We start from the raw sequence: 72,089 nt of genomic DNA, 5'->3' as shown, positions 1-72,089 counted from the left end.
CCGGGCAGCTGGCCCGGAAGGAGCTCTCCTCTGGGTTTGGTTTTACTCATGTTCTGTGTCAAGGATGAGCTGGTTGGGAGAAGGGGACGAAACTTAGAGCCTGGATCTGCACATATTCTTTGGTTTGGGAAATTGAAAATGAAACATTTTGCTGATTTTAGTCTCATAAAGTAATTTTTTAGAAAGATGGGTTGTTGGTCTGGATTTAGCTGATTTTTGTTTTTACTCTAACATAAAAAGGTAAAAAAGAAAAATCAGGGATTAAAAAATGAAAGTTTGCAAAATGGTCTCTGTGAGTTAAGTTCCTGCTAAGAGGGTCTCCTGTAGGTGGGCGCTCAAAGGTGGGGAGCGACAGGAAAGGAAGAGGGAGGCAGAAGGATGGATGAAATGACCTCTGGAAGGCATGCTGATGCAAACAGGGAGATGAACCTACCTCTCTGGCCCACTGCACAAGATTACAGCCTCCAGCTTGCTGGAGTGGAGGCTTCACAAGTTGTCTCTCCCGGGATGTGGGGAGTGGGGTGGTCTCAGCTCTTCCCTGCTCTTCTCTTTCCTCTCCAATTCTGGATTGGGAATCTGTTCAGATTGTTCCAGAGACCTTCACTCAGGGCTTTTTATGCCTTTAGGATGCTGAGCTGCTGGCATTGTGAGGCTCCGTCATTAAGTATATCCACCCATTAATTCACTCCATCGTGTTTTTACACCGCATACCCCTAAGCTCACTGTCTTACTTTGCTCTTGAGGTTCTAGTCTACCTTTTAACAAACAAGAGTTTGAGTGGCAGATTTGAAGCTGGGAGGGACAGACCAGGTAGGGGAGGTATTTTGAGGTGGGCGGTGCCTCTCATGTGCACTGTGGCTACCTGCCTCTTGTCTGGTCCTGAAATGGTCAGTGTCCATCGTCACCATTAACTGAACAGCTGTTAATGTGTGGGGCTCTCAACACCCTTTGAGGGTGTTATCCACATCTGACAGCTTGAGAAACTGAGGTTCTTGCCCAAAGTCACTCCTTTGGTGAGAATGCAAAGCGGGAATTGGAATCTAGGTGTGTCTGACGCCGAGCCTGCGTTCTTAACGGCATGTTCAGCTGTCTCTGGGGGGCCCATTCCCGATCTTTCGTGATGCGTTCTGTGTGTCCGACTGCTGCCAAGTGAGCACATTCCCACATTCGGTCCACTGCCGCTCTGCTCCCGGCTCCGGTGGAGTTGAGGATGCTGAGGGGGTCCTCGGGTCTGGGCCCTGTCCTTCCATGGGCTGCTACCCCCCTCAGGGCCTCTTTTTTTTTTTTTTTTTTGCAATTTTTAAGGTCAGTTTATCTAGTTCAATGATGAAAGCTACCAGAAGAATATTCTCCTGAAAATTATTTTTTCTTAGAAAAAAAGAAAGGAAAATCACCCTCTCAGCATAGCCACAGATGCTGTGGCAGTCAAGCCTCTCTGCAGATGGGGACTGTCCATTAGTCAGTCAAGTCACTCTCTGGGTCAGCAGGATTGTCGTCTGGATCAACGTCATCATCCTCCAGCTCCAAGTCATCCATGTCCCGGAACAACGACTTATCCATGTCCACGTTATTTCCAGCATCCTCCAAGAACTGGATAGCAGCTGTGTCAAGATTATGATCTGCTTCAAGTAGCTGTTTCTCACTTTATTTTTTCCTGCTTCTTCTTCTTTCCTTTGTTTCTTTTTAATTTCCAGGAGTTTTGCATCAAACCTGGCCTTCCAACTTAAGAAATTCTCAATTGTAACAGGAGTGCGGTGAAATAATTGCTTTTTGGCCACTGCTTCTTTTTCTGTCTGTTCCTTTTCTTCTTTTCTTCTGGTTTTTCTTTGATCTACTATTTCATTTAATTTTTCTGGCACAGCGGTCACTAAAGTAAAGATCGTCACCCTACCGAGGTTTTCTTCTGCCTGTAACGCTAATAATTTTAAAATGTCTGAGACATCACTATCTTCTAGACTTTTCTGGGAGAAGATTTCATAAAGGGGGGCTTCATCTGGGTATTTTTCACTGTATGCAAACTTGAGGGTAGTCTGGACGGTCTCATCATTTTCTCCAGCCTCGGATGTCACCACGATGCGGGAGCTGGGTGGATTTTCTGATCATGCTCAGCAGGACCTCGTCAAATGTAGCACTGCTGAAGGGGAATGTGGTATCAGGAGAGTCCATTTATATGTTGGAAGACTAGCTTTCAGGAGGATTGGATCAATGTGCAACCAAGCCAGTTAATGACACTCTCAAACCCCTCTTCACTCGTCCCCTTAACATCCTTACAGCACGGCTGTCCTGCTGGTGAGCGAGAACGGGAACAGGACTGTGGCTCTACAGGGACAGCTGGGAGACATCTGCCTGTGAAGGAGTCGGGGTAGAGGGATGCCAGAGCCTCCAGCTCACTGTGCTGCTCCTCGCTGTAATCGGTTATCGTGACCCTTGCTGCTGCCCGTCGATCACGTGTCACTGGGATCATGGCTGCGCCTGGAGAGCAGACAGTGGCTGGCCCCTTGGGGCCTCTTGCCATCAGGGACCTGGTATTATTTCTGGGTCACTTTACCCTAGTGGGCCCCTTCCTCCACAGAAAAATATTGAAAATTATATTTTATGGCTACATTGGTATAAAGACAAATATAATTCAGGCTGGATTTATGTTTTAGTCTTGGAAATTTTAAAGACACTAAAATAAAAGCATTTTTGATGTCCCCCCAAAACAGTGTGGGCTGAGCCTAATGGAGAACCTGGGCCTGCAATGCGGCAGGAGGTGGGGCTGCACTGAGAGCCTTGTGTGCGGCTCCAGGGCTCCGGGAATTCCTTGGGCCCAGCTGCCCCGCTGTCACCTGACACCTGACATAGAGCCAAAACCTACTCCTTCAACCCCCAGGCTCCAAGGTTCCAGAAAGCCAGGAACGCCTCTGCCTTCTTCCTCCCCCCTCTGCCCCATCTCTCGACAGTCTTCCAAGCCTTGTAGAGAATCACACTCCAAAGAAAGTAACCTGTCTGGGCCCTTCCAAAGTCCCTTCAGTCCCTCTCTGCTCGCCCCAGCACGAGTTCTTTGATTTCATCTCACTCCCACTTTGGGAATGGCTGACTTGACTGCAGGGACCTCAGCCACTGCATCCCGAGGAAAGTCTCTTTTTCCTTCCCTCAGAGGAAGGTGGAAGCTCGAATTCAGAGGTGAATCCTGCGGAAGTGTCTGGGAGGAAGGGGCTGCTGCTCTGGGATGTGAGGACTCCAATCCCCTCTACTTGCAGCCTTTGTACCCCGAAGCAGTGGGCCCCAGGACCTTGATGGGAGCAATGCCTTCCCAACCAGGCCCAGCCCTAATGTCGGTGGGGCCCAGGGTGGGAGTAGAAACGGAGGTCCATCTAGAGTATGGCTAAGTATTCAAAAGTTATAAACAGAACTGCAAACTCGTGTCTTCTTTCTTCCTTCTTTGACGAACAAAATCCCTTTATGACAACCTAGAAGAGCAGCTTCTAATTTAGAACTTCAGACTCCTCAGAGGTCTGCACTGGAATATACTGGAACAGGGAGGACCAGCCCCTGCCTGTCCCCCCACCTGCTCTTCCTGCCCCCAACTGCAACCTGATCTGGGAGCTTCTGTGTGCGTGCGGGGTGGTCTCACCAGCACATGCAGCCAAGCTTGGCCACCCCTCGAGCCTTGGTGTGTGCGTGCTAGTGGAGTGGTTTAGTCCAGTCTGGGGAGGAGGAACTCTGGACAGAGGCCTGCACAGGTGCCCAGGGTGTGGTTCAGAAGGATGTGCTGGTCTTGGGCTGGCATATTCCATTTGCCCCCCAAATCCTTGTCTTGTGGAGAGCTTTGAGGCCAGGTTGGGGCCTTTAAGGAATGGTCTAGGGCGGGGTCCCTTTTGCCTGGCTCTGAGCCGGGTACTGTTCCCAGCTTCCACTGCGATACTCACTGTCTGGCGTATATTTAGATTTGCTGACTCGGCTTGTAAGAGGTTTACTCATGTCTTAAAAGAAGTGAGCTGCCATCCGGGCACATGGTCGTGGTGGCCCTTGGTTATGTATGATCAACTCCCACATGTTGGAACCGAGCAGAGCAGAACCCCTCTTTAAAGCCATTTGTTAGTAAACTGAAGTATTAAAAAGCAAGGTGAAAAAGAGGCAAACCACTAGGTACAACAAGGTAGCTTTCTCCCAAATATTGATGGTGGTTAGAAAATGTTGATAATTTCATAATTAAAGGTTTAGTAGGCCATTTCTTGTGACATTCCCACTGAGGTCAAACCCACAAGGGTATAATGACTCCCAAGTTTCACAGCACTTCTTCCTGTTCTCTAAACTGAAAAAAATACCAGGAGTGCTGAGTGGTGAAAGTTGTTGCCTTTTAATCCATAACTGAATTATTGGAATCTGGGAAATCCCTCGGTTTGTCATTTGAACACCCCCATCACCAGTTGGAAATTTAAGCCTCCTTGCTTCTTCCCCCCATATGGACGCAAAGTGGAGAGAATACCAGACTTCATGCCCGACTCTTTTCCTCCAGAGGAATTACTTCCCAGTCTCCTTAATCAATGAAGTCAGCCCCAATTACTGAGTACCTGCATGTGCCAGGCACCTGGTTGGCACTTGGTGGCAATGGTGAACCAGACAAGTGTGGTCCCGGTCCTCACGATGTTTACAAAACCTATTTTTTTAGTAATAAGAAAGTCCTCACTCTCCTGACAAATTACTCTGTGGCTTTAAATTTAAGTACAATGAAGCTTCTTCTAATAGCCGAGTTTCCCCTTAGCAATAACCGGTGTGAACCTTTCTCAGAGTCTTCTGTCAGAAAGGAGGAGTGTCCCTAGGACCAAATTCTTTAAGCAATTGAGAGCCTGAGTGTCTAAAGATCTGTCACAATGGGCTTGGCCACCAACTCACTGTGTCGTTTGGAAAGAAGTGGTTTACCTTCTCTGAGGTTCAGTTTCCTGACCTATACAGCAGGAGGGCTGACCGAGATGATTCCCACCTCCCCTTCCTCGCTGACATTCCATGACAAACGTCTTAAACAGAGAAAATACACAGTGTTGTAAGCAAAGGCCCTGAGTGACTTCGCTGTGCTCACCTTGAACTGTCTTGCACCAGTGGGAGTCTGGCCTCTCTCTGTCAGCCGTCTTTGTCTGAGCAGCATCTTCCGTCGTCCTTGAACTGCTTTGGAAACTGCAGGTGGGACTTCCTGGACCCCTCTGGCTGGAGAACCAACCCCAAGGCTTTCACGATGATGACCACTTGTTCTTGCATCTGCTTTGGCCCTTGTCATGCCACGGTGATCAATCTGTCTCCCACCAGATCGGTCCGTTCACTGCAAAAATATTTATTGAGAGCCTCGTCGTGCCAGGCATTGTTTTAGCTACAGTGGGAATGTAACAAGACCCCTAATCTCATGGAGGTTACATTCTAATGGGGAGGGAGAATTACACACACACACACACACACACACGCGCGCGCGCGCGATGTGATGTCAGTGAGTGATAAGTGTGTGAGGAACAGTAAGACAGGCTAAGCGGGTAGAGCGTGAACAGAAGTGCTCTTTCGGCTCGGGTGACGAGGGAGGCCATTCTGGGAAGGTGACCTGAAAGCAGCCAGGGCGTGGGCCGCGATGGTACCTGGGAAGCGTGGTTCATGGGGAGGACACAGCAAGGGCAAATCCCCTGAGGTGGGAGCAAGCCGGCCGGGCTCTGGGAACAGCAAAATGGCCAGTGCGGCTGAAACCGGGGTGAGTGAAGGGGAGAAGTGTCAGTGGGAGGCTGGAGGCCTGGAGGCCAGACTCTGTAGGGGCGCAATGAATACGGACTTTGATTGAAGGATGATGGGAAGCCTTTGGGGGGTTTGAAGAAGGGGACAAAACAAACATGATCTGATCTGGGTCTTAGAAGGACCTTCTGGCTGCTGTGTGTAGAGGAGACTGAAGCGAAGCCAAGACAGAAAAGTGTGAGGAGGTGGTCATGGGAGACCATGGGGAGATGGAGATGGCTGGGTCACGGTGGAGGAGGTGAGAGGTACTTGCAGTCAGGGTATGTGGCTGTGGGCACAGACCATGTATTAGTCACCTGAAATGCTATGTGGTGCAGAGCAGGGGCTCAGAAAAGGGAGAGAATGAGTGAGGAGCACCATTGAAGGAGGTCAAGAGCGTGGAGAGAAGGGCAGAGCACTTGCACCTCCAGAAGGCTCACCTCTGAGTCTCTGTCTGCGTTTCCCACACCTCTTGTTGCCCTGATGTGCATGTAATAGAAATACCCCGTTCATCCTTCTGTTGTTCAACCTGGCAGCTCCTATCCCTACATCTATTGTTTTGTCCCTACAGGACCCTTTCCTTCTTGGGAGAGTGCTTCCTTCTTTTGGGATCTGTTCCCCCACCCCCATCACCTTAATGTCTGTACCACCTCAGATTTGCTTGGCCTTTCTTCTCTTCTAGGTCCTCTCTACTTGTTCACAGAGATTTTCTCCTGTTGCAGCCACAGTTACAACTATGGCCAATGGTTCCCTCCCTTGGGATGGGTTCCAGGCTCCAACATGGCCTCCATTGCTCCTGCCATGGTGGACCTGACCCGCCCTGGTCCACAGAGGCCCTCATGTCCCCCCATTCTGGTCTCTGAGGAAGTGCCACACAGCAGAGTGTGGCATCTGACTCCACCAGGGGCTCCCCAAGATGCCAAGTGATGCAACAGCCTGGAAGCGTGGGGGAGGAATGCCTTGTGTGGACAATTTGACCTATGAGAGACAGGAGATGGGACCCAGCAGACAAGCTTTCCTCCCTTCCTCCATCTGATGGGATGTTCTCAGCACAGTGATTGTGCCTCAGATGTGTCAAGACATCCAATGTGAATGAGAAACTGGCTGTGGCCTTTCGTGAAGCTGTGGACCACTCGGTAATGCATTCCTTGCATTTGCTCCCTTTTCTCCTCTGTCTTGCTATCCTTTTTCCTGCACTCTCCTTGCTTCGAGATTGCACCTCCCAATAAGCCTGATCACTTAAGGGGTGCCTCAGGCCTCATTTTCTTAGGTGTCCCCCAACCACGTGATTCTAACTGGCTGCATCAACCAGTTCCCGTTCCCTGGTCAGAGTTGGGCACATGTCCCCAGCTAGGCCAACAGAAGACCTTACCTGGTGTCTTTTTAATTGGGACCGAAGGAACAACTGTCATTGAACGTGAAGATGAGAGTCTGAGAGCGGCTGGGGGCCATTCCCAAGAACCGAGGAGCAAACGTATCAGGGGGCAGGAAGCTGCCCTACAGAGAGAAGCAGAGACGAGCAACGAGAGAATTCTCCAGTTACTCCTGAGATCCAGCTGCTTCCCTGCCCCGCCCGCAATTTCCTTCTGTGAGACCATAGATTCCTCCTCTTTCCTGGCTGGTTTGAATTGGATTTCTGTCATTTGCTGTATTAGTCAGGGTCCAAACAGAACACAGAAACCGCTTGGAGTATTTTATGTAGAGTTGAACACAGGGTCACCGGGAGATGGGAGAGCTGAGAAACCTGACCGGAATTAACGACACCAGGAAGCTCCTAACACCCCCGGGGTTGGAGGGATAAGGTGGGGGGTGTCACTACTGGCAACCAGGACTGGGGCCACCTGGCAGAAGCTGAAACTGTGGGCAGCCCACGTGTTGGGAGCTAGAGCCACGGAATGGAGGCTGCCATTTCTTGAGACGCTGCCCAGAGCAGAAAGAGTGGGGGCAGAAATAGCGTGGTCTCCCTCTTCCTTCTGCCCCTCTCTCATGCCTCTCATGTCAAAGTTGTCCCCACGTCAGAGGGCAAGGGAGCCTGGGAATGAAGTTTTGTGTGATGTAGAGCAGAGCAGAGTGGAGCCAGAAAGCGGGAGCAAACAGGCAAATGACCGCCACACTGGCCGTCGAAGAGTCAGTTTATTCCACTGTGCCTGCTTTTGACTTTGAGCCCCAGAGAGCACTGTGCTGTACCCAAGAAGTTCCTCACAAAGGAATGGTGATGACAGTGGTTATGCTGGCCTTCCCTGAGAAGTCCTGCTCCCTTGGAGCAATTAATGATTCTCCCAGTACGTATTTTAATGCCTTTACACCCACATGGGGACTCCACAGGAAGTTGAGTTTATTATTTAGGGACTCAGCTGAGCTGCAGAGAGAACCAGGTAGAGCCTCAGAATTTCCACAGCCGATAACCTCCCTCCAGCACAGCTACAGTAGGATCCACTGCATTCCACCTCAGGCTCAGAGCTGTTTGGGCGATGCTGGGTGCACATGGAATTTCTTCCTAGTGCCCACTCTAAATTCCTTTCCCTCTACTGTCAGATCACCCTTGGGAGACCCGGGATGTGATTGCCCCCTGTTATCTAGAAGATAATTGAGGATCTTGAAAAAAAAGGAAAAAAATTATTTTTGAATTTGAACTTGAGTGTGGACTTAGTGAATTCTGATGATGTGGCAAAGGAGGGGCAGGGGCGGGGGTCATGTGAGGGACTTTCAGACTCCAGAGTGACCGGAATGACTAGCTGGATGTTGTCCAGGTAGTGGGATTTGAGGTCCAGTCGTGCTCAGCAAAGAGGTTCCCGGGAAGCTAATGGGGACAATTTGGGGTTTTACAGATCATCTGGACGAGGTTGTTTCCCATATGTTGGAGGGCATGCAGCTCTCTATACATCTATATTTTAAAGGAAATAAAAGGCTCTCTGAGCAAACCACACGGTATTGGATGGATTCAGATTCCAGTTCCGAAGCCTCTGCTTGCTGGCTTTACAAGAGCCTGTGGTGACCACTCCGGGCTGGGAGGCCTGGCTGCTGGGTCAGCTTCTGGCTCCTGCCGATGATTCACTGTAGCTCCAGTGGATGGGCGGCCTGCAGGGCCTGGGCCTCAGTTTTGCCTTTCTGTGAAACAGGCGGAGGAACTGGGGTCAGTGGGTGCTAGCTTGGTGTTTTAGAATTGTGCCCCTGCCAAATTCATATATTGAAGTCCTAACCCCTAGTACCTCAGAATGCGACCTTATGTCGAAGAAGGGTCTTTAGAGGTAAACGAGTTAAAGTGACGCCATTAGGGTGGGCCCTAATCCAATACGACTGGTGTCCTTATAAAAAGGGGAAATTTGGACGCAGACACACATAGAGGGAAGATGATGTGAAGACAGCCATCTGCAAGCCAAGGGAAGAGGCTTGGGATGGAGTCTTCCCTCATGGTCCTCAGAAGTAACCAACCCTGCCAACACCTTCGTTTTAGACTTCTCGCCTCCAGCGCAAGCAAACGAATACACTCGGCCTCCTGTCTCTTCTCACCGTGGAGGTGCCCAGAGAGTCCCTGTTCCTTTTATACCCCGTCCTTCTTCTTTCCTGACACTCACTCCCGTATCACCTTAACAAACTCAGGTCAAAATTCTATTATTTTCATCTAAAAAATTTATTGTCACTTATATGCCTTCAACTCTTCAAGCTTCTATCTGCCTTGAATGTAGAAAGAATTGACTCTTTGTTGGTGTCAGGGGTCAATTAACAATAGGGATGCAGGTGCAGTAGGAGGGATGGAGGGGAGCCATTGGGAGGTCTCACAATGGGGACCAATGGGATAGGGAGGCCGTCATGGCTTCTTCCCTAGAGATCTGGATGGAAAGTGGCCCACAATCTCCGAGGCTTGACTAAAGGCAGCTCTACTTGAAGACAGAACCAATGGATGAATGACTCCCAGGGGTCTTGAAGACTAGTTCCCAAATCTGGGTACATCAGATCACTTGGAGAGCTCTATAAATTTTTCATTCTCCTTTTATGTTAACGATCAGGCAAAATACTACAGTGAACACCTTGTTCCTACAGGTATTACTTAGAGAAAACAGTACAGATAGAATTAAACTGTGTACTTCTCTCATTTGCAGCTTGGGAACTTTAAAAATTGTACAGATTTCCCAGCTCTACTAAACCGGAGTCCCCAGAGGTGGGGCCCGGGACTCTGCATTTCACAGGTTCTCCTGGTGGTTCTGTGCACCCAGAGGGACAGGGCACACCTGTGGATGAAGCCAACAGAGCTGCTGGGATGGTGCCTAAGAGTCTCCCTGACTCTCCATCCAGGATCCAGCTCCACTCCCAACGCTGCCCCGCACGCTGGCGCTGGCCTGTGGGGACAAGGTGGGGCCACGAGGGCAATTGGGATGGAGGGGGCTCAGGACCCAGGGGCTGCTGGTGGCCAGAGGCTGGGGGAGCATTTGTGGAGAAGAGAGAACCCAGAGGCGAAGAGAGGTTAGAGGCAGTAACTCCCAGTGGGAAAGATATGGAGGAGACCCTTGTATCAAGATCAGGAGAGATGAGAACCAGCCCTCTGTCACATGGATTTCTAAGACGGGCTTGTCTTCCTGTTGGATAGGAACTAACGCATAACCTCCTTCCTCATCTATTCTATTTTCAGCCCTTTTCTTCCTTCCCTTGTTATATGATCGTGGGCAAATCACCTTGAACCTTAATTTCCACCTCTAGAATGTGTAGCTAGTACTACCTTTCTTACTCTCTTTGACAGCACGGTTATTAGTCTCAAATTAACTGATGTTTACACCAGGCTTTGACACTGTGCGGGGTTCAATTCTGCCCGTCCTTCAATGTGAACATCGAGTATCGTCTTTTCTGTCACAGCGCCTTGGACCCCACCCTGCCCTGCTGGGCCAGAAATAATCACGTTATGTTTCCTCCTTCTCTTAAGGATCACATCACAGTCTCCTTTAAGTTGTCATTATTTGCTGCCGCATTTGTTTCGCTCACCAGACTGTGAGCCCCATCAAGACAGGATAAATGTTTCATTCAGGATTCCATCCCTAATGCCTGCCACATGATGAGAGACTGGCAAATGTGTCTTGCATTAATGAACAAAGACATTAGGCAGAGTGTGATCAGTCCCCAGTGGCCCGAGCAGCAGAGCCGTACCCTGAGTGGGTCCAGGTGGGGGAGGAGACGGGATGCAGCTGAACCTGGAGGAGGCCCTGCTTCCAGCTTGGCCTCCCCCAGTGCCGCGGCTTCTCTTGCTGCAGCCGGCTCCCCTCCAGCGCCTCCTGCATCCCGGTCCGTCGTGACTCGAGGGCAGCGGGCTTGACTCGTGTGTCCATTTTGGAAGGCAAATATATAATTTCAGGTCATGCCCGGTGCCATTTGGAAGGAAGCTCAGGTTTCCCTAAGTGGAAACAGCATGCTCGGAGAGTAATTATGGGCCGGGAGGCATGTTCTGGAGGGAGACTCAGCATTTATAAGCAAAGGTTACCCTTCCTGCCTATGACGGGACAACCCAGGGAGGACACCACAGTCCCAGTTAACCCCTATGGTATCCCAGGAGAGCCGGCACCATCCCTGGCACAGGGGTGTCCCCCAGGATCTGGCCCTTGGTTTCCAGTGGGCTCTCTGGGGTCACTCTTTTCCACATTAGGACCTCAGATACAGAATATGACAGGCCCCTCGTTAGGAACCGTGGGACCTTGGACTATCATGCCCCGTTGGTTTCAGAATCATGAGGAGGTTGAGATGGATGGCCTCTGACTGGTCATGTGCTGGTAAAACTCTAACACTAGCTCTCTGGAAAAAAAGCCCTGATCCGTAGCATCTGCTCATTGCTATAGTGTAAATACTCCCATCACGGCAGATCGCAAGCTACAATGCTGTGTTGTTAAATGCAGACTTGGGATAAAATGTCACAGTCGACTGCTGAGAGCTGGGAGAGCCACAAGAGCCAGCCTGACACACTGCTGCTTCTACTGCTGGCACCTGTAAAATTCTCCTACTGTTATCAAGCTGAATATTATTCAATATTGATCTGCTATGCACCTGTCCAGGTGTACCCAGGGCTGGCTACATGATTTGTGGGCCCCAGTGCAAAATGAAAATGCAGCCCCTCTGTTCAAACAGCAAGAAAAAAGCCATTAAAGCTACTAAAATATGAAGCTTTTTGCTTTCCTCCATGGTCTCTCAGGGTGTTTTTAATTTGCTATTTACTGTAATTCTAAGTAAATGAAAATTTAAAAATAAAATCATTAGCACGAGTTTTACTGTTTCTCTTTATATTGCACAATGCCAGTTTTGGCTGCAAATACAAGAGCATTTAACCAGTGGAAACACCAAAAGTACACAATTGTATTTTATAGCTCCTCCGCGAAGAGTGGAAACTCTCACTAAATGAACTCTTCTGTTTGTCTTTCACCTTCTGATGGGAGCACGTTCTACCAGCTCTCTCTACGTCAGCTCACTGATGGGGAAAGAGACACTGAAAGGAAAGGCATGTCTGAGTTGCTCTATCTTCCGCTTTCTTTCTGTGTCTTCCTTTTCAGCATAAATAAATGGTCGACTCATATAGGGAATCAAGACAAGAAAGAAAGGATGTGATAGTTTCCTTGGTTGTTCATTTTTCCTAGAAGCCATTTCCTTCTGTGTTCAAGTTCTGGTTTGAATGGAAAACGTAGCTTTTTGAGGCTGTCAGCTCCCATGCTAATTGGTTGTCCATGTAATGCGCTTACCTTGAACTCGCTTTGGGTCTTGCTGAACTGCCACGTCTTCATGGGCATTGCGTATGGCGGCATAAAGAATGGTGGACAAGCATAATGTCCATATCTGCCTCTGTGTGTGCCTCAGTGTCCCATTGGACTTCACTTACAAAACATGGAGATAAAATGATTAAAAATTTCAAGACGGTGACAGCAGAGCATCTAACCCAACACGAGGCCCCTGAGCTCAGGGCCTGAGCTCGCCCAGGCCACACACTCAGGAAGCAGGACTAGGGTGAACCGTTGCTCATGTTGGGGTCAATTCTGATCGGCTATTGCCTGTGCTCCACTACTTGTTAACTATTTGAATATTCAGCCTTGCCCAGGGATTTTCCTTTTGGGGACGCAAAATACTTTTAGAACCCTCACTCCTCTCTCTCAGTTACTTCTCCGGTGAAATGTGTCAGGTCCAGTGGGAGGTGTCCTGGGAGAGAAGGAGAAGAATAGGACCCTGTCCTTGCCCTGCAGACACGTTGAGTTTAGGTGGGTTGGAAAACCATCTTGTGTGGAAATGAGAAGCAACAACACAGGACAAAGCAAGAAAGAGTTAAGTTGTGAGAAATGGCTCTAGGTCAGTGGTTCTAGGATCTAGATGTTCATCAGAATCTCCTGAAGCAGTGGCTAAAAACCTAGATTTACTGATGAGATTCTGATGCCATATGGGGTGAGAGGGAGACGAACCCTCAGAAATCCTCGTCTTACAACCTTGTGTTTCTGCTGCAGAGGGTCAACCTGCATCAATGGAGAAGCGCTGCTGCAGAGAAAGCCAACTTTGTTTTTATTTATTTATTTATTTATTTATTTATTTATTTATTTATTTATTTATTTATTTATTTATTTTTGTGAGGAAGATCAGCCCTGAGCTAACATCCGTGCTAATCCTCCTCTTTTTGCCGATGAAGACCGGCTCTGAGCTAACATCTATTGCCAATCCTCCTCCTTCCCCCCCCCCCAAAGCCCCAGTAGATTGTTGTATGTCATAGTTGCACATCCTTCTAGTTGCTGTATGTGGGATGCGGCCTCAGCATGGCCAGAGAAGCGGTGCGTTGGTGTGCGCCCGGATCTGAACCCGGGCTGCCAGTAGCGGAGTGCGTGCACTTAACCGCTAAGCCACGAGGCCGGCCCGAGAAAGCCAACTTTGAAAGGAGGGAGAAACCATGGGCCTAGCAGGGGCTCCATAAATATTTGTTAAATCAATGAATGCATGTACAAATTAAACAAAGAAAGAAAGAGGATTTGAGAAGCCTGGAGTCATTTGGGAGAGGTTTCAGGGAGAGGTGAGGTTTCAGCTTCCCATCTAGTCCTATGTACCTCATCCCTTCCCATCTTTTAAGTGAATTCCCACACTTTTCCCAGGGCTGGGGAGCAGAGGGGTGCAGTCCGTGCTTGTTGAATGACTGAGGTACGAGAGAGGTCCCCCAGGGCCCAAGGACTCATGGTGAGTTGAAGGCAGAGAGGGATGAGGTCTCAGAGCTCTCTCCTTGTCACGCTGGCTCCAAAGTCACCTGCAGGTCCTGAGTGAGACACTTCCTGCATGCAGATCCAGCCAGGCCCCATCCGGGAGCTCCCAGGTGTTTGCACGAGATTCTCAGAGCTTGAGGACAGAGCAGGGTTGGAGGAGGGGACGCACATTTTGGCTCTGGCTCCCCTTCCAGGTCTTCAGCCACCTCCATCACCTGTTCCCATGCCTCACCAGGGAAAGTCGGGAACTAAATCCCCATGGATTTGGCTGTCTGGGGCACAGAAAGGCCACCTGGGTCAAATGCCTGCATCCTGCCCTCCAGCTGGAAGGCTCCACTCCCTTTTAGGAACTCTCAGGGCCTTTTATCTGTGCCTCTGCCTCTAAGACACTTGTCACGGCCAACCTTGTGACTTGGGTGGCGTTTGTTCTCCCAGTAAGTAGAGCCTGAATGATTTATGTCCGTGCACCTTTCCACATTCTCACCCTGAAGGCTTATTTAGCCCCGTGCTGCCTGGGTCTGGCTTGCAACACACACCGGCGGAATGAAGGCTGGAAAGCCTGTGTCCTGTGCTTCTGACACAGGGCAGGTGGACTGCTGGGCGTGTGGGGCTCTCCGTGCAGCAGGGTGGCATTCCTCAGGGTCTCGTGGTGCAGCATCACGGTGCGTGTCCACAGGTGCCACGGCGCGGAGGCCAGGAGTGCTCGCGGCCAGGTCAGCTGTTTTCTGAGCTGTTGAAAGGCACATCCTGTGCCCCGTGGCTCTCCAGATGGGACGGGACTCAGTCCCGACAAAGCGTGGCAGAGAGACCATAGGAACGGGGCCCATGATGAAACCAGAGCTGCTGGGTTTCCTGCCATGCAACCGGCTGAGTCCAATTTCATCGTCTGTCAGCTGAGAACAATAATTAGACAACAGAAGGAGATAGAAGATTCGATGGCCTCCTGTGTCTGTTTTTAGCATCCACCTGCTCTTTTCTGGCTCCCTTTGCTTGAGGTCTCCTGGGTCCTCATTCTACCCCCTCCTCCATGGGGACCCACCCAGCAAACCTCGCATGGGCCAGACTCTCCTCTTCCTTTTCTTCTGTCTCCAATCAGAACCACAATAACAACAGCGACTAGTATTTAGTGGGCACTTACTGTGTACCCTGCCCTTTACTAAGCTCTTTACATGCATTAACCCATTTAATACTCACGACAACCCAGTGAGGTAGGCATGTCTATCATTCTCTTTCTCTAAATGAGGAAATTGAGGCTCAGAGAGGTAAAGGAACTTGCCTGAGGTTGCACAGCTGGGAAGGTTTGTCTGACATCACCATTGGTGATCTTTGCCACCACACTCCACTGACTTCCTGAATTACTTTCCAGTCTCCAGTTCTGGAGCCACAGATCCCTGTTGGTGTCTGGCTGGTTAATTTTAAAGCTATTTGGAGATAATGGGTCTGGCGCTTAGTGTGCTGGCCTTCGGCGTTTTACCTGACCTCTTGGGCTTGTGGTCTTCTTACTGTAGAGGAGAGAACCTGTAATACTGAAATGCAGGCTGGAGATGAGCTTCCCAGGGCTTGTGCTGGGAGATCAGCCCTCCATTCTCCCTCTTTTCTCCTTGGATAAGCCCCACCCCCCTTTGCCTCCTGTCTTGAGACCCCAGCCCCATGCAGCAGGTCTCGTGGTGGTAGAATGTAGGAGGTGTGAGGTTTTCCCTGAACTTGGTTGCTTAAACTGGCTGTTGGCTCTGGGGACAGAGCCGGTTGGCCAAAAGTCATCCACTTTGGCTTCCAGACCCCTGGAATCTTCTGGCCTCTTCAGTAATCAGATTCATATCCTCTCCCAGCTGATTTGTGAGTAAAGGCAGTGGGGTCAGTCGCTGTGGCTGACGGGGCTTGGGACACTCGGGCCTTGGGGCTCCCACAGATCACCTCTGACCCCAGAGAGCTGGTGAGGTCATGGCCTCTGTGAGGCACAGGCTGGAGACAGCATTTCCTTCCCCTCGCTTTGCTGGGAGGCCACGTGGGCAGCCATGGGGACCATCAGCCTGCAGCTCCATCTGGGACTAGCTGTGTGATCTACAGAGCAGATCTCTTCACACTTGTGCCTGGGTTTACTCATCCATAAGGAGGGAATAACGTGTCCACTCTACGTACCCCACAGGGGCGCTGTGAAAATCCTTGTGACGTAGGAATCACATGTGGATCAGTGGGAAATGCTGTAAATATAAATGAACACACATGAAGTCGCCACTGGCTACAGGGTCATGAATTAGACCCTGAAGTGGTTATTGGAAGGTGTCTACATAGAGGAAAAGGCAGTTTAATAGAAATATATTGAAAAATTATTATTAGGTTATTAATAAACACTGGTAAGATCATGGTGCAGAGCAGTTAAGAACAAATGGCCCACTCATGTATCCTATTTGGCCTATAGTATATTTGTGCTTCTACTGTAAAGGATAAGCACATATTTTTTAGCCTAAGTAAGGTATTATGCCTTGATAAAAGACAAACTTTTATATGGATTATACAAAATAAAGAGTTGATGCAGCTCTGGTCTCTGGCGGAAACTCACGTGCATCCTCATTTCTTCCTGGATATTAATTAAATGACCTTGGAGTAAATGTACTGTCAACTGGGTTCCTGTGAAGACATGTGCAGAGGCAGTGAATGAACCCTGGGACCATCGTGGGGCTGACTCATGGGCAGAGGTGCCTCCTGCAGGATGTCCAGGTGAGGAGCCCTTCACTCTTTGTAACCATTTCTTTTCTTTTTGTTTTTAATTCAACAAATAGTTATTGAGTGCCCACTCTCCGGTAGACATTGTTTTTAAAAATAGCTTTATTGAGGTATAATTGGCATACAATAAACTGCATGTATTTAAGGTGTACAATTCAGCAAGTGTTGACATATGTATACACCTGTGAAACCATCCACACCACCCAGTATGAACGTGTCCTTGATCCCCCAAGTTTCTTTGGGTCCCCTTGGTAATCCTTCTTTCTTGATCCCCTTCCCCATGCAATCACTGGTCTGCTTTATGTCTCTGTAGGTTAGTTTGAATTTTCTAGAATTTTATATAAATGGAATAATTAATTACGTACCCTCTTGTCTGGCTTATTTCCCTCAGCATACTTATTTTGGGATTCATCCACGGCATAGCGCATATCAGGAGTTCATTCCTTGGAATTGCTGAGTAGCATGCCATTGAATGGATATACCACAGTATGTTTATCCATTCACCTGTTGAAGGGCTGTTTCAAGTTTTTGGCTATTACAAATAAAGCTGCTATGAAAATCCACGTACAGGTCTTTGTCCGGACATATGCTTTCATTTCTGTTGGGTAAATACCCAAGAGTGGAATGGCGGGATCATATGGTAGGTATATATTTAATTTTTTAAGAAACTGCCAAACTGCTTTCCAAAGTTTTTGTCCTACTTTACAATCCCACTAGCAGTTTATGGAGATTCTGTTTCCTCCACATCCTTGCCAACACTTGATACGATCAATCTTTTTAATTTTAGCCATTCTAATAGTTGTTCAGTATATTAAAAGACATATTGAGGGATATTAAACATTTTAAGAGTTTCTTTGAGCAAAATTGACTTGAATTGGGCTGTGCCAAACCAGAAATGTTTAGAAGTGCTCCATGGACAGGAGGTGGGGAGAGACTTTTATAGAGAAAAGGTAGAAGCAAAGTAAGAAAATTATTGATCGTCTAGAGCGCTAAGCCTAGTTGGCTGTTTGCGATTGGTGGTCTGTAGGTTTCAATTTCGTAACCTTGAGGTATTTACAGGCTGACATTTTGGTCTGCCTTACCTAGGCCACCAGGGCATTAGAGTCACCTTTGTCTAAAGGCTTCCTTGTTTAATCCACTTAACAAGTGGTATGTTGTTGTGGTTTTAATTTGCACTTCCCTAGTGACTAATGGTGTTGAACTTCTTTTCATGTGCTTATTTGTCATCCGCGTATCTTCTCTGGGGAAGTGTCTGTTTAAATCTTTCGCCCGTTTTATTTATTGGGTTGTTTATTTTCTTATAATCGAATTTTGAGAGTTCTCTATATAAATCTGTATTGAAGTCCTTTATCATCAGATATACGATTTGCAAATATTTCCTCTCAGCGTGCGACTTATCTTTTTATTCTGATTTTGAAGAGCAAATGTTTTTAATTTTGATGAAGCCCAGTGTATCAATTTGTTCTTCCCTCTCTTGTACTTCTGTTATTGTATTTAAGAAATCATAAACATTTTCTTCTATATTTCTCTATAAATGGTTTCACAGTTTTACATTTAGGTCTATAATTCGTTTTGAGTTAATTTTTTTTTATATGATGCGAGGCCACATTTCTGCTCTTCATTGCTTTGTGAGATCCTTTTTCCATCTGGTTTCATTTTCCTTCTGCCTAATGGACTTTCTTCAACATTTCTTCTTGTATGAGTCTGCTGCTGATGGATTCTTCCAACTTGTAATGTCTGAAAACATCTTTATTTCACCTTTTTTAAAGAAAGATTTTCACCAGGTATAAAATTCCAGTTTTTTCTTTCAACACTTTAAAGATGTTGTTCTACTGCCTTCTCTCTTGAACTTCATGGATGAGGCATCTGCTCGTATCTTGATCTTTGTTTCTTTGTATATAAGGCGTCTTTTTTCTCTGACTGCTTTTAAGATCATCTCTTTATCACTGGTTTTGAGCAATTTAATTATGTGGTGGGATTTTCTTCATATTTCTTTTGCTTGGCATTCATTGAGCTTCCTGGATTTGTGAGAGTATAGTTTTCACCAAATTTGGAAAAATTTTAGCCAGTGTTTCTTCAAATATTTTTTCTATCCTCTCTCCTCCAAATTCTATGACTCCAATTATACGCATATTAGGCTGCTTGAAGATGTTCCGTAGCTCACTGATGCTCTGTTCATTTTTCTAAAATTATCTTTTCTCTCTCTGTATCCTTTTGGACAGTTCCTATCACCGTATCTTCAATTTTATTAATCTTTTCTTCTGTAATGCCTGATTTCCCATTTATTCTAACTAGTGTATTTTTCACATCAGACATTTTAGTTTTCATCTTTAGAAGTTTGATTTGGGTCTTTTAAAATATCTTGCGTGTTTCCATTGAAATTTTTGAACATCTAGGATCAGCTATAATAAGTGTTTGAATTTCCTTCTCGGCTAATTCTAACAGCTGTGTCAGTTCCAGATTGGTTTTGATAGGTTGATTGATCTTCTCATTACGGGTAATATTTTCCTGCTTTTTAAAACGCATGGTGATTTTCGATCTGGTGCCATCTCAGCTGGACTTAGAAGTCACCTTCAATCATTTCTTCACTTGAGTCTTTGAACCAGTAGATCAGAGGTTGGAATCGAGTAGTCACAATGTTGAATCCAGTCTGTGGATGTGTTTTGTTGTGCACAGAGTTTTAAAAATGATCTCAGATGTTTTTCACACTTAAAAATCAAGAGATCTCATGCAAAACTATGGATTCCTTTAAAAACTATTTTAAAAAAAATCAGGATATCTTGCAGCACGCCTGCCATTCCTGTTGGGAACAAACAGCTGGCAAGTGACCACCCTCTTTCGATGGATGTGAGATTTCTGTAGTCCTTCCTATTTACATCCTCTAACTGGAGACATTTTAGTTTGAGTACCTGTTGTCTAAGATCAGTTTTCCAGAAGTAGCCCCTGAGACGAATATTAGTGTACAGGTGATTTATTAAGAGAGGGCTCCCGGAGAAACTTGAGAGGGAGTGGGGTGTGCAGGACAGAGGAGGGAAGGAGTCAGGCAAGCCTGGAATTTCAGGCAAAGACTCATGGAGGAGAACTTTAGCTTGATCCCACCGAGGAGTGAGGGAATGCGAGTTACACCTTAGAATTTGGCCAACTAGAAGTAGAGGACTCACACTTTCACACTTCCTCATCAGTTAGTCAGAGAGTGCCCCTCACATCTGCCAAGGTGTGCAAAATAGGAAGTGTGACAAGACTGAGCATCAGTATTGCCTGGTCCACGCTCTTTCAGCTGTGCCGAGGAGGCTGTGCAGGGCCACCTGGGAGCCTCCAGTGGTCCTGCCTGGGATGAGGACCAGAGAGGGCTGTGTCCATGGGATCAAAACTATGAAAGAGTCTGAAACTCCTTCATCCTGAGGATGCCACAGCTTCCTCATCTCCAAGACTTTATTGGCAGGGAGATCAATTGAGATCATCAATGGAGGCCCGTTGTATAGACAAGGAAACTTGAGTGCAATGTGGGGAGAGGCCGCACCCAAGAACTGCTCTCTCCTGCTGTTGGAAAGCCTTGCTGATGTCACCTCGTGCATTCTCTTAGTTTGAGGAGAGATCACCCAGATTTGGTGTCACTGTAGTCCTCAGGAATCTCTAGGGAGGGACAGCCTCCCATTCATTCACTCACTCGCTCATCCTTCATTCATTCACTCACCCATAAATGTTTATTGAGCCAAGCAACATGTTCTGAAGAACTGTTTGAATGAGGGCTTTTTGAACCATTTATGAAACAGTGCCTTCCCACTCTTCCCTGACCACTTCTCCTGGCTCTCAGGAAGAAATCAGGCAGTCTGCTGTCTTTGCTCCAAATTCCTTCAAATGACACAACTGAAGGATTCAAACACATGTCCTCCTTCCAACCTGTGCTGAGGGAGGAACAGTTTTGTGCCTCAAGCTACGGACCAGGGAGCCCTGAGTTCGGGTGCCTGCGGCCTTTCCTCTGACTTTCTGGGTCTCTCCGGATCTTCACTTTACCCTACGTGAGCTGAAGCCACGAAGGCAGGAAACAAGGGCCTGAGCACTGACTATCCCGGGTGTCCTAGGAGGGGGTGAGCAGAGGGAAATAAAGAAACAGGACAGCCCTTTGCTAGGCCACCCCAATCTCCCCAAAGCCTTGGACATTAGTGTAAATAACAAACCTCCACTTTGGGGACCAGAGCTCTGCAGGAATGGGCTGGATGGGGACCACAGAGAGAGACTGGGGGGAAGGCAGGAGAAAGAGAAGAGGCAGCTTGGGGTGGGGGGAGAGTTGATGTTCTCATCATCTGTGAGTTCTGAAATGGAGGAGAGGCAAAGAGAGAGAGAAAGGCAGCGGAGAGGGAGGGACATGGAGAAAAACCAGCAGAAAGAACAAGAGAGAGAAAGAAAAAGGGGAAAGAGAGACAGAGAGAAAGAGAAAGAGAAAGCGTGTGTATGGGGGTGCCCTGGTTTGGAAAGTCGAGGGGTGTTGCAATTCTGGAGTGTGGTGAAGTTGCCCCGAGGCCTCAAGAAGCTGACAACACGCCTGTGCCAGGCCATAATAACAGCCTCTCCGTGGCTCTAACCAGCTCTGGCCTCTCAACTTCCCAGGAATACGAAATTCACACAGGCGCAAAACGCAGCCCTGTGCCAGCTCGCGCGGCCTAATAGCTACCGTCCTGCTTGCCCCACACCCGCAAACATCACAGGCAATTAAGAAAGTCGTCTGCTGCCATCGCGGGCTGCCATTTAAGGGCTGGAGCCTGGAGCCCTCTGACGAGACACAAATGAGCGGGAGGAGTGTTGTTTCCCAGGAGAGGGACCCCTGCCATGAGCTGGCAGATCCCAAAGGCAGGCGAACAAAGGCCGCTGTGAGCTCACGGGAATGGAGGAGGAGATGGGCCGACAAGGGGCCCTGCTTGTGCAAAGGACATGTGCACGCACACAGGTACGCCTCTCACAGGCCGGCGTGCCCTTGCATGTACACGCACGCAGCCCCACATCTGACACAGACTTGCAGACACATTGGGGCAAAATACATGCGGAGCGTGCACACACTTGCACGCACACACACACACACACACACACATACATGCAGCTTCATGCACATTCTGTCCAACAAGTGTACACACTCCTGGGATCACACAGGCACTTGTACCAAGTTTATGTGTTATGGGTGTATTTATTTACGTAAACCCACAGTCACATTGGCAGACACCCACACAAACACAAATGTGTGTCCACATGCACGTGGATGAAAGCATGGCTAAACTCAGGCTCACACACACACATGCACACACACACACAGACAGACATATTCTAATCCTTGAACTCAAAATCCAAAAGCAAGACAGCTCCAAAGACCTTAAATTACGCATACTCTAGACTTCAAACTTTTTCCATGACCATGAATAAGAATGGGTTTGGGGACTGGGGCTGATGCATTTGTCTGGCAGAAGACAGAAAACAGCTGGAAGAGAGTGGCCCTTTCTTTGTTCTGCTTTGAGCCACGGCCAGTGTCCTTTAGATGGTTGAAAAATAATTGCTGGTGGACGACATCTTTCTGGGAGCCCACCACCAACCGCTTGACTCTGCTGCCATTGGTGCCACGCTGATCATTTTTAGGCTCTTGGGGGAGGACATTTTCAAATATTCTTGATGCCATGGAAACCGAGCTCATGCTCCTCATTTCCCTGACATTTCTCCTCTTCCTTAGCCCGCCTGGCGGAGGGTTGTGTACTGTGACTTGGTGAATTTGATTTTCTCATTTTTGAACCAGAGTTTAGAAGTGTTTTCATCCTTTTCTGAGGTTTGGGGTTTCTCTCTCTTTCTGCCTTCCTCACCCCTATAACCCGCACTGTTATTAGGGAAAGAAAATTGGAGACCATGTCCATTTCGAGAACGTGTCCCAGAATAATCGTGCTGTGACACGCGGGGAGCGCAAATGAAAAACAAGAAGCCAAGCTGCAAGGGCTTGTTGGAAACTGGCAAACTTTGCAGCAAAGTTTTTAGCCAGAAAATCCACAGATGGCGGCCATTTCCCACAACACCACTTCCCTCTGCGTCTGGTTAAGAACGGGGCCGCCATTGGTACGATCCGTCTCCTGTAGGGGGATGGTGACCTTCCCCATCAGACCCCAAGACCAAGTTCAGCGCATCCGCTGTTTGCTCCACGTGGCAAATTCTGGAAGCCAGCAGCCTCTGACCACCCTCTCAGTGCTGTGGCCCAGAGAGCCAGGGATCCTTTGGAAACCTGCCAAGGACATTTGTTTTGGAGGATTTTGGCAGTTTAGATTTGGATCAGAAGTGGCTTCAAGACACCTAATTGATTTAAGCATTTTTACTGTACTTTTAGCACCTTCCTCACCTCAATCTTTCAATTTCTCTTAACTGACAATAAAACGTGCTGGAAAGACCTGAATATTTGAGTGCAGGGGCTCTTGGAGTTCCTGGTGAGTGGATATGATGTTACCAAAGGATGCTGACACCAACTGCTGAAGAGCATCTTCTGCAGCTTCTGGGGCCGGCCCAGGATGGGAAAGAAGTGGTAAAGGATGCCTTGGGATGTGGCTTTCCTCTAAGGATGGCGCTAGTGTGCATGACCTCCCCAAGAGCATTCTGGTACTTAGAGGCAATCAGAATTAGCTATTGCAATATTTAAAGGGCTGTCCCCCTTGTGGAAACAGGGAGGAATGGAGAATGGTGGCCATGTTTACAGTCTGCCACAGGGGGCAGATTTTGACTTGATATTCAGAAGCATTTTCTAACAAGTTGGAACTGGCCATCAGTGGGACAGACAGACTTGCCTGCCATGGGCCTGCTCTGGGGGAAGGACTACCTCTCAGGAGATCAGGGGATGGGGCCACCTGACCTCCCAAACCCTTCCAATTCCAAGTGTTTATTTACTGGGAATTTATTTTCAGCAACCCAGAGCAGAATATTTTCATAATTTGAGAATCAGAAGGACCGGAATGATTTCCCAAATCCCTGATAGGCCCAATCTTGACCGCGTCCCCTTCTCCCACTGTCACCCCCTTAATGCTGACTCAGTTTCTCTCTTTCCCTTTCCTCCATAACTACACCTACCAGGCCCATCCACCTGCCTGGGCTCTGGTTGGGGGTAGGGAGCAGAAGGGAAAGGACGAAGCTGCCCCCAAAGACAAAGATTGCTAGGCTCCAAATTTGTATTATAGTCTCTAAAGAATGATGTGTGTTGGAGAGGAAAAAAAAAAACCCAGCATGTGCGTAGTTTTCAAAAAAATTGCACACGTGCAGAGAGTGGAAAAGAAAGAAGCCAACATCCCAACCCGAAGTCAGTTCTAAAGGAGGGGATGTAAATTTGAGCTCCAGGGCTGGAGCCAGGGCAGGAAGTGGGCTTGGCTGCGCCACGGGCACATACTGCATGGAAAACCGCCCTGCGCCCGGCTCCCTGTCTTCCTAATTCCCTTCAGCCTCCAGCCCCTCCTGACCCTGGGAACAATGCAGCTCTGTGCCGAAGGGTTTCCAGCCCGCGCAGCCGAGACTGTGCCTTTTGTGATGGCCTGGGAGAGGAAGAATGGAGAAGCTGGTTTGGGCGTCTGTGTGTGTGAATCATTCAAGTCACATGGCTGGGCCGGCTGCGGCGGCTCCCGGGTCCACACAAGGGCACATGGGGAGCGTGGCCTGAGCCCACGCCTGGAGGCTGGTCAGCCAGCTGCTGGGTGCCCTGCTCCCAACCGCACAGGCAGGGAAAGGCAGGGAAAGGACGGAGAATGGGGTAGTCTGGCACAGCAGGGACCAGGGAGGGCACTCTCACAGTGCAGGCTCTGGTCCCCGGCTGTCTCCCTTCAAATCCCAGATCGGTTGTGGGGCCTGTGTCTGATGTCACTGAGTCAGAGAATTTTTGGTCCGTTACTGAAATCTGCAAGGCCCTGGCTCTTTGTCCCTTGATGCAGGATGGTCATGAATCCCTCAGCTCAGGGGGCTTTCCCCAAGGACTGGACTATGTCCAGAGTATGGAGAAATCACCGTATTCTGGAACAGAGAGGAGATAGCGAGTTGGGCAGGAGCCAGAGGCTGCTCTGTTTCCCAGAACCTTCTAAATCCTGGCTTCAGAGTGAGACACGCTTAAGGGCAGATTGGAGAGCGGTGAGCATCAGGAGAGGAGGAAGATCCGGGCCAGGCAGAACAGCTTGCTGAGGGTGAGGGCAGTCCCCCCTCCCTGTTTCAACCTAGAGAGGGCTCGCACTGTGCGCAGGCAGGGGAATGGGTGCCATGACCCTGGGCGGTCTGAACCAAATCCGCCTGACCGCCCCCAGCCTAGGTGCCTTCTCCCTGGCTCCCTGCAGAGGGCAGTGTGGTACTGCGGGCAGGACGCCGCCTCATCAACTTTTGTTTGCATTCCAGTGCCCTCCTAAGCTTTTCAAACCAAAGCTGCTTAGACACACACAACCTGAGCCCTGCTTGAATGACATGGATTTAGCCTGGTGCTCTGGGTCCCCTTTGCTGAGAGAAGCCCCTCAGTCTTAGATCTACTCAGGGAGCATGCCGACCTTCTGCCTGTTTCCTGGTCCCTACACCTGACCCAAATCCTAAAGGTGGCTGTGTAGATGGGCAGAATTCAGTTGTACACGTGCAGAGCCTTATGATTTTCAAGACACGTTCTCATCTACTCCTCTCAACAGTTCTGAGAGGTGGGTAGGGTGCTCCGTTTTATAGAAGAGGACTGAGCCCCTAAGAGAGGTGGGGTGACAGTGCAGGGTGGTAAGTGACAGCTGAGGCTAGGGAGAGGCAGAGACCAGTGGGGACCCTGGTCCTCTAACCCTTGGTCCGGTGCTCACTCCACCCCTCTGTGCTGCCCCTGAAATTCAACCAACCCCACCCCCAACCCCCAAAGGACCTTCCTCGTCTTTGTGGTTCTGTTTCTCGAAGCGAGAGCTGTGGGGACACCTCTCCTCCCCTCTTGGATTCTTGTGCTGCTCTCTGCTCAGCTGTGTAATCTTGGGCAAGTCATTTCCCCTCTCTGGGGTTTGCCTTCTCCATCAGGAAAATGAGGGTGTTGGATCAGATGGTCTCTGGGATGGCCTGGAACCTAGACCTTTCATGGTTGATGTTTGGGCTGTGTCCCCAGTTACAAGTCAGCTGATGGAACTGAAGAGGAAAACTTTGGAGGGCAGTGGGGTGGAGACGCTATGTGAATTCGAATTGTGAGTCTGTCCAAACTCCTGACATTTCAACTGGTTGTTTCCATGCGGTGGACGCAGCCTTTGCCTCCCAGGGCTTGGGAGGGTCAGATGAAACCACATGGGGTCATCCCTCCTGCTGACAATGATGTGGACACTGGTGATCAGTGAGCACGGATGGCAGTCCCTGACCGTGCCCAGTGAGCCCACACTCAGAAGCTCACCGTCAGATGCTGGAGGAGGCAGCCTGTCTTTCCAGGGTCTCGCTCGTTCTGCTCAGTCTCTCCAGGAGCCATTTACAGCCCCAGCGGTCTGGAGGCAGTGCAAGCTGTCTCTGCTGCTGCCTCAGGAGATCTGCTCTTTTCCAGGAGGTGGACAACAGACAAAGGAAGAGGCAAACTCCCCAAGCCACACCCAAGGTCAAACCTATGAGATACACTTGGGGTGTGTGGTACCGGAGCAGCGGAAGGACGAGAGCAGCTCAGAGAGAGCCTGAAGTCAGAATTCCTTTATAAAGTCGCCAACCACCGTTACTCGAGGACTGAGTCAACCAGGGGATACTATCAACTGTCCCATTTCACAGATGGAGAAATCGAGGCCCAGAGAGGTTGAATAATTTGTCCAAGGTCACACTGCACATGATGGGTAGAGTTAGGATTGCAATCATCCCTATTTATTCCTTTAGGGCTGTGACTACCCAGGATTGGATTATTTTTCCTCTTCTCTGGACCAGAAATTAGGACATACCATCTTAAAAGTATGAATGTGTTTGTGAGGTATCTGAGGAAGAATATCTGCTATCCACATTGTTCCCAGAAATCTGGAGTATTATCTATCTATCATCTGTCTGTCTGTCTGTCTATCTCTATCTATCTATCTATCTATCTATCTATCTATCTATCTATCTATCTATCTATTGTCTATCTATCTATCTATTTATCCATCCATCCATCCATCTATCTATCATTTATCTATTTATCTATCTATCTATTGGTCTCCCACCAAGCAGGAAGTATAGAAAGACCTGGAATTGGTTATGATTCTACATCCATATTCTCACTTCTTCTCTCCCTGCAGAGGAGGGAAGGCTGGTATCTCTGCCATGAGGGAGCCATGAGGGAGCTGGCGAAGGTCAGCGCCTTGTTCAAGGCCCCACAGCTGGTTGGTGACTGGCCTGGGATGAGAACCCAGGTCTCCTGACTCCTGGTCGAGAGTCCTGTTGACCACAACAAGGGCCCCTGGGAAGAGAGCACCGGCTTGGCCAGTGGGACCTGGGGAGCTGGCTTCCTAGCCATAGGGGTCTCTACCTCTGGGTGCTTGAGGTCCTGGGAGGTCCCTGCAAATTGTGCCCTGAGGCCCAGCCCAGCCTCCTGCCAGGACTGGCCCAGGGCACTCACGCACAGGATTCCGGTCCTGCTGCAGGTGCGAGAGGCAGGTTTTGTGGGTTTATCTTGCACTGAAGGCCTGGTGTGGGGAGGCCTGGCTTTCCCCCAGAAACTACAGCCGTGAACCGTGTCTGGGCTAGAGTCAAGCCAGAGTGCGCAGCTTGATGCTCCAGACCAGGGCTGCCCACCCAGCCATTGCTGCGGCCCAGCTGTGCTGAGGCAGCTGGAGACAGGGAGAGCCGTGGGAGGGGGCCTTGGGCGAGGGTTTAATGGCATTGGCACGGGGTTTCATACCACAGACACGGAGAGGCTTAGATTTCTGAGAAACAATTCCACCTGGTCTGGGGGGCTTAAGGGAAGTCTTTCCTGGAGGGAGGGACCTAGACATAATGATTTTTAGAGATCATTTTCTACTTAAATTTTCCCTCCTCTGCCTAGTTTTGCTTTTCTGCTTAAAAATTGCCATGTTTAAATGCCTATAATATACAACTGCAACTATTTACCTTGAGAATAAGTCTACTTTCCAAGATCTTCCCTGCTATTCCCCTTCTCAGGCCTCGATCTTCCTCTTGTTTCTATCTTTCTACCCCTGTTGAACAACTGTGCAATCATAGGTCAGTCCCTCATGCCGCAGGCTGTGGTTCCTAGAGGATGAGATGTCCTTTTGACAGATCTGAGTTCGAATCTTGACAGGCAGGCTCCAGGCAGCTGCGTGAATCTGGGCAAACCACTCAATCTTTCTGAACCTCGATTTATTCCCCCGTAAGATGGGGATAATGATTTCTAATTTACCTATTGTTATGGAGTGCTAAGGAGGATCTCTAAGTTCTTAGGACACAGAGGGTCTCAGAATCTGCTGGAAGGAGGCAGTTTGGTGAGTGAGGAAGAGAGAATCTACTGAAGGCCGAAAAGACAAGATTTCTGAGCTTGATTTTAGTCGCAAAGTAGTTGAGCTTCTGCAACATGACGTGTGAGTCTATAGATGAGCAGATGTGGCGCGGGGCCCTTTGTGGTCAGTGCCTGTCCTGCAATGTGGGCTTGAGTGCGTGGTTGTAAGGGCAGTTGGTGTGGGTGTGCAGGGTGAAGGAGGCATCTGAGAAGGCTCCCCAGAGTTTGGGGTTTGGTATGACTCCAGACCCTTAGGTAGCAGGGGGCTGGAGGACTTCTGCAGTATGTGGGATGGTCTGAGAAAGTACTGGAAAGCTGGAGAACGGAGTCGTATGGCATTCGTCTTTGTGGGAGTAGAGGCAGTGTTTTATGGTCCTTTCAAAGAAGTTCAAGAAGATGGGGGAGGCCGGGAGGTGGAGTGCTTTGAAGCTCCATCTAGAAGGTTTAATTTAGGCTGAAAGAGGCTTTGGCTAACAGCAGAGAATTCAGCCAAGTATGCGGAGAGCGGGCTAAAGGGAGAGGAGGATGGGATGACAGAATTCTACCAGTTTTTGCTTATGAGAGCTCACCCACCTCAGAGAACATCTTAAACTGGCTTATTTGTTTAATCTTTTCATTGCTTTGATGTTCAGAGAGCAGCCCTCAAACCAACATACCAGACTCAACCCAGCCTTGACAAACACTGAGCACCAGATGATCTGTGTCTCGGTGTCGCATCCCCTCTGAGCCCCGCTGCCCAATCGGAAGTCCTGGAGAAGCTGCTCTGGATGTGAGCCCCGGGGGTTGTCAGAGCCCCATGGGTGCGGCAGGGTCGGGGGTAGGCTTCTGGCAGAGCTCAGGCACCCGTTTCTCACCCTCTGCAACATCTGGTGGCCATGACCTTCTCACAGCCTCCTGGAGGAAAGCTGCTATGGAAAGGAGGAGACCAAACGATTAGTGTCTTGTGTTAGCATCCTGTGTCCCTGCATGATCTTCATGATTTCTAAGCAACTCATCCTAAGCCATGTGGGCCTTGTATGAGCTTTGGGGAGAAGCAGATTGGGTGTTATTCATTTAGATTTAACTTGTCTAAAAGGGATTGATTTCTCAATGCCTCTCAGAAGTCCTGTAAGCATTGGAGTCTATTCCCCTATGAGGAGAGACACCCTTCTCTTGTGCCCAGAACTTGAAGGGACTTTCAGTATTGTCACCCCGCTACTGTTTTCTTTCTTATCTGGTGCAATAAGAAGAAGTTTGCCCACCTTAGGGCCCTCGTTTGAGCACTCAGTCTAACTGTACTGGAAGTGAGTCGTGTTCCTGCAGACCCTGCCAGATGGTGATGGTGTAAAGGGCATGAGACTGGAATTAGAGGACCTAGATCCAAGTTCTGCCCTTGTCACAGTGCTCTGAGCTTCAGCTTATGCGTCTGTAGAGTGGAAAAAATAATGCAATCTCCCTCAAAAGTTTGTTGTGAGAATTAAAAGAAATTATGCATGGGAAACGTAAAACAAAGAAAATCATGAGTGTAGGGGAAGCCCTTCAAAACTGTCATTTCTTTCACTCAGGGCCCCACAAGTCTTCAGTATTTTGGGGTTGAGAGTTCTGGTTTTGTTGTTAACAGAGTTGCTGATCAACCGAAGGGCTGGGGTCCTATACTGGGTGAGGATCCAGCCCAGTGCTACCTCTTTGAGAATCTCCAACATTTTCTTGGGTAGACCAAGGAAATACTACTGTGCTCAAGTATACGCTATCTGCAGGTTGAACGTCCACATCCTTTGAATTGGACTACAAGACCAACCAGCGGCACGTGGCCTCCCACCACTTTGGATGGCGCTGAAAGACTTCTCGGTTCCAGGTGCTCGTGGGCAAAGATCCAGGAAATTGTCTGAACCAAAGTCACCTTCCAAGGCCTCCTTTGATCTCCTGTTGGGGGGATTTTTGGTCTTTCCACGCTCCTTCCAATTCTTGCTCATTTACCAGAGTGGGCTCAGTCTTGTCTCCTTCCTACTCTCTTTTTTCTGTTAACGGATGATGATTAAGGTTGATCTGATCTCACAAATGCAACAAAAGAAAAGGAATTCTCAAATACTCTTATCAAAGCAAATGAAAGCAGTTATCAAGTACTCTGGGATATAGTCAAGACATAAGTAGAATGACAATACTCATAATAGTGAGCATGTAGGGGGACAGGTGCTTGTGACTTGGTGGCAATGGAATTTGGTTCAACCCTACTAGAAGGCAATTTGGCATATGTATCAAAAATTAATAAAATATTATATGATAATTTCACATCTAGGAATATATCCTAAAGAAATGATGAGACAAATTCACACAATTGTATATGCAAGATGGGGAGTTTATTACAATGTTCTTATAATGCCCAAAATTGGAAACACAGTAAACATTCAATAATAGGGATTTCTTGAATAGATTATGGAATATCCATAAGATGATACCCTACATAGCCATTTAAAATGGTGACCTGGGTTAGAAGTTATTGATAAAATTGAGAGGAAAAAGAATTACAAAATATGTATCATTCCATTTTTATAAAAACAAAGCATTAATAAGTACATAGAAAAAAATCTGGAATTTATGCACATCTTATGAGAGAGGAAAGAAATTAAGGAGGATTTGAAAAAAATCTTTTCTATTTAATTGAGTTTTGATTTTTTTCCCTCGGTGCATAGATACTGCTTCTTTAATAAAGAAATCACAATATTTTAAGTAGAATCAAGACCATTAACACAGACTTAAAAAGTGCCACTGACATTTTCGTCAGAATCTTGAAGTTTCTACCATTGTTTCTCTTTAGATGAGGTTTGCTTCCCAGGATTCTGGAACCACAAAACACAAATAATTAGTTCTTAAGCAATATTACTGATTAATCTTGTGCTGAATTGCCAATTTGCCAATGATATTATTTTCTGCTATTTTTCGTTGAGTGCATTTCTGCCTTATTTGGGCTGAAGGAAAGCTGAAGAGAGATTCTGAGTCCTGTTTTCATTTTTGCATGACTGTCCTTCCCAACTGCAGCTTTGGAGAGGAAACAAACATTGAAACTCATCAGGGAGGCAGCTGTATGAATCCCCATCAGCTTGGCTAGAAGGAACCACTCTGGATGGGAAGAGCAGAAGCTGGTTTCCCATCCCCTGGAGCCCTCCCAGCCCTGCCACCCGGTCTCCAGTCCCCTAGCTCTCTCTGAGTCCCATTCCTGGAGGGCTTTAGGGACTGGGTTTGGGGCATCTGTAGCATAGTTCTCTCTCCTGAAGAGGGTTTAACTTGTCTGTGAGAAATGAGTTAGCATGCAGAACCTGGAGCTGCGAGACACTTCTCTTCTGAGATCTGGAATCTTCTAGACAGTCTTGAAAGACTTGTTTTTTTGATGGGTAGAGTCTCAAGGCCTAGGATGGGGCATTTTGGTTTCTGGCTTGGTGAGGCGTGTTCTCCAGAGCAGGCAGAGCTATCATGTTAAAAACAGGAGGATGTACTGGTATGGGGTTTCTGGGCTGCTGGGAGAGCAGAGCTCTCCAGAAATCTCGGCCCCACACCACTGTGTGAATCCATAATCGGAGCATTTGTTAAGGTTCTGGGTCTCATTTAGGGCTTGGCCACATGCAGGAGGAGAAGAACAGGATGGGCAGCTCGCTGAGAGGCTGGGGTGAGGATTTGAAGCATTAGGGCAAGTGAGCAGGAAAGCATAGGATAAAGCCAGGGGCCGGGTGCGGTGAACCCCACTGAGTCACGGTCCTCGAAACAGCCAAAGCAGATTGAGTGAGACCCTAGTGAAAGGCTGCTGCTGGTGGTGGATCCCTGACCTTCTGTCTTCACCTGCAGAATAGAATAGAATAAGATACCAAAAAGAAATCCCTGTCTCTAAAAGTCATGAGATCTAATCAATGCCTGGTGGAATTTTCTCTCCTGGAGATTTGTTTTTAAATTTTTCAGAAGGAAAGATTTGCTCTTGGCAGGGCTGGTTTGGTTGTAGCCTTGCAGAGAGGTAGAGGAATCAATGAGAAGACACATGGGGAGGGAACACTAGCTGCCATGTTGGCTGACTGTCACCCCAACTCTCTTCCTCTGCTAGGAGAATTATAGACCTAGACCTCTCTGTGAGTCTAGGTGGGAAGCACGGCTCTGCTCCCCCAGAGGGAGCTCTAACAGTCAGACTCCTATTTTCCTGAGACCCTGGAGGCTAGGCAATATCAGAAGCTCCCACTAGAGGACTTTGAGTCTCGAGAGATTTGACAGAAAGAAGCAGGAACAGTGTAAGACTCATTCTGGTGGTGGTGACCCTCAAAATCCAGGGTCTAGTGGGAGTGACCTAGTGCAGCAGTGGTGGTGTCCCCGGACAAGTGGCAGTAGGAATGGCATCCTAAGCAGATGGTTTCTGAGGTATGAACTTGGCTGTTCTCCCTCGAGAGTGGAATTATCCATCCTTCTTGTTGATTCTTTGAGCTACCCACTGTTCTATTAAATTCCTCTTCTGAGGACGAAATCAACAGAATGACCTTTAGCTCATTTCTATTGCTTGCAACCAAGAACCCTGACTGATATACCCCTGAAGGTCTAAATCTTTTCAGGAACACAACCTCGCATCCTCAAATGAGAATATATCTTAACCCTTTTCTTCCTTCCTCCAGACGTCTTCCTGGGGACACTCATCATTGGAGGCTCTGATTCTATCCTATCTCCCAATTGAAAGGTGGGCTTCAGAGAGGCTAGGTGTTATGAGCCGTGAGACATGAGTTTTAGGATCTCTGGGATTTTCCTGGTGGTAGAGAGTGTCTTATGTAATGCAAATAGGCTAATTTTTTTAAAATTAATTAATTAATGAATTTATTCTTATTGTGAAATTTTTGTTGTACATTATTATTTATCAGTCACCATATAAATGCATCCCTCCACCCCTGTGCCCACCCCCCACCCCCCTAGCCCCTGGTAACCACCAAACAGTTCTATCTGTGCATGTGTTGGTTTATCTTCCACATATGTGTGAAATCATGCCCTGTTTGTCTTTCTCTTTCTGGCTTATTTCACTTAACATAATATTCTCCAGGTCCATCCATGTTGTTGCAAATGGGACGATTTTGTCTTTCTTTATGGCTGAGTAGGATTCCATGGTATATGTATATACCACATCTTCTTTATCCATTCATCAGTCGACGGACACTTGGGTTGCTTCCATGTCTTGGCTATAGTGAATAATGCTGCGATGAACATAGGGGTGCATAAGCCTCTTTGGATTGTTGATTTCAGGCTCGTTGGGTAAATACCCAGTAGTAGGATAGCTGGATCATAAGGTATTTCTATTTTTAATTTTTTGAGGAATCTCAATACTATTTTCCATAGAGGCTGCGCCAGTTTGCATTCCCACCAGCAGTGGATTAGGGTTCCCATTTCTCCACAGCCTCTCCAGCATTTGTTGCTTTTTGTCTTGGTGATTATAGCCATTCTAACGGGTGTAAGGTGATATCTTAGAGTGTAGTTTTGATTTGCATTTCCCTGATGACTAGTGATATTGAGCATCTTTTCATGTGCCTATTGGCCATCTGTATATCTTCTTTGGAGAAGCGTCTGTTCATTTCCTCTGCCCATTTTTTGATTGGGTTGTTTGTTTTTTGTTATTCAGTTGTGTGAGTTCTTTATATATTATGGAGATTAATCCCTTGTCAGATATACGGTTTGCAAATATTTTTTCCCAGCTGGTGGGTTCCCTATTCATTTTGATCCTGGTTTCGCACACAGGCTAATCTTAAGTTGTCACCACCACTAACCAAACAGGGATTTATAGAAGTGGGCCATGAGTCACTCAGAGTCCTAGACTGCACCCAGTAGAAAGATGATTCAACCAGAGAGATACATCAGCTCTACTTCCTCGAATAATACCATTTTACACTTGTGCCCAGCCTTTCGATTTTCAGATCTTTGTTTAGTCTGCTCTTTCATCGGATCTGGTAGACAGGTAGGCGTGGAACAGTAGTTGCTATTAACCTTCCTGAGACTCAGCTGATTCATCTACATATCGGGACTAAGTGGGAGAGGCCAGGTTTATATTAAGCTCTTTCCTTTATTCTGTAGAACTTGAACACGGTCAATACAAGGGCAGACATACACTGTATCTGCCAAGCTAGAAATCTGAGCAAAATTACACTGGAAAAAATTAAATGGATATGCTTTCTTGAAAGGTAGCGCCCTCAACTATCTCGGCTCAAGAGAGGGAAGAGAGAATATCCATAACTGACTCCACAGCACGGCTGTAGCTCCTGCTTCCTTCTTCTTTCTTTCCTCCTTTCCTCCAGGTCTGTTCACAAACCTGCTCCCCAGTAGACTGTGTCCTTGGCTGTCTTCCTCCCCATTGTAGCCCCAGAACCTAGAACAATTCTTGACAGTTTGTTATTGAACAAAATACTTGGGCTTAGTTTTCCTTCTTCCTGCCCCTGATTGAGGAGTGGATGACCTTGGCATTGGGACAGAAGGACATGAAAGGCAACATGGAGGATGGAAAAATCATGCCTTTGGATCAGACAGGCCTTGGTTAACAGCCTAGATTTGCTTCTTACTCACCGTGTGACTTTGAACAAGTGACTTAGTGTGTAGCTGGAGCTTTTGTGGTCGCAAATGACAGAATCCCAATTCAAACTGCCTTAAGCATCTCAGGGAATGTACTGGATCATGCTCCTAGGAACGATGAGGTGGAGCATGCATCAGGAATGTCTGGTTCAAGGGGATCAACACTCTCACTAGTCTGCTTCTTTTGTTTGGTTTTTGTTTTTGGTGGTTTGGTCTAAAAGGCATCCTCAATGGTCTGATAGCTTGTCCACTTACACGACTCCCATATCTGAGCCTTCTTTCACTGTTCCCTCTGCATTATGCTGTTGTCTGTCACCTCTCTCTGTCCTGCGGCTATCAGGGGATCTCAAAGGACCTGGGTCCTTGTGATGCCGAGCCGAGAACCATAGGACAGAGAGAGATGGCATTCCCTGAGATTTGTCTAAATTCTTCCTACCATCTTGCCTTTTTTCTTCCCTTTTCTGCACTCAAAGCATACTATTCTACCTGGGCCAGTTCCTGGTGCCCTGACAGGAGAGTTGAGCTTGATTTTTAATGTGGTGATTGGAAACAGAGATGGGGTGGAAAGTTAGGGAAGAGGGAGGCGGCTGATTTGGGAAAAGCAGCCCATTCTGCTGGGCCAGCTTGCTGGCTGGGGCGGTATCTGAGGCTGGGATCTGGACACAAGTCTGTCTCCCATCCAGATTCCTGCAACAGGAACAAAGCGACCTGGGCCTTGTCTCTCCAAGTCCCCTACGCAAGCATTTTCCGTCAAGTTTTGTAATGCGAGAGCTTCTCTGGAGGCCGGGGCCTTCATGCTTAGCTGCAAGTTGTTGAGACGCCGTTTCCAATCTTTTTAGCAAGTGGATTGGCTGCCGGATTGACAGCCTTGGAAACCGGACTCTTCTGTCTGTCCCACAAACAGGTATCGCCTTCGAGCGGCAAGCGGAGGCAGAACACGGTGTCCAAGGCCGACTCTGATTTTCCACGGTTTGGGGTGGGTGCAAGAGGGTGAGGGAACTTTTGGAGAGCCCAGAGACATGATGTCTGCAGGCAAAAATTAATAATGATTGTGAAAAATCAGCCACCTGCATTAACTTTCCCCTTAATAAGATGTTTGTCAAGTTAAGTAGCTGAAAAATGATCTTTGAAATGATTTCGGTTCTAACTCGTTCATCACTCTGAGGCTGCCCTCCAAGGATGGAGTTGATGAAAAACAAAAGCTGTATTCAGGCCATAAGTAATAGAGACAGAAGAGCTCATGCTCATGAGCCCAACCCTTACTCCTCCTTCCCGTCATGCACTGGAAAATCTGGTGAATTTGGTGCTAGAATTTCAAATGGATTGTCTTAATTACTCCTTATAGCAAGGAGAAAGACTATAGCAACAAAAGTAGCTATGGTTTATTAAGTGCCTACTATGTGCCGGAGGTTTTATATGTGTAATCTCTAGTCCCCAAAATAATCTTGTGAAGGAGGTGTTATTACCCTCATTTATAGGTGAAGAGTCTGAACACTGAGTATACGAGAAGTTGTCACCAGCCCAAGTTTACTTGACTCAGAAATGTTGAGGCTGGGATCCAGGTGGTTCATTCTGACTCCAAGTCAAGAATTCTCTCTACCACGCAGCTCTGGGCAGACTCTTGCGTTCCCATCCTCCCCAGATCCAAGTAGGACCACGGAGGAGAGATGCCCACTGCTCACCCAGCTCTCGGCCCCTTCACTGCACAATTCCTGGCCAGAACCCGTTGTTTTGGTCTACTACATGGCTGGGAGAAGGAGTGAATTAACTTGTCTCCCAGACCTAGGAAAGGTAAGGGTGGTTGGGAAGAGGGATGAGATGGGAAGGACCAGGGGTTGAGTTGGGAGGTGACAAGTTAGCTGTGTTGGTTTATAGAACTGTTTACAGATGTTTCTCAAGGTAAGGGGAATGTTTACTTTGCCATTCCCGTGTTCTCAGAGATGACTAAGGCCTGGTCTAGGAAAATCTTTAAAAAAAATTTATAGGTATTAAAAGTTTCTGATTTCTCTGGCAAAGACTGATTGACAGGGGCCTAGTCAGACCCACCCACTATCTTGGTTGTAAGAGAAAAGCATTTCAGAACTACTCAGTTGCCCTTCTACCCAACACGGGTGGTCTTGGTGTCCCCAAAGAATTTTGGGGAAATTTCCTTTTACAGGCTCAACATGGCTGAGAGGAGTCAAAGAGCCTTGGGAGACATCGAAATGTGAAGCCGTTAGCCAGAAAGATGTCCTGGGCCAGGAGCTCAGAGACAGCGACTGGAAATGGTTCCATATCTAGAATCGGGGGGGAGCTTTACCACAAGGAGACAAACTCCTCAATGCTTGCTGATGGTCTCTTCTCCTGGGTCACCACGGCCCCCATCTGGCTTGCATCCAGCTCCCCCATATGGCCCTGCCTGCCGCTTTCTCAACACCAACCCCTGCATTCTGTTCTATGTCTAGTCCTATTTCCCAGCCCCAGATGTCCCATTTCACTAGCCTCAGATGACCACAGTCCCCTTAGGTAGTGGTGATAGAGAGAGTAGATTCAGAGACAGTAAAACAAGAATAATACTCCCCAGAGGGTGCAGTCTATACCAGGCACTACGCAAGGTGCTTTGCCCACATTAACGCTAATCCTCTGCAGAGAATATCCATTTTACTAAGATTCAGAGAGGTTAAGTGACTTGCTCAGGATCACACAGCTAGCAACAGAGTCAGACTCCAAATTTAGGCCTGACAGACTTCAGAACCCACAGCAAAGAGGACAGAGAAAAAGCAGTCTTTCTAGTCATGAACACCAACATCGCTGCTTGGTCGTTCCTGTGCTTGGTGTGCTCTGCAGGATTCCAAGTGCTGGGTGTTGTTAGCCCCAGATGGGGAAGCGAAAGCATAGGGAGGTTGAGTGAAATATCTCCAGTCCCAAACAGGTCAACAGATGAACCTGAAACAGCCTGTGGGTGGTCCATTAATTTATGACCTCTTTGCAAAAACCGCCAAGAGAGTCAACTAATTGCGGGAAAAATATCTACTCAGGGAAACACATCAGTCAAACTGATAAAGATGTCAAACCTCAAGACGCATGTCTGTCTAGTGGGCCAAGTGGTGAGAAATGTGGGTGGGTGGTGTCTCAGGACGCTGGCCAGGGTGACGTTCATTTTCATAGGATCACAGAATCCAGAGTTGGGAGGGATCTGGAAGGTCAGATGGTCTGGCCCTCTACTGCATCCCTGATAAGTGGTTTCCCAGCCTCTTCCCAGATACACTCATTTCCAGGGGATATGAATTCCGCTTCTGGACATTTCTGATTTCCTGGATGTTGGATCAATAGAAGTAGAACTTCAATACTCTCAGCCTGAGATGTTATGAGTGCAGCTGAGGTCACCATAAGAGGCAGACACAGTGGGAATGCTGAAGGGTCCAGCCACTTTGGGAAACGGTTTGGCCATTTCTTATAAAGTTAAATACGTGCTTACCATAACGGCCTGGCAATCCCGCTCCTAGATATTTACCCAAAGACACTGTATGTCCACACTGAAAGTGGTAGGCAAATACTTCATTTGTAATCATCAAAAACTGGAAACAACCCAAACATCGACAACAACAGTCCATTGATTGGCAGTTGGATAAACGAACTGTGGTGTGCCCATATCTGGAATCCTACCAGTGCAGCAAGAAGAAAGAACATACGAACATACAACATCATGGCTAAATCTTAGGTGCCTCATCTAAGGGAAAGAAACCAGACTCAAAGGGCTGCGTATGTTATGATTTCATTTATATGCCCTTCTGGAAGAGGCAGCAAACAGAATGCATATTTATAGGGATAAAGTAGATTGGTGGTTGCCAAGGGTTAGAGGTGGAAGCAAGGTATTGACTACAAAGAGGCATGAGGGAATGTTTCGGGTGAAGGGAGTGCTCTGTATCTTGATTGTGGGGGCGATTTTGCAACTGTATGCACTTGTGAAAATTTATTAAATTGTATATTTTAAGGGGTAAATTTTAAATCTGACTTTAGAAAAATATAAAAAAAGGTGCAGACACGAAATCTGATAGTTGGATGGCCTCCGTCTGTGTAGCTGCAAAATTTTGGTCCTCATGTTACTGATGGTAAAGAGAGGGCCCCTCCACTCCTCTGGAAATCTACAAGGGCTGCCTCACAGGGTGCCTGAATCCATGCAGACACTGCTGGAACCTGGGACGCTGCCTCTTCTGGGCCAGCAATTCTGATGTTCCGGCAGCTCTGTCCCAGGCTCTGTCTCTGCAGATGCATGTGGTCTGTAGCCCGCGTCAAGGCCTTTCCACCCCAGGCCACTGATGTGCTCCCTGCTGCTCCAAGCTACTTGATCATCATTCTTTTTCTGCCAAGACAGCAATAGTTTCCTTTTCTTGGTGGTCTACTCCGTTGTGGTTCTCTCTGAAGAATCGCTCGAGTCCTTAGATGTCGTGGCTCTTTCAGTGTTCACACAAGGCCCTTTGCTTTCTACGCACGTGTCACCAGAGTGCCTGGGACTGGGGCAGATTTAAAGCAGGGCCACCACCTCGCTGTTCCAGAACCTTCACTCTCACCCTAGACGCCCAGACCTGGGGGCTCATCCAGCTCTCTGATGGTTTTCTGCCCCCATTGCAGATTCTCCTTTGCTTCTCCCCTTGAAATTTGACTTCTCTTGGCATGTTCTACCCCCAAACCCTAAATTCACCATGCCAGTTTCTATGTCTGAACCCCAAGTTTGGCCATGGTTCAGTTTCTTTCCCCAGGACATTCCAACATCCCATGCACATCAGTGCTGTAAATAAATTTGGGGGTTGAGGAAGCTGGGAGAGTACATAACTTCAGATGTTTGAAAGAGCTCAATTCTATTTTTGGTCTAAAACCCTTTTCCATAATGAAGATGTTTTTGCCTTCTAGAAGCTTCTGTCTATGGTTCCTATTCCTCTCCTCTACCACAGAGTCAAGGAAATCTTATGCCTCTTCTAGGAGATGGGTCTTCAGCTATTTGAGGGCAACAATCGTGTCTTCCTGGAATCTTTTATCCAGGCTGCCTTAGCAAGATGCCACATCTGCTGGGGAGAATGCATCTGGAGTCCTGAATTGAGATGCAGATCCTGCATGTAAGAAGGACATAGAAAAAAGAGAGGGAGAGGTGGTCAGAAGGGAACAAGAAGAGGTTCCCACACCACGTTGCAGCCCTGGACCCATGCCATGCTCTGGACCCCACCATCCTCTGGACCCACCCCATGCTCTGGACCCACACCACTCTTTGGACCTGACTTTCCTTCTCATGCAGAAACGTCTAGAGAAACAACCTGTCACTACCATGTCATTATCGAGCAAAATAACTCCTTCCCATCAGGGAATCCGGAGTGAAATGATCCTGCCCACGAAGGTTCTCTGTGAAGTGATGGGCATGTTTTTGAATAAATTATTTCTATTTTTTGGCCCGAAAGTGGATTCAGCATCTCCTAGGAGTATCAGCTTGGGCTGGATTCTGTGTAGAAGCCCAGAGGGAGGAAAAGTTCTGGTTTTAATGGAAGAAACACCCCAGACACGTGGGGAAAAGACCTGAAAACAAAAACAGAAAAGCATAATGTACCCAGCCCTCCTCAAATGCATGGGAGTTGGCACTGCATGTGGTTCTGGTGCTCAATCAAGGTTGAAACATAACCCAAACATTGGCGAGTTCGTGGGCCGACTCCCTACATTTCTGGAATGGTCTTACTGAGAATTAGAAATACAATTTATCGACCAGAATTCCCTCTCGCCTTTACCACAGAGGCTGCCTCTTCTGTCTTGTATTGGACCAGACCCACCACATTCTGAGCACAGATGGAGACCCCCTTTCCTCTCTCTCCGGAACTCTTTCTGGGGAGGGCCCCGTATTTACTTGGAAGAAATATTTTGAGTCACCATGGGTGGAGGGGAACACCCAAGGGTATGCTCAAGTAACAAAAGATGCCTTCGGAGCTCCTGTGTGCAGGACGAGGAGGGGAATTTTTGTTTCTCCTCTTCCTGACAGAAGAATGAGGAGATAACAAAGGAGAAAGAGATGAGGGGGGTGCCAGAGACCTTGGGGACAATCCTGACTCCTGAAAGTTTTAATGTAAGTTATTAAAATCACCAAATGCTGGTGGGACTGGACTTAGGATTGAGTGTGCTAGAGAAGGGACTAAATATTATGCTAAACTTGAGTAGTAGGGGCCAGAGACTGCGGCAGGGATGCAGGAACTGAAAGTTTGAGCCTGAGTTACATTCGTTTCCTTGTTTATTTCTCCTGTTGGACTTGAACTCCTTCCTTGGGCGGCTCCACCTTTGCATGTCCAGTGCCTGGCACACTGCCTAAAACAGAAGGCCCTCAGTCAACGTTGTTTAAAAGAAAGGAGGTTGGAAAGATAGGCAGTTAAATCTTCTAATTTTGCAAGTCATAAAGGGTAAAAGATAATTGAGAATGTTCCAGAATCGTCAAAGTCCCAATATTGACTTGTAAAGTCTTCTGATTCATTCAAAGGAAAATGGGATCAGTTACACTTTTCTTTAAGTGTGGCCCCCTTATCTTGACACTGCTTCTTCTTTAGGTCTGGCCCAGATGCACCTCCTCCTTAAAGCCTCTTCTGTGCCCCTAACTGGGCATCATGGTACGTGGTCTAGAATCGCGGAAAATTAGAATTGGGGAGGGACGCCAGAAGTCGCTTACAGATAGCCTGATCCCTGGACCTTTCTTATGTCACTTAATACTTTCTATCTTTGTTTTATAAAATGTCTTTTACTTTAAAACGAGGTCTCTCTGGGCCTGTCAACATAGCTGTGTGGTCCACACATGAATAAACCTAAGTCAAAGCATAAAACATGATTGGCATAATGTCAGGGCTGGAAAATGCTTTGCAAATGTTTTACAAGAAATAGATATTACTATTTCAAACCACAATGGCTTCCTGGTAAATGAAAGACCCTTTTGTTCAGTTGAGCCCGTGGAGATAGGATATGCAAAGTGGACTTGGAGTTCAGTTTTGGAGCGAGAGTTGGAGGAAGCCAAACTGGTGTTCTAGTGGTAGGAATGAAGGGCAGTCTGGGAGGGAGGAGAAGAGGTGAGATGGAATGAGGTAATACAAAAATGGCCTAGTGAGATAGCCAGAGGTGGGGGTGAGAAGTGACATGGCAGGACACACCATGGCAATATCCAAGAGTCAAAATGGCAGATATCCATGTTCCTATGATCTAACCCTGCCCCTACCTCCGTTTCCTGCAAACCTTGAGGTGAATTTTTGAGCTAAATGATCAATTTCCCCAAGAAGCCACAGAAATCTTGGGGAGGACATTGGATCTTCAATACGACGTAGAGTAGAGGTTTGAGGAATCCTATCTAGAGCGACGACCCCACCAGATATCTGGGGTCCACGAGACTATCTAATATCATGGAAACCTATGTAAATACAAATAGGTTTTTCTTCCCTACATCATCACTTTGAAATTCTTGTACCTGTATTTTGAAGCGGGAGACGGACATAGAGATGAAAATCACACATAAACAGTCAAATCTCAGCTATAAAGTACAAAACATCAATTGGGTGCCTTTCATGGAGTTTTAGTCTTTCTTTGGTATAAATTTTGATGGTATCATTTTTGCACAAGAGATCTCAAGATCGTCACCAATGTGAAGTTGGGAGACTTGGGTAAAAATATAGTGTTAGCAATACATTATCCCCACAGCTTCCACAGTAAAGTCTGGCTTTTCACATGCCATTATACACCCAAAGATGAGTGGCGTGTGGCATGCACACAGACCAATCCTGAGCCAGGAGCATAGTGAAATTCAGGGCTGTGACATTTTCAAGGTCATAGGAGAGGATTAATGCTTTGGTAAGCTATGAGGCAATTCCTACCCAGATGCCTTTATTTTAGAAAAGACCTTGCTGAAAGATAAAATTTCTCCAAGTTTTCCTTATGATCAGATATGCTATTTGCTGCATCAAAATGCCAATGAGAGTGGCTGTGTAGCCTGTCCACACTAGGTATTTCTTCTGATACTTTGTCCATTCTTTTCCACAGCTGTCTTCCCAGTCATTCATGCTGTCTTTTCCCCATTGTCCCTGAGGTTAATAAGAGTGCTTGGTCCAAATACCCACTGTGCATAAATAGTGACATAAACAACAAAAGATCCCAGGGCTTGCACGAGGCCAATGTGCAGGCAGGCGTACATGGCAAGTGGCTTGTTCACCAGTCTGTCCATCTTCTTGTGGTGAGGCTTCTGGTTCATAATGTTACTTTCAGCTTTCTCATAAGATAAGGCAATGAGGGAATTATGTCTGTGCCCAAGTTGATGAACAAGATGGGAATGATGCCAATGGGCAGGGCGAGCCCAACAGTAATGTAAATCAAAAAAGGACAAAGCTCAGCAATGTTCTAGGTCAGAGTGTAAGCATATCCTTCTTTAGGTTGTCAAAGATTAGGCGGCCTTCCTCTACCTGGGACTAGAGAACCAAAGATGTCATTGTCATTCAGTAAGACTGTGAGGCCTGCATTTTAGGCTGCATCAGAACCTGCTACCCCCATGGCAATCCCAATATCTGCCTTCTTTAGAGCTGGAGAATCATTAACTCCATCCACTGTCACAACAACAACTGCAACGTGTCTTTGACAGCCCACCATGATGATCAGCTTCTGCTGGGGAGATGTCTGAGCAAAGATGATTTCTGAGTGGTTGGTTCAGGCCTCATCCAGGTGCTCCTGACTTATGTCCTTCAGCTCCATACTGGTCACCATGGCAACTTTAGCAGCCTACTTGTTAACTTCCTCCATAGCAGTGTTGAGGCATTTTTCAATGTCTTCCACTTTCTCATTGTTGGCTGAAATGATGCCTACACTCTTGGCAATAGCTTTGGCCATGAATGGACAACACCTCTAGCCATAACAACTTTGATCCCAGCACTCTGGCACAGTGGACTGAAGGGTACCGATCACCAACAAGAGCTCACAAAAGAGAAGTTGGAGGTGGAAAAGGTGATGGTATCTATCAAATGAATAGGTTTCTGGAAACTTGATTGCTTGCAGGTAGAGATGAGAGAAACCCAGAATGTGGCTCCCACAGGTCACCTAGCTCCATGCACGCTCTGTGAAAGGCCTTAGCTGTGCCCTTGTCCAGAGGCTGCTCTAGGACATTGATAATGATGGTGCTGCACTTTTCTAAGATCTTCTTGGGCCCCCTTCATCATCATGAGGAAGCATTTGTCATTGGGGTCCATCCGTCTCATGCATGGGGAGCTGAAATTTGTTGGTAGAATCAAAAGGGACTTCAGGCACTTTGCAGTTTCATTTCGTAATTTGCATCACATCACTCAAAATGACCTCTGAGAATTTCCAAGGGCAGTTTCCGAGGCATCTCCAACCACAACTTTCTTGATGATGGGAATACTTCCCTGTGCTGGTTTGAACTCAACTTGGTTACACAGTGTTATTATCTTGAGTAAGGAGGCTCAGATTCCAGAGCTTCAGGAGAAGAGTTGGTGTGTCTGCTCTTCATGTGTGTCAGCCACTTAGATCTGATTGCCTAACCACATGCGGGCCCTGTTGTGAGTTCGAGAGTCAATGTTTTCAGAGCAAATGGTAGCGGTGGGACTGAAGGTTGCCACAATTTCCAGGTTCTTCACCAGGCCATCCATTTTTCTTCTTCTCAGCCACTCATTTTTCTGTCATTAATGGAGTGTCAGTGACAATGACCAGGAGACCCTCAGGTACATGGGCCACAGTGATGCCACTAAGGAAGGTGGCGGAGTCCAAGACTTACTTTATGGACACTGTGATGATGAAGAAAAGGATGCTGCTGAGGCAGCCACTCCTGCCACAGTACAAAGTGCTCAATCTCAATGGCAAGGGGTGCCTTCTCACTTCCAGTTCCTGAAGCCAGTGAGGCAATCTGCCCAGTGATGGTGCCGTTGCCTGTGTTGGAGACTGTGCCAGTTGCTGTGCCTTTTACATACATTGTAGAAGACAAGCCAATGCTCTTTGTTTCAAGGGGATTGCCATGAGTAAAGTCACAGGAGCAGGACTGGGGCTCAGACTTCCCAGTGAGAGATCAGATATCTACCCTACCTCCCTGAGAAGTCAGTCACCTGAGAGCCATAGGAATTTGGTCTCCTCCCTTAGTTTCCACTATGTCTCAGAGCATCAATTGCTCCGAAGGGATCATGTTCTCCTTTGCATCTCAGATGACAAGAGCTCGGAGAGGAATCATTTACTGAGTGTGACCATGATGTTGGTGATTTTCACCTCTTGGTAATAAGCAAAGATCCCCACAAGCAGAACAAGCACAGAACCCAAATACACACTGTCTAGGGATGCAGACTTATCATTGGTCACTGGATCCCAGATGCAACCCAGCACAGGACAGCTGAGTCCACAGGAGGATGGAGAACCTTGAACCGTCTGTTGAGGAATTTGATGATCTCTGATGTTTCTTTGAGAGGCCTGAGGGTGCTGGGGCTGTCCTGAGCCGGGAGCTCTGTGTTTCTCCTGCTGGAGTGACTCGTATGTCATTTGGACCATGGTTCTCCGCCAATTCCTTATTGTTCAATTTCTGATCCCTCAGGTTAACTCTTTCTTGTCTTCCTCTTTCTAGTGATTCTTTGAGTTCCAAGCAGTCATTCTTTGGGCCCCTGTACTTCGTGCCACCCCCTTTGGGTGTTTTCTCTATGTCTCATGTCCACTGAGCTCCGCAGAGTAAATTTTTGGCATTGTCTTGCCCGTGATGCTGTTGACATGAGTGCTGGCGGACTGAAGCTGGTTACAGGGTCCTGCACCATAGGAGGCCACAGTTCCAAGGTGTGAGCCATACTAAGGACCTGGAACCCAGGGGTCCAGCTGCGGGAGCTTGAGGTGGGGGAGCTGAAGGGCAGTCTCAGCCTGGACCCTGTGCTGGCATCTGGCTGCCCAGTGAGTTCAGTGCCTGCTCCAAGCTTTCTATCTTATTTCTGTTCATTTTTTATCTACTCTACCAGATTGAAAGTCTCCCGAGGACAGAGCCTGTGTTTGTTTCATCACTGTATTCTCATTACATGGGAATTCAAAATACATATTTCTTGAGTGACTAAATGACCTCACAATTTGGGGCCTGTGGGTTTGTGGCCGTCACTTGGCAAAGCAATGTAGCCACTGACTGGAAGAGATAAAGCCTGCAAGTGTGGTGTGGGCTTCACAAAGTGAGGAGCTTGAACCAGGTCAGCGGTTCTCAAGTGGAGCCCCTGAAAATCCTTGCAGGGAATGAGGCACGCAAGTCCGTCCGAGCCTCAGTTTCTGCATCTGAAAAGTCAGGATGAAAGTAGGGGAATGACAGTGCTTACCTCTTGGGGTTGTTAAGATTAAATGAGATAATGCATATGGTACACTTAGAACTATTCCTGGTGCTTACCAAGCACTCAAATTTAGTTATTAACATTAATATTACAATAAGTAATCACAATAAAAAAGTAATGCATCATAGAGACTGTAGCTCTGTTTCCTTCTATTTGTCAACTATTAACTGCCTACGATGCATGAGACACTGTGGAGGAGGAAAAACATTTGCCTGATTGTGACTTAGCAATTCAAGGTGGTCAACCACCAGCATTATCATCACTGTCCCTGCAGACGGGGTGCTCATGACAGCTCGTGCTGACATTCTTGGTAGTTATTGACTTTGGAAGGTTCACAGAGTGGTCTTTCAGCCATATTTTCAGGAGAAATAAATATACGCATCACCCTTTATGGAGCTCTTTGAAGGAGGAGAACTCATCTTACTCATCTCGTTATCCTGTGTATATGGAACAGGGCTTGACACACAGGGGGTGCTAAATACACTTACTGAATGAATGAAAGAATCCTATTCATGGAAACATTTACATTGGACATTGGTTCAAAATAATCCAGAATCAGTGGTGGTTTAGCAGTGATGGAACTGAATCCAAGAGCTTCCTTAGAGACCTTTCCATACTCAGAAGTTCCCACTATGTTATGGAGAATTCTGTAACCCAAGACCCTGTCCCCACTGGAAACCACTCGAGATTTGGATCTAGCAGCTGCATCCACAGTGAGGGGAGAGTTAACCCCCAGACTTATCCTAATGAAAAGTCATTCAAACTGGGATTTGGAGGGATACAGTCTGATGTAACCCTCATCATCTTCATCAGCAGTGTCATGATCAATTTTAAGAGTCGAGCTGATGTGGCTTATCAAGGGACCTTAGATGTTATGACACCACGGCCTGGCTTGATCCCCTTGGCCAAAGCAAAGAGTTGGGTGGGTAGCTTGGCTCCCTCAACAGCCTGCCTGGGCCACTCTGGTGGTATGTGTCAGGGCAGCAAGAATGCATTGCCTAAGCTAGGAACGTGGACTGTCTCTTAGGGCTGGAGGAGGAGGGGAATGGAGGGAGGGAGCGCTGATTCTGATGGTGGAACAAGAGAACAGATTGTCCAGAAGGACATGTAAACAGTCCTTGGCTCCTGCTTGCCTGCTGTTATCCACGGTTACTCATAGTCAGTCTATGTTGGGTATTGTTCTGGGGCAGAGAAAGCCAAATCTGGAGCAGGTGACAGGGCACATTCCAGATCTAGCGTGCAGAGGTGTAAACTTGGCCTTGGAATGAAGTGGGTATGGCCGGGGATGCCATGACTCTAAGGGAGGCCCCTACACTTAATCTTTGGAAAGAGGTCTACTCACCCCAGGGATATCTTCAGAGCTCATCTTCTCCGAGAGACATCCTGATTTGAGGGAAGAACACCAGAAGTCCTGTCTTCTCCCCATCCTAACCTTTCACCATCTGGGCAAAAAAGGACCACCAATAATCTCATTCCTGTTTCTTTGGTGGTTGCTAATTAATTTTAGCATATGAAACATTTTTAATAAGAATAGGTTCACCTCACTGCATTGGAATTTGAGCTTGGAAGGCAGAGCCTTAGGGCTTTGAAGTTTTTTGTAGAAAAGACAGTGCTGTAGGGGCTCCTCTGTTACCCAGCACCCTTCCCACTGGAGAAAACTAAACTACCTCTCCAGGTGACTCATCTCACAGGTGATAAAGTGGCTGCGGTCGAAGCCTCTGGCGCAGTGGGCTCGAAAGTATGAAGAATATGTTATTTTCCCTCTTTGCTCAGCCATCCTCACCTTCTGACATTCTTAGAATATCCCAGGCTTTTTCCTGCCTAGTGACTTCACTTCCCTGGTCTTTGCATGACTGGCTCTTTTTCATTCTTCATATTCCTGCTGAAGGGCAGCTTGTCAGATGCTTGACCACTTAATATCTAAAATAGGTTCTTCAGCTCTACCTCCCCTCCAAAATGCGCTAGGACAGCCCTCTAGTTCTTTCCTTTATGGTCCTCTTCACAACTCTCATTCATCTATGCGTTATTCACTTGTTCATTGTCTTCAGAGTGTGAGCTGTATTTTGGGGGCACAGGACAGACCTGGCATACTTAAAATATCTAAGTCTCTATCATGTATGCTTTAGTACTTTGGTAAGTTCTGGGGATATGAGTTGGACACAGTCTCTTAATGCTTAAGGTCTAGCTGGGAAGAGAGAAAATTTGTCAGTAGCGCCTGTGATAAGTGCTTTGAGAGAGGGAGGGCAGGGAGCTGCTGGAGAGACACCCCAACGGGTCTGCAGAAGTTAGAGGAGGCTTTCTCCTGGAAAATATAAGAACTGAGACCGAAGAAAGTAGAAATTAGCTGAAGAAAGAGGAAAAGAGTTCTGGGTGGAAGGGATAGCATGTGCAAAGGCCTGGTATTTCTGAGGACCTAGAAGCTGTTTAGTAAGTACAAGAGGGTGAGCACCAAGAAGTGAGGATGGGGACACAGCAGCAGCCAGAGCACAGCATGGTGCAGCCATCCTAAATTTGGATTTTATTCTGTAGGCAATGGAGAGCTACTGAGGAGTTTTAAGTAGAGAGAGGCGTGATCAAATGTTCGCTTTGAAGGATCACTCTGCTTTGTGCGGAGCAAGGAGTTGGAGGGGCAAGACTGAAGAAAGTGTCAGATTGTGAGGGGTATACTGGGGGTCCAGGAGAGCAAAGATGGAAGCCTGGACTAGGAAGGTGGCTGTGGGGATGGAGAGCAGGGAATGATTCCTTAATATTTAGGGGTAGGTCTAAAGGTAGATGATTGACTACAGGAGAAAGGAGTGGAGGATTGGAGTGCTTAGTGAGGCTTGCATGGAGATAAGGACTTTGGCACCTGTGTGGGTGGTGATGATCATCACGGAGACGGAAAGGCTGGAGGAGGAGAGGTACCAAGCACATCACCACCTTTGGGCCATCCCTGCTTTTCTCTTCCCCTTGGGAAATTCCGAGTGTCCTGGAGACCGAGAATAAGTGCCGTCTCCTCCTTGAAGTTTCCCCTGAATCCTCCTCTGAACTGTAGCAACTGCCCACACCCTTTCCCACATGTATACATTGCTCTGAATTATTTCATCCGTTAGTCTTGTCTTTCCAACTAGGCTATGTGCTCCTTGGTAGCAGAACCATTTGTCCCAGCGACCCCCACAGGGCTCAGTACATGGCAGGTGTTCAATCTTTGGGGACTGTGTTAGTCACGGTTCTCCAGAGAAACAGAACCAATGGGATGTGTCTATATATAGAAAGAGATTTATTATAAGGAATTGGTTCATGCCATTATGGAGGCTGGCAAGTCCAAAATCTGCAGAATGGGCCGGCAGCCTGGAGACCCAGGAGGAGCTGACGGTGCAGATGGAGGCTGCAGGCAGCCTGCTGGAGATTTTCTCTTACTTGGGGAGGCTGCTCTTTTTGTTCTATTCACGCCTTCAACTGATTGAGTGAGGCCCACACACATGGCGGAGGGCAATCTACTTACTCGAAATCTACTGATTTAAATATTTATTTCATCCAAAGACACCCTTTGAGTTGACACATAAAATTCACCATGGCAGGGACTGTATGAATGATTTTACAGAAATCATAATCATGCTTTTAGGCTAAGTGGGTGGTCAGGTTGGCAAGGCTGTGACTTCTTGGATTTCACAGGCACCTATGTTGAAGTTGAAAGAGAATGCCTGGGCCCAGAGAGGTGATGTGGTTTTCCCAAGGTCACCCAGCAAGGTAGTGCCAGAGCCAGGAGTGAAACCCAGGTCTATAGACATCCAGGTTTGTGTTTTTCCTGCTACGTTGCACAAGGGACAGCTTGAGCTTGTGTATGTGTGTGAGCACATGTGTGCCTCCCTGTCAAGAGGCCAAGATACCTCATTGGAGCTGTGACTTCTAATTTTTAATTTGGAGATTATAAAACACGAAGAAAGGAGATATTTTTCCCCAGCTGTGTATTCTTTGTCAGCGAGCTTCTAAAAACAACAGTTTGGGCTGGAATACAGGGAAAGTACGACAACTTAGGACTTCATCAAAAATAACCAGTTCCAGGTCACTGAACAGAGGCAGCCTGAGGCCTGGGAGCCCCAGACAGTCTGATCTGGGTTTTTGTGGTCATCACGAGTCCTGAGGGCAAGGTGGAAACCTGTCAAGTTGACAGAGACAGGAAAGATTGAGGATCCAAAGTAGAAGGGTGGGAGTCACTCAAGGCCAGAGGTACACCCCAGTCACCAGGCCCCACACAGGCCCCAAATCGAGAGTTCCAGCCTGGGATGAGTTTGGAATTTCTAGTTAAGCATAAGGAAATTAGGAAGACCATGGAATTTAGACCAGAATACCTGGGACACAGTCTGGATTGGGGAACAGCCTGTTAAACTCTCCTCCAGAGTAACTGGTGTGCAATGATTGAGCCCTGAGTCTAAGTGCCTTGGGTTTAATCTATCTGTCTCTGTTTCTCCATCTTTCTTTCTCTTTCTCTCTCTCATGGGCTGGAAAATGCTGGCTCACATGTGCTGCTCCTTGGTAGCGTCAGAGGTCTGCACGTGAGGGTAAACAGCAGCAGGAGTCTGGCTTCTCAGGCGACTCTCTCTGGTCCCCTAGAAACTCTCTGGCCAACCAACAGAATTCTAAGCTGGTGGTCTCTCCTTTCACAAAGCCTTTGATGCAGCAAAGTTTATGAAGATATATACAGACAACCCTTGGAGGATACTGTAACAGGATTTGGTCTCATAGTTTCAGTATTTGTCAAGGCAGGAGAATCAGATACCAGTTATGGTCCACATGATGCCAACCACTCAGACGGAAAAGAACAATCTGTTTGTCACTTTGGCCCACTGACATTCCAGAGAACAGCAAATCCCCAACTTTCAGAATCTGTGACATGATAGTGATTGGATTCATTGTGCTTTCTTTCCCCTAACACTGCTGCATGGCCAGATTTCATCTTCTTAGCTAAAGAAGATGAAATCTTTGTAGAAAAGAGCTTGGAACCCCACAGTGTCACATGGGAGGACCAGTGAGTCAGTGCAATCGCAGCCACCTTGTCACAGACTCCAGACCCACAGGCCATGCCTCGAGCGCCGCATTTCAGAGACCACCTAATGGATAGATACCAAGACCCTGGATGGTGGGGAGTATGGAACCTGAAATTTTCAAGAGTGTGGTGAATGTTTGGAGCTCTAATCCAAACATGATCACTTCACATATATGAGCCAGAGCATCACGGAAAACAAGATTGGAATCACAATGGGAAGAGTGCAAAGCTCTCGGCTGCGAGAGAGGCAGGCCTGGCCAGCAGGCCAGTGCTGCAGACAAGCAAAAAAGAAAACATCAAGACTTTAATGGGAGGAGTTGGAGGATGGGTTGGTCTTCTTTCCCACTGTTCTGTTTCCATCCACAGAATTACTCAATAATTGGATGAAAGGAATTCCATAGATGTTATGAATTTGGAATTTTAGGAAAAAATATGATAAGACTCCTTGTAAATTTCAACTTGAGGTGGGTGCGGATTATTTTGGACAGCACTGCAGTCAGTTCGCTTCTGGAGAAATGGCCGGAGGTCGGAGGGACGGGTGGTTGCAGCTGCAATGTTGGTCACCAGTATTGGTGTGTGTGGACTGGCTGGATATTTGCAGCCTGAACCACTGAAGAGCACGGAGCTTCATCTCTGCCCAATCTCCTCTCCACACCATGTGTGGATTCCGGAATAGGAAGGGCTGGTGGACAGCAGCAAAGATTCCAGGACAGAACTTTTTATACTTAGAGATCCTTTCTTGGTGGGAAGAGACAGGAACTTAAAGTCCAGCCTGGAACCACACAATGAAATACATCTGTGAGACGCGAATCCTAAATACAAATATTTGAGCATTAGGAAGAAAGCTGGAAAAAATTAACGCTGAGAAAGACCTGGGTCAGGAAGGGGAACTGCAAATTTGTTTCGTGCTTGCCCTTGAGTTACCACTGGCTGACCCAGGGCTGAGGGATGAGGAGTGCCGGATGGGAGGTGGGGCAAGGAGGTGGTTGTTTAGGAGAAGCCAGTACTATTTAGGGCTGCGAACGAAAACAGCTGCAGGTCATGGGGAAGGGCAGTCAGTGACCTTCTTGTAGACGATGGCAAGACCATAGCCATAAAGAACTTAGAGACAAGAGTTTGTGTCCCAAGAGTGACAGATTCTGGAAGAGGTTCAAAGAGAAGAGGGTCTGAAAACTCAGCAGGAGGTTGGTTTAGCATCACTACTGAGCTCTTTCTGTTTTGCTAAGGAATAGTATTTTAGGATTTGCTGGTGGTCTGCACAGCATAAAAAAGGGAAAGCTGCAGGGGCCGGCCCGGTGGCATAGCGGTTAAGTTCGCATGCCCCGCTTTGGTGGCCCGGGATTCGCAGGTTCGGATCCCGGGTGCGGACTGAGACACTGCTTGTCAAGCTGTGCTGTGGCGGCGTCCCACATAAAGTGGAGAAAGGTGGGCACGGGTGTTAGCCCAGGGCCAGTCTTCCTCAGCAAAAAGAGGAGGACTGGCATCGGATGTTAGCTTAGGGCCAATCTTCCTCACAAAAAAAACAGGGGGCGGGGAACTGCAGAAAAAATCATGGCAGAGAAAGAGAGGCAAATGTTGTCAGAGTAAAGAATAAAGAAGTGAGAACTAGAAGGCTTCTCAGAGCCTGTCTTGTCTACTCTTTCAATGTCCAGAAGGATGGTGACATTCAGGTTAGAGAGAGGAGTGGTTCTGGCTTCCAGGGTTTTCTTGGGTTTTCTGCTGCAGAATGAAATAAGGGAAGAGACTTACGTTAGGTTCAAGACTGTCCTCACTGCTTATGGCGCTAGCTTGACCAATGACTCTTTTGGGGATGGAAAAAAGGTGAAAAACTAGAGGTTGGGTAAATGTTGAATTAGCGCAAACATCAGAAAGGGTATTTTCGGACATGCTTGGGTGGGTTACTGGAGCAATCCTGAGTGATCTTTCAAGACTTCATTTTTTCCCTTAGGGGCCACAAGAAGTCCACAGGTGGAAGGACAATTTGAGGAAGGGTGGGTGGGAGAAGAGGTTGACACTGTTGGAAAGAGAAGGGAGAGCTGATCTCCACTATGAATATCTTTTGGGGTCTTACCTCAAGAAATGCCTTTTTTGAGATCTTTTCTGCTCCCTGGAAATGTGGGGTTTCCCTCACCTACTTCTCATAGGTTCTGTGGGGCGTTTTGCCTTCAGAGAGATCTAGAGGCTGGCATATGTTGTTCCATCTAGAAGACCCTACTAACAACCCTAGTTGTGTTAGCTAGATTGAGTCCTGACTCTACTACCTGCCAAAGGGCTGAGCTGGATGCTGAAGATCACAGCGGATGTGGTTAAAAGCAAAGATTCTAAGACACCCCCTCCCAGAGATCTCGCATCAGAAATTCAGGTGTGGGGCCTGCAATCAATATTTACAAAAAAGCTTTTCTGATGAGCCTGATGTGTAGTGGGATTAGAAACCCCTCTGTCTCTGGTCATTGCTCAGAGGTGGGTCCTTACCTTCTAGAAGTTTTTGATATAAGACGGATAGCATCGACTTAACATCTGTAGTACTCTCGGACCATTGTAAGTAATGGCAGTAAATGTTGAACAAATACATAAGATTTATATATACGTTGTTTAGAACTCAAAGATAAATATATTTGTGTTACTGGAGTGTCACAATCAATCCAGACAATTACAAAATATGTAGGCATTTAATTGAAACATGCCTTCTCTTTTAGTCTGCACAAGGTGATCTTCCTACCACCACCTTCTTGTTTTTCTCAATTTTTAAAGTGGTTTCTACGGCACAGAGTCATAAGCCCTGTGCAGGGTGTAAGGGTTCCTTGGAGAGAAGCAAGATGTCAGAACACTGTGATGAATGGGATTTTTCAGGTTGTGTTGTTGTCTGTGTGTGTGTGTGCGCACACCTGTGTCACATTGGATAGGTTTCTAGATGTTTAATTGAAATGCCCTTACACCCAGCATGTAGTCTAAGAAACACGTCAAATGGATGAGGCTGCCAACAACAGGTAGTGAAACTTTCAAAATCTAGTGATGGAATTAAATTGACAACACGGTCATGACAGAGAGGAGGCCAATGGAAGAAATGGAGAAGGGGGTCTCGTCCGTCATGGCCTTCACCTGTGGGTGGGATGGATTGGTTGGTTCAAGAAGGCAAGGAGTGAGTCACTTTAAAGCACCTCTATCGCTTCTGTGGATTCCTACAGAGAAAATTGATCTTGTCGTCTCAAACAGGTTAGCAAGTCACCAGAGCAGCTTCCCCGAAGCTGGAGGCAGTCTTTGCTGCACACCAGATATTTGCTTGAAAAACAGAACAAACCCCTGGAGAATGTTGAAAGAGAGGGGTGCGGCCAATGCCTTTGGCTGACAGCACATTCAGAAGAGCTAAGAAAACAAGGGTATTAAACTCTAAAAATCTTTTAGGTTTCATTTACTCAGGCAAAAAGGAGTCGGGACTATAGCAATTAACTAAGTTTGATGAATAGATATAGCTGACCTGGCAAAAATCAGACCCGCAAGCTCTTTTTTCTTTAACGGTAGACTACACGGTCTTTACCATTCTCCTCCAACCCACCCGTCCTCTAACACACACAGACACACGCAGACACACACAGGCACACAAACACACACATTCCTTTTCTGCCTGTGAAAACTCGGTTTTACTTTCTCATCCGATTTACTTGTCTTCCAGTTCAGGGAACTATATACATTGAATTTCATTGTTCCCCAATTATTTCATGCAAGAAAATCTTATCTTTCTGAGAACAAATGCTGTATATTATGCTTCTACCTCCTTTTCTTTTCTTTTTTCCTTTTTTTCCCCTCCCTCCCTCCCTCCCTTCCTTCCTTCCTTCCAACCAAGGTCTGCCTGGCTAGTGCAGGCTCTGTGCTGAGCCTTCATTCATTGTTTTCTTCATTCACTAACCTCTCTTTATTAAGCATCTACTATGTGCCAGTCACTGGGCTAAGCTCTGGAGATACCAAGATAAAACAAATGCTCTCATCCTTCAGGTTGTTCATAGTCCAGCTGAGAAAATCTCAGATGCTCAGCAATCAAATTATAGACACACAATTTGTTGAATGTGATTGAATCTCTAATGTTGAGATTTACAACTTTAGAAATGGGTAAGTTGGAAAGACGTTAGAAAGAGATTTTAAAACAATTGAAAAGACCAAAATGATGGGGCCAATCAAACATGGCCAAGGGGGTTTGCATGTCCCCGTTCAGCTCTCTACAGCATTCTTATAAGTCACCCAGCTTTCAGAAAGACTGGTTTCCAAAGAGGCTGGGAGACGTGTCCCACACTCCTGTGATAACTCAGACTTGGGAAACCCAGAGTGAAGGCAAGTGAAACCAACCTGACCACTTGTTCTAGCCACATGTGAATCTTACTCTGGTGAAAATTCTCTATAACTCTCCTAGGGCTTGGCATACCTTTTACAGTCAAAAGAACTTTCCTCAGACTTCCTAGTTTCTCTGACCTTTGAGAATAATTTTCTCCTTCACAGTTTAAAAAAGAGATAGAGTGAGGGGAAAAAAGGAAACAGGATAAATGAAAGAAAATGTTTTAATAAATCCTTGATTGTAAAAATGAACACAATCTTCAGGCGAAATGAACATGATTCAGAGAAGGGACTGGGCATTTGGAAAAAGTGGATTTTCCCACTGAGTAAAGTCCTTGCTTACTTCAGGGAACCTCAGACGAGCCTTGGTGTAAGTAGATCACTTCAGAGTAAATTGTTTAATTTGATCTGGGGATGAAATGTACCTTGTACACCTCCTTTTTCAAGGAACTGACATATTTCCAGCTAGTAATTCAGTTTACTTAAGAGGAGGACAAAACAGGTCTGGGCATTTCCAGAAAGTCTAGGATGGCAAAATTTCCCCACTCACCCCCCACAGTGTCTCTCTCTCTTTCACACACACACACACACACACACACCCCTGTCTTCACCCATATGGGTGGGGCCTCTTGCACCAAGCTCTGGCAATTTAGATTCCCATATAGTTGTTATTGCATGAAGAAGACTGGCCCTGGGATGAAATTAGCTGGTTGAATCCTTGTCTGAAAAAGTGGCAGACGTGTCAAATACACAGTGCTCACACCTGGTGTGCAGTGAGTCCTGTTCTTCATGGATAAGGATGCTTATTTTGTGGATCTGATTTGTGTAGACCCCTCTCAGGGTAGAGGAAGAGGAGCCTCTGGGTGCATTACTAATGACAGTGGATTTGAGGTTTGGAGACCTCAGGGACACATTGGACATGGCCTATAAAAAGGGATTTGGGGGCCTTATCTCTCAAAATGTGGGAAAAGAAATAATTTTAGAAAATTGATATTTTGCAGGTTATGGATAATGTAGTCTGAGGAATTCTGTTTGTCTTTCCAGTCTATGAATTGCTTCTATGTCAAGGATTTTGGTGGGCTGTTCTCTGTTTACTAAGGAACCACCTCTCCTCCCTGAAAAGGAGAAAGTGGGCTTATATGATAGCCAGAAGATTCAAATAAGAAACAAGAAAAAATACTCAAACTCTATCTTGAAAAAAGGGATAAAAGCACTAGATGACTCTGCTATAAATCTGTTGTTGGTTCTTGTCTTCATGTCTGTTTCATGTAGGTTAAATTTGACTTATCTTAATGTCTTCTGAAATTTTGTTGCATTGAGGTGTCCAAAAAATTGGCCATCACCTTGAACATGAAAATCCATCCCACAAATATTTGTGTGCCTACACTGTGCCAGGCACTGAAGGAGGGATAGATAAGACCTCAGGTCTCCTTAGGTGAGTCAAATTCCTGACCTACCAATAGAGGACCCCACGGCTCAAAGTACGAAACTGCCCTGTCCTATGTCCCAATCAACATATGGCTGTGGGCTTGATCCAAGAAAGAACAGGAATGTTTTCAAGGGGGAAAGAGTGTCTAGAGAGTGTTTCTTCTAAAATGCTGGATTAAATTGATCATCCACATCATCAGATCATGGTCACTATTATGATGTTTCATTTGAGCTTCCACTCTAGCCCTCCAAGATGGTGGCATGCTTTCTATGGGAAGGCAAATTGAGAAGGCCTCACCTCACCAGGGATTCCAGTTGAGCAAGCCAGTCTTGCCACTTTTCATAAAGGTGATAGGGTTAGGAATTCACCTGGGCAGGCTAGACAGTAATAAGACTCTTTAAGATATATGTCACCCCACCATGAAACCATTAAAGTGAGGCAGGGAAAACACTCAAAGGAACAAAATCAACTTCTTCCCCAGCCTGTATTGGGGGATCTCCTTGGACTTTGTTGCTGTGGTGGCGCATGGTGTCAAAAGTGCGTGTGTGTGGGTGTGTGTGAGAGAGAAAGAGAGAAAACATTAGCGCCATGCTTTTTCTCTCAAAGATAATTCTCCTTCTTCATGTCAATCCCCAAAGAACGGGATTGGGGCTTATCCTCCAAATATTCTAGCTTCTCTTAACTGTTCACTTGCCATTCCAGAGTCTGCCTAAGTATTTCAGACTGTAAGATGAAATACACTTTATATTACTGGCTTTCTTGACGTTTAGGGCAGTGTTCTCTAGCTTTTCTCAACTTCCTCTCTTTCCAGAGCAGAATTGCCCTTGGTGGACAAGTCTCTATTTCCCCAGCTCAGATGAGGAGGTGACAATGGGAACTAGGGTGGGGCTGGGGGTTGGCCCAAGGGTGGGAGAAGTGTTAGCAGAGACCCCACCAGGGTTTCCAAGGCCTTCTGCTACTCAGACATAGAGGGGGGTTGTTGCTGGGCAGGAGATCTGTGGAGGCCCCCACCTCCCCAGCTCCATGCCACTGAGCCCACTGTGGGCTCAGCCACCCATTCTGAGGGGCACTGTTGGATATGAGTAAAAGAGGCTGAAGCTTTGTGGACAAAGTATTTTTTTAGTGACTCCAGTGGGCTCTCTAATCTCTCAATAAGACTTAGTGAACCAGAAAATGCCATCCAGTATTCACAGGAAAATGCCATCAGTATTCAAGGGTCTCGACTATGTGCTCTAATGACTTGTGACCAGTGATGATGTATAAACCGAGGCCAACAGAATGGAATTGGTTTACCCATGGTCACTCTGGTTGTTAGTGGCTGAAGTCAGACCTCCAGCATCCCAGCCCAGGGCCTCTGCTCCTGCACCATGAGGCTGTGTGCTTGTGGAGTGTCCTCTCTGGAGATTTTGGGGTGGGGTCATTCTGGCTCCTGGTCTCCGTCCTGATCTAGAGAACTTTCACTCCACTTTGCTCTTCTCAGCTAGACCTTTTACATGCTCTCTTCCAGTGCTCCAGCCAACTGCTCACCCATCCTGAAACTCAGAAAAGGAAAAAGAAATCTGTGTGACCCATGGAGAATTTCGTTGCAGACAAAGCCAGCCCCAGCCCCTCCCTGCTCTGTTCCGTCAGCAGTCTTGAAATCAGTTTTCTTTGGCCTGTCATCCGTAGGATTTTCACAACTTTGGAGGTGCCCGACTCTCAGTGTCCTGCTGGGTCACCATGCCTCAGTCAGAATTTGAAATTTGCTACTGTTCCTTAAAATCTTTTTTCCAGGAGTTTGACATATCAGCTTGCCTTATCTTGCACTCAATTAGTTTTTGGCTCTGATTGTTTTTTTTTTTCATATTACAGTTTGAATTGGCTAACAGACCTATTGGTTTGCTCCATCACCAACTTGACGTGCTTTGGTTTTGAGTTTTAAGCAGATCCTGGCCCCAGGTAAAATTGTGAAATTGTTGAAACGTGTCTCTGGCACCCAACCCCTCCTATCTCCTGCCCTTTGCTTCCCTGAGTTTGCCCGGTGATAGCTTGGAAGTTTTTGACAAATGTAACCATTTTATCTGATTAACCAGTTACATTTGTATAGTAACAGCATTTTTAAGATAATTTAGGCGTCTTCCCATCCCTACCTCTCTTCAGTTGTGCCAGAAGTTGGTGGTCTCTAAACTTGGTTGATCATAGAATAGCTGGAGATTTTCATTCCAAATACAGATTCCCAGGCCTCAACTGGGGACAAAAGAAGGAAATCTGGGTTGAGGCCTGAGGATTGGTATTTTTTAACGAGCTCTCCTGGCAATTCTGATAATTAACCATTGACCTCCAGTTGAAAGGTTCTTTCCAACCCTGAGATTTGGTGACCCTATGATTTTACCCTCATCATAGCCCTGAGAAGAATTATAATGATAATAACAATAGCTAATATATTAAGCATTCACTAGATATCAAGTTCAGAGCTAAGCACTTTATATGAATTATCTCAGGAGTGAGGATATTCTTTTTTTTTTTTTTTTTTGCTTGAGGAAGATTGTCCCTGAGCTAACATCTGTGCCCATCTTCCTCTATTTTGTGTGTGGGATGCTGCCACAGCATGGCTTGATCAGCAGTGTGTAGGTCCGCGCCCGGGATCTAAACCTGCGAACCCTGGTCCGCGGAAGCAGAGTGCTGAACTTAACCACTACACCCCTGGGCTGGCCCCAGGAGTGAGGACATTCTTAATTCCTCTTCAACAGAGAGAAATTTAAGGCTGGTGTTGATCAAGATTATCTGGTGGAGAACTGACTAGAGTCTTAAAGTTCCTGTAACTACTAGAGGAGTAAAAATTCTCCAAATTCTCCACTCTGGTTTCCAGGGTTCTTTGTGGGGTGTGGAGTCAGTGAAGGTGGTCTTAGGTCATTCGATCTACAGCCCAGCTGTGAAGTCCTTAGAACAGGGAATGTGTCTTATTCTTTTCCCTCTCCCCTTCCCCAAGACACTCCAAACATCCTGCCTGGAGAAGAGAAGACCCATGGAGTGTGTTTGTTGAATTGGAATTATCTGTAACCCAGGTCTTCTGACTTCTAGCCCAGGGCATTTCTGCTTTTTTGGGACTTAATGAACTCCAGAACCCCAAGGTATAAATTGAGAACAGGGCTTAATTTTTCATCTCGTGGATAGATGTTTGGGATTTTAAAGACTCAAATCATGCAAATTACAGAGATAATTATCTCTAATGATGAAATTTCTGGTCAAGTAGACCAGCTTTGGGAAGGTGTAGGTTGTAAATCCACATATATGTGGTCGCTTGTTTTTCAACAACTGCACCAAGGCAGTTCAATGGGGGAGGAAGGTCTGTTCGATGAGTGGTACCGGAACAACCTCATAATAACATGGGGGATAGAAAAAGAAACTCTTGGCTGCTACCTCATACTATACACGCAAGTTAATTTCAAATGGGTCATAGACTTAAATGCAGAAGCGAAAACAAATAAAACTTCTAGAAGACAACATAGGAGAATAACTTTGCAACCTCAGAATAGGCAAAGCTTTCTTAGACAGGTCATACAGTTACTAACTACACACACACACACAAAAAAACTGATAAATTGGATCTCATCAAAATTGAAAAGCAAATAAATTTCTGTTCATCACAAGATACTATTAGGAAAGTGAAAATGCAAGTTATAGTATGGGAGAAAATATTTGCTAAAAAACGAAATATCCAGAGCATACAAAAACTCTTACAACTCAGTTATAACAAGGCAAACAACCCAGTTAAAAAATGAGCACAAGATTGAACAGGAATTTCACAAACAAAGATATCCAATTGGCCAATAAGGTACTCAGTATTACTAGTCATCAGGGAAATGCAAAATAAATTAATAAAGGTATTACTGTTCACATATTAGAATGGCTAAAATTAAAATGACTGACAGTACAAAGTGTTGGTGAGAGTGTGTACTTCTGGGACTCTCATGAGCTGCTGGTGAGAGGACAAAATGATGCAACCAGTTTGGAAAACAGACATTTTCTAACAAATATCAACATATACCCATTCCATGACCCAGCAATTCCACTCCTAACCATTTACCCAAGAGAAATGAAAATATTTGTCTAAGAAAGACTTGCCAGGAATGTTGCATAGCAGATTTATCGGTAAAAGCCCCAAACTGGAAACAACCCAAATGTCCCTCAACAAGAGATGAGGTAAACAAGTTGCAGTATGTTAATAACATGGACTGCTATTTAGCAATAAAAAAGTCACTGATACAAACAACAACATAGATGATTCTCAGAAATAGTATATTGAGTGAAAGAAGCCAGTCACAAAGACTTTATGTTGGATGGTTCTATGCATATGAAGTTTGAGACAAGCCAAAATGAATCTAGAGACGATAAACATCAGAAACGTGATTATCTCAGAGGGGAGGGAAGATACTATCGCGTGGGCAGGGGCATGTATAAACCGTTCCAGTTATCTATTGTCATGCGACAAACTACTCCAAAACACAGTGGCTTAAAACAACAACCAGCTCATTCTATCCCACAATTTTGTGGGTCAGGGATGCAGGCAGGGCTCGACTGCCTGATTCTTCCTTTCCACATGCACTGATGCCTTGGTTGGCGGTGAGGGTCCAAGATGGCTTCCTTGCAGATCTGACATCTTGGCGGGGCTGGTTGGAAGGCTGGGCTCAGTGGGACAGGTGACTGGAGCGCCTACATGTAGCCTCTCCACATGGTGACCTCAGGTGGTCAGACCTCTTATCAGTTGCTCAGGGCACTGAGAATGAGTGTTCAGAGAATAAGGCAGAGGCTTCATGGCCGCAACTGGCCTAACCTTGGCAGTCACGCTGGGTCCCTCCAGCTGTATTCTATGGGTCAAGGCAGTCACAAGCCTGCCCAGGTTCAGAGAGAGAGCACATAGACCCCACCTCTCAAAGGCAAGAGTGTCCAAGAATTTGCCACCATGTTTTAAAGCTGCCCTAGGAACATTCTGGGGCTGGGGGAAATATTCTATATTTTGATTATACATTATTCTATATTTGATCTGTATATACATGAGTATGTACAAAATTATTGAGCTGTATATGTAAGGTTTGTGCACTTTATGTAAATTACACTGCAATTTAAAAATCTGCAGAGTGCTTTACATCCATCACTGTCATTATTTTCACAACAATCCTATGAGTCAACAATTATTATCTCATTTATAGGTATCTCATTTTACTTAGTAGGTTGGCCAATATCAGACAGAATCAGGGTTCAAATCCAGGTTTGTCTGATCCCAAAGTGTCTTCTCTTTCCACAGTATCATGTGACAGGGACAAAATGGTTCATTCATTCATCCATTCATTTATTCTTCAATTAATATCTACTGAGAACCTACTGTATGTTGGGTACTGGGCTAAGAACTGGGGACAAAGAGAAGAATAACACATATCCTTGCCTTCAAGGGGCTCATGGCTTACAAGAGGAGACAGATCTGTATATAAATGTCGTTCTACATTGTGATCAGTATTATATTCCACTGAACATGTTTTCTGAACTCCCAAATCAGGATCCCATGAAATATCTGGTACCCATGGACACAAAAGGATAGAATATTTGAATCAGAACTTGTTCTAGAAAACATACTAGTGCTAGTCATAGCAGACTAGTGCATTTACAAAGTGCTAATGGGCCCAGGAGAAGGAGGCCTGGAAAAGGATGGGAACGTTGCTCAGGGCCTCCTAAGTGCCTGGCACTGTGGGAGAGCTTTACATTCATTATCTGTCCTCATCCTGACAACATCCCCAAATTAGTGTTATTTGCTTCGTTTTGCGGGCGAGGAAACTGAGACTAGAAAAGATTAAGGAATTTTTCCCCGGTCACGTAGCCAGTGGGTAGCAGAGTCTGGGTCTGAACCTAGACTGGCTGTTTATTTTGGGGGAGGGCTTGAAAAGTCATTGATTTTTTTATGCCTTCTTTTGACTTTTGTTGACCCTTGGGGGCTGCACACTTACTGTGCTCTTGCTTGTGTTTACGTCCCCCAAACTCAGTCTGACTTCCAACTGGTTATGCGAGAGCTGATCGTTAAATTTCCTCTCAACCCCCAAGTTCAGTGACAGTCATGTTGAAGGCTTGAAATCGACGATAGCGGGAATGTTCACACCACAGAAACCAGCAAATGCTGCAAATCAGGGTTTTATTTTTGAGGTGGGCGGCTGATGAAAGAGACCAGCTTCTCCAGAACACCACTGCTTAACTTCCCCAGAACCAAGACCCTGAATGTCTACGCTTAGTCACGTCTACAACCTTTCGACTTCGCATTTAAGAAATGGCTTTATCCTGTTAAATTCTTGTATGTAAATTTAATTTGCTTAGATGTTATTCTGTTAAAAACATTTTTTTTTTTTTTTGGTTTTGGGGTTTGAATTTGATTGATTTTATCATTTACTTTTTTATTCCTTCTGCTTTTCCTCATTTTTTTGTGTGTGTGTGTGAAGAAGATCAACCCTGAGCTAACATCCATGCCAATCCTCCTCCTTTTTCTTTCCCCAAAGCCCCAGTAGATAGTTGTGTGTCATAGGTGCACATCCTTCTAGTTGTTGTATGTGGGACGCCATCTCAGCATGGTCGCACAAGCCGTGCATCCGTGCGCACCCGGGATTCGAACCCGGGCCTCCAGTAGCGGTGCCCACTTGCATTTAACCGCTAAGCCGCGGGGCCGGCCCCTGCTTTTCCTCATTTTAATCGCAATTGGGATCAATGTGGTCCAGCTTTGAGCTGCCATGCCTTCCCCTTTGACCTTGTTGCTGGAACCCCAGGTGAACCGCTACCCTCACCCACCACCCAGTCCTGTGACCGCACAGGGCCACCTGCTCTGAGACCTCAGTTTCTGTTATTGCTGTGCAGGGATCCATCTTTCACGCCGTTTTCTTCCTTGGCGTTCACAAGCTGTTGGAGTTAGCTGGCTTTGACTAACAGGTGTTGATCTCTTGGAAACAGCCTTTTCTTCTTCATCAGCTCCCCAACGCGTCTCACGATTGTCACCAGCCACACTGAGATATGAGAGCCTTAGCTGGAGATTACAGAAAGTGTGTGGTGCTCCATCAGTCAGCAGTCTTGGAGGCCCCATGGCATTGTGCTGGCCTGAGTTTACAGACAGAGGCCTCTGACCAAGGCTGGGGTGTACCCTGGGTTATTTCTTCAGGAGAGGGTCGGGGGCTGATTTTCTAGTTTTTCTGGTCACGTGGATGGAGTTACCTCATCTATCTTCTGCTTAAGCTCTCCCTGTACCTAAATAAAGATAACGTGAGACAGCTATGGAGGTGTGAGCAAACCAGCTCATTCACGGACTGACCCGGGATCTTGGCAACCTGATCTTACTGTTCTACATTTATTGAGTGCTTACTGAATGCCAGATGCGCTGCCAAGTGCTTCGACAGCATTGCCTCATTTAATTCTGACAACGACTCTGAGGAGGGAGCTAAGCCTCAGAGTGATTACATAACTTTTTCACAGTCACATGGTAAGTAAGTGTGTGAGTCAGAATTTGAACTCAGAATCGCCTGGTTCCAGTCAACATAATCTCCTAACCCCTCTGCTATGCTCTCCTGGCTCTCTGGAGGATGCAACAATTTAACCCTCTGTTAATAACATCTATCTATGTGCCAGACTTGGAGATATAGGGGTAAATGGGACGCAAGCTCGCCTTGGAGAAGTTCTCAATCTAGTGGATGAGACAGACTTGAACACACATAATTCTCATCAGGGCATCAATAGGAGTTTGAGGAGTTGAAGTGGAATTGAGAAGGGCATGGACCCTTGTGTTTGGGGATGGAATGAACCTGAGGACGTTTCCTGAAAGGGAGTGGGGGGTACCTGAGCAGGGTCTGACGAGTACAGGACCCACCTTCTCTCACTGAGTGCAAAGTCTCTGTCTACATGGAGACAGAGAAAGCAGTAAGCCATCCTTAGCCTCAAGGTTCCCCTCCCATGCCCCTTCTCAGGGGGCGATGCCAAGAATGTGCCTCTCTGGAGCCTGTGGTTCACTCCTGCTTCTAGACCATGCTCCTGATATTGAGACTCTGAAATTCCCTCCGGAATGGCCCTGAAACTTCCCTGGGTCTGTCCTTCCAGGGGTGGACTGCACAGACAGTTTTCCCATCCCTAGGCCCCAGCGTGGCCGAGGAGAGGCTATTTGCAGGGTCCAGGGGCTGTGGCCTGAGCTTGGACAAGTAGCTTAGAGGTCCACATATGTACGTGTAGGTCTCGTTGTATGGCAAGAAGCTGGGGGAGGGAAGAGAAGAGAGGCGTGCCATTGGCCAGAGTCCAGAGGCTGGGGCCCAGGGACTGAAGGGCACTTCTAAATTCAAATCTGACCTTTGAGATCATTATGAAAGTTTTCTTTTTTGGAAGAATTTTACAGGAGTTACAAAAATAGTACAGCGCTATATGGAGAGGTCTCGTATATCTTTGACTCAGCTTTCCCAAATATCAATATCTTACACAACCACAGTACCATTATCAAAATAAATCAACATTGGCACAGCAGTATTAATTAAATGACAGACTGAAAACTAGTAACTGATGCCTAAGCCAGACAGGCCCTCATCTCTAAGGGGATGACTGCACCTTCCAAAGCTGGAACTGGGGCCCTGGTTTTTGAAATTTCCAGTCACACAAGAGGTGCATCTTGCCAACCCACCCACCATCCTGGGAAGCCAGAGGACTTGGGGGGCTTAGAGGTTCACCCAGAGGCCAGGCATTAGCCCAGTGACATCCATCTGGAAGTCCCCGGTGGCTCTGATTCCGCCATTTATGGTCTGATGGGGGAGCCAACAGTGTCCTCTAGGTCTTAGATACATCTCATGAGAAGCTCCCAGGATCCAAGCATTGGAAAGCTCTGAGTATTAGATCATGTTAGATTTTAGACTATTAGATTATATTAGACAATACAGGTGTTTGAAGAAGACAAACGTCTCATGCAGATATGTACACTCACAATACGCATCTTTTTCTTCTTCATTCCCCTCTCTTCACCTTGCTGTCCACCTGCTGAGGAGTGGAGAGCATTGGACTGGAGTCAGGAGGGCGTGGGTCTCTGCTCTGAGCTCAGGGACCTTGGGCAGATAACCCCACCCCTTCACCTCCCTGCTGACACCTGAGCGGAAGCTCATCTCTAGGATCTTCGAGATCTTTCACCTCCAACCTGTATTCTCCTTCTCCGTAAGTGATTTTTCCTCAACTCACTGTCTCTCATTCCACATCCTTCTCATTTTCCTCTGCTCTTCCCTCTCTCATCTTTCTGCTTTTCTCGTACTTTCCTCCTCCTCCTCCTCCTCCACGTTTCCGCTTGTTTCTCTCACCCTCTTCCTTGCTTCTCTTTGACTCCCTCTCCTTCTCCTCATCTCCCCACGCATCCCTCCCCTCCATTTAGGTATAATCCGTGTTACACAGAGGGCCTTGATGGCCCACCAAGTGTTTGTGGCAATTATTTCAAATGAGAGGGGAAAAAAGAGGGAATTAAATCATCGTGTTGGCAGCTGGCAATTTGCTTCAATCGCACAAAAATGTCCCCGGCTTCCTCGGATATTGAAACCTTGATGAAGAACAGATTTTCTCTGGCCTGCGAATTCCCCTCCGTCCGAGTTTGGCCGAGGACTGCCTGGCTTGCTGTTATTACAGGCGTTTCGAAGCGTTCCCTGTTCGGCAGAGTTGGAATGCGTTTCAACCAACCCCTGTATTGCTGTCACACTATTTTTATTTGTAATGAGGGTGTATTAAAATATATATGCGTTTCCACTGATTTCTGGCTCTGGGGAGGCCGGGATCTGATGACGTCCAGGCAGGAAGGCCTGGGTTTTTCCACCCTCTCTCCATGGGGAGACTGCTGGAATTCAGGCACTCCACACTGTCCTCACTCCCTTGTTAGATTTCACTGATGTTAATAAACATTTTCCTTTCTTTGGTTTCCTCAGTGACCTAGAATCAGATACGTCAGTTGGATGGGTTCTTCCAGAGGCCATCTTCTCCATTCCCGGCACACGCTGACCACGGGCCTGAATTGGGTACAGTCTGAGTGAGGGATGATACCAAAAAAGAGGAGTCAACCACATGGAGAAAATGTATGGGTCTAGATATGCAGCTACTTCATTGTGATTCTGTTCATGCGCGGGGGACACTGGAGTGAACGGGTGAGGAAAGCAAGGGGCATGGAGGCCAGCCTGCCAGGCTGGCTGATGAAGCTGTGAAGGAGGGCAGGGGCGGTTCGGGAGCAAGGAGCACTGGATGGTGGGAAGGCCAGAAGCAACGGCTACTGACAGCGAGCTTCTCTTTTTTGGAAAGACCTTTAGCACCTCTGTCAGGGTAGATCCATCCATCTTTTATCAGCAGATAACCTCCCCACCCGAGCACACCTGGATGCAAGCTTTTTGGGTCAGAGTCATGGCAATTTTGGCCATAGAATTCCAGAGTTGGTGGGATCTTAGGAAAATATAGTCCAGGGATCTTAACCTGGAGTTTCTGAGAGTTCTAAGAATGCCCTGAAACAAAAAAATTGCATATGTGCCCATTTTGTCTGGGGCTTGGGGGCAAGGTGTAGCTTTCATCATTCCTAAGAGAGGCTGTGATCCAAATTGTCTTCAAATGATTGGTCTAGTTCAGTCTCCACATTGACTCTTTGGGGAACTGAGGACCAGCAAGATGCTGTGGCTTAATTGAGGTCTTGTAGAGAGTCATTGTAATTCTTTCCATCTACGGATGATGAAACAGGCCTGGGGAATTCTAGTGACTCAGCCAGCTAGCAGCAGAGCCAGGCTACAGCTGGTGAGCTGGCTCTCAGTCTGGGCTTCTTTTGTACATCCTTGTCTTTCCCGCTCTGCCACGGCTGCCTTCTTATGTCTCCTCATCCATACCAGGCCACAGCAATGTCTGTCTGTCCCAGACTTTATTCTTTACTTCTGAGAACTGACAGTCCTAGAAAGGTGTTTGAACAGGGCTGGTTTTCACGAGACTGGTCTTCCCTGTGATCTTGTTTAAAGTCAACATCCTAACGCACAGTGTACTGGCCCCAACATCTTTGGCTTAGAGGCCAGATGAATGGAAACTTTAAGACTTGAGCTTAATAGTGTGTGATGCAGCCCCATTCATCACCACTTACTACAGCTAGAACTCATGCTCAATTTGCCCCAAGCAAATTCGCTAGCAAAATCAGGTGGTGTGAGGGTGCATGGGGTCAAGAGGCCTTGGTAACAATTTGCTTAAATCTGTCTGGCTTTGTCATTTGTCACCAGGGACTCTAAGCTCCAGCTCCTCTGAACAGCTTTCTGTCCTTTGAATACACCATGCTATTCCACACCTTCGGTACAAACTGTTCCTTTCACCTGGAACACCCTTCCTTTGGAAATGCTCTCATTTTTTTAAGAGTTGCCCCCCAAGTCGCCCCCACTGTAAAGCTCTCTGTGACTCTCCTAGGCACAGTTGGGTCTCCCTCTTTGCCTTTCATTTGCCTGCTATAGAGCTCATCCCAGGGTTTGGGGAGCACTGGCTTAGATGTCAATGTCCCAGCTGGACTGTGCACTCCTGGAGGGTGGGGACTGTTGAGAACACTAAAGGACAGTGATTTTCACTGGGGACCATTTTGTGCCCCAGAGGAGGGGGAAGTGTTAGTGGCCTCTAGTGAGCAGAGGTCAGAGATGCTGCTAAACATCCTACAAGGCCCAGGACAGCCCCCAACTACAAAGAATTTTTGGATCCAAAATGTCAATAGTGCCGTTGTTAAGAAACCTGCCATAGGGAATCAATAACCTGTGGTTGAATTCCTCAAACAGCTGGCACCAATGTGTGAAGGGTTAACCCAGTCTGAGAAGAGCATAACTGTTTCCAGCTCCTAGTGGACGTGACAAGGGGTGCTGCCTTTGACAACAAAAATTTTAAAGAAAGTTTCAAATGCTTGGTTTGTGTTCTAAGAACGTTTTGTGAATCTGCCAGCCCTTGGAGAAGACGGCATTGAGGTTTCCTTCCAACCCTGGTATTCTAGAATTCAGTGCATATTAAACATGTCATAGACAGGCAGGGATAAAGGCTACTGGCTCTTTGAATGGGAGACCTCATTTAGGAAGATTACATCTTTTTGAAAATTTCTCATGCTCTCAAAGGCACTCAAGTTCTTTAAATGAGGTGTTTTTTTTTTCCCCTTTGAGAACTTATTGCAAGATAAGAGACAGACCACAAGTAGATTTTTAGGCATATTCTACCTAATCAGCCATATGCTTGAGTGTTTATCTTGGAACAAACACATGGATGAACTAGCCTTAAACAGTCAGCATATAAACTAAGAAATTTTCTGTAGCTCCCCAAGTCATTATTGGTGAAGCATGCTAGTTAGGAAGGCTAAGGCAGAGACAGCACCAACATGAGTGTCCATTCAGGATGAGGCTGGAGCTGGGATGCTGGGAAGGAGAGGGATATGCCAGTTCAAGGCAAGGAAGGCAGGGAGAGGGAAAGAGGGATAAAACAAGGTTGTTTGGTGGACCAGATAGACTAGAGAAAGGCAAGGGGCAGCAGAGTGGAGTGTGGGTGCTCCAGGGAGGCTGGCCTGATGGCAGTGGAGGACGGAGTTATCAACATGATCCTGGATGGGTTGAGTCATGTGGGGAGGAGAGTCCAAGGCCACAGAAAGATGTTTCTATATCTCTAATAGTAGTGATCCCCAGACCCAGCCACTCATCACAATAACCTGTGCCCCTTTGAAATATTGAAATTCCAAGGCCTCATCCCTGGAGGTTCTGATACTGTAGGTCTGGGGTGAGGACCAGGAATCTTTAGTTCACAAGATTTCCCCAGATGATTCTGATGCCCATTCAGGTGTGGGCGTCAGTGCCCCAGATTAGAGAAAACCGAGGAGGTTCTGATGGCCGAGGAGTTGCTGGGATACTGATCATTCAGTCAAGGAAACTGAACAGATCTGGGACTACTTTCAGTGTTGGGAAGGGTCTCTGTCCTTAAGGGGCTGGTAAAGGGGTTCAGAAAAGGCAGTGGGTGCAAATTAAAGAGAACTGACTGTGTAAACAATACAGGAAGCCCTCGTAAGTGGCAGTAAATGATCACAGTGGCTGGGATGGTCAGAGTACATCAGGGCAGGGGCGGGGTAGATGTGAGCTCTTCTGGAATGGTGGGTACCATTTCAATGGGCAAAGTGGACTCGGCTAAAGGCTGCTGGCCTAGAAAGATGGGGAGGCTAAAAGAGGAGGAGGTTATGGGGTGAAGGGTGACATATCCAGAGTTTGGACCACGGCTTCAGTTTCGGAGTCAAGGAGGATGGGCCTGGTTAGGAGTCTTTTGGGAAATGCAGTGGATGGGTGCCAGGTGTTGCTGGGGACACTCTCTTCTCTTCCTCGTCTCAGGGCTGTGCCGTTATCCTTCTCATAGAGGGGCCTGCTCTAGACCAGGGCGAGTGGCTGCAACTCACCAGAGACTTGGCAGATAGGTCCGCCGTTGAGGAGAGTCTTTGGACGAGAGAGTTTAGGAACTCTTGAGGACTCTGCTGATGTCCAGGCTGCAGCCATTCCCACCTAGGGGTGTGATCATATTTGTCCCTAATCTTTACAGCCCTGTCTACATGTTTTTCTCTTCCCCCCAAATAAAACTGATTAGATGATTTTGCTCCTCAAGAATGGCCTTATAAAAAAAGCTTGCATTTATTGAGCAGCTATTCTATACCAGATATATAGCAAAAGGGCTTCTATTACATCATATTATTTGATCTTAATGTAACCTCTTGAGATAGGTACTATATTAGAGTAAGTACCAGAGAAAGAGAAGCGATAAGATCTCTCCCTCTGGCTCTCTCTTATCTATCTATCTATCTATCTATCTATCTATCTATCTATCTATCTATCTATCCATCCATCCATCCAACTATCTAGATTTATTATAAGGAATTGGCTCATGTGGTTAAGGGGGCTGGCAAGTCCAAAATCTGCAGAGCTGATGTCCCAGTTCAAGTCCCAAGGCCAGCAGGCTGCTATAACACCAGGAAGAGTTGATGTCCCAATTCAAAGACCATCAGGCAGGAGCATTCTCTCTTCCTCAGGGAAAGGTCAGTCTTTTGTTCTTCAGGCCTTCACCTGATTGGATGAGGCCCACCCTCATAATGGAGGGCAACCTGCTTTACTCAGTCTGCTGATTTAAATGTTAATCTCCTCTAAACACACCCTCACACAAACACCCAGAATAGTGTTTGACCAAATATCTGGGCACCCTGAGGCCCAGCGAGTTGACACGTAAAGTTCACTACCACCACAAGTACTATGAGGATCAGCATCCTTATTGTGTAGATGAGGCGGGGAGGTATGGATAAGTGAAGTCATGTGCACAAGGTCACACAGCAGTAGGTGGCAGAGCTGGGGTGTCAGCTTATGTAGCCACAGTCTGACCTTCTTAAGCTCTGGCCTTACTATCTCCCTCAGGAAGGGGGAATTGGCAGCTCATCTTGATGTGATTTAGGAGACCAAAGCGGACATCTCAGGCCTCTGAATGTATCTACTGCCATCTTGCTAGATGCCTGGACTTCCTCCAGGAATTGAAATCTTTTTCAGGACACCATTATGCATCTTGCCTTGACTGTGGTTCTTTGTTTCCTGGGGGCAGATGGGTGTCTTCCAACAGCTAGTCAATCAGCAAGTCTAATTCTGTCTGATTTCTCTAGCAACGCTGCATCCTCGGTGGGACAAGGGATGGAGAGCTAGATAAGTAAATTCTCCTGGAGCAAGCTTGCTCTCCGTCCCTGTGTACCCCTGTGGGAGTGTCCTGAACAGTCCAGGAACAACAAGGAGACCCTGGACTCCTGGAGAAAGTTACAGGCTTTTGAAAGGAATGAAGTTTCCTTAATATTTCTAGTGGTGGGGTCCTCACTACCTCACAAAGTAATCTGTTATATTTTTAAGAACACTAAAGGAACTTTCTTCTCGTATTGAAATCTGCTTCCTCTTATTCTAGAGTAACAGAATAAATAGTTTCTTTCCTACATGAACACTTTTTTCAAATGTTTGAAAACAGGGATCATATCCCCATGAAACATTTCTTCTCCAGGTTAAATGCTTCCAGTTCCTTCTAGCATTCTTTTTGTGATTTGGTTTATAGACCCTTTTTTGGCCTTGTCTTCCCCTGGTTATGGTCTATGCCCTTCTTAAAAAATGCCAAATGTTCTAGTTCTGGTCTGACTAACGCATTTAATAGAGTAGAAATATCACCTCCAATATTTTGAACATTAGGTATTTATTGATGTATCCAGGTTGCATTCACTTTCTTAATAAACATTTATTTTATATTGAGCCTGCAATCAACTTAAATTAGGTCTCATCATGCTATGCATCTGCACTTGATCTTTTTA

At 46.8% G+C, this 72,089-nt stretch overlaps 2 pseudogenes; both read right to left on the bottom strand.

The window, feature by feature from the left end:
- Positions 1-1,399: 1,399 nt before the first annotated feature.
- Positions 1,400-2,464, bottom strand: LOC131399243 (RWD domain-containing protein 1-like; annotated as a pseudogene).
- A 39,880-nt stretch (positions 2,465-42,344) lies between these two features.
- Positions 42,345-47,401, bottom strand: LOC131399242 (potassium-transporting ATPase alpha chain 2-like; annotated as a pseudogene).
- Between the last annotated feature and the right edge of the window lie 24,688 nt (positions 47,402-72,089).

The sequence above is a fragment of the Diceros bicornis genome, chromosome 37, assembly GCF_020826845.1.
Source record: "Diceros bicornis minor isolate mBicDic1 chromosome 37, mDicBic1.mat.cur, whole genome shotgun sequence".
NCBI classification, from domain to species: Eukaryota; Metazoa; Chordata; class Mammalia; order Perissodactyla; family Rhinocerotidae; genus Diceros; species Diceros bicornis.
Note: the sequence above shows the minus strand (reverse complement) of the source record. Positions and strands in the feature narration are given on the sequence as shown.